This window comes from Abramis brama (assembly GCF_963993115.1).
Source record: "Abramis brama genome assembly, chromosome: 2".
Lineage (NCBI taxonomy): Eukaryota > Metazoa > Chordata > Actinopteri > Cypriniformes > Leuciscidae > Abramis > Abramis brama.
The window spans coordinates 39306636-39378724 of NC_139964.1; the positions used below are offsets into that span (position 1 = coordinate 39306636).

Below are 72089 nucleotides of genomic sequence, written 5' to 3' on the forward strand. Positions count from 1 at the left end.
CCTACACCAAAGAACTTTATATCATAATACTTGCTTGCTGGGCTGTTAATAAATGCATACTTGTTACGTTATTTTGCCTCCCGAGTCTTTCTGGTAGAACTATGTCTTTAAGTTAGTGTTGTGAATTCTCTCCCTTTAAGTATTAAAGGGGTGGTTGATTTTACTTTTCTAACTTTAGTTAGTGTGTAATGTTGCTATATATAGAGTATAAACAACATCTGCAAAGTTACAACGCTCAGAGTTCAAAGCAAAGGAAGATATTTACTTTTAAAGAAATAGTTTAAGGACTACAAACGGCTGGTAGGGACTACACGACATTCCTCCCGGGTTAGTGACATCACAATTTACATAAACCCCTCCCCCGGGAACGCGATTTATAGATTGTAACGCGGGTTACAGACATCCAAAATCATATGTGACTATGTTGAATTGAAAAAATAAAAAAATTAAAAAAATAAATTAAAAAGGGAGATAAGAAAAAACACATTGTTAAGACAATACATAAAGCGACAAAAATATGTTCGGCCGGTAGAGTTCACAACAATGATTGCCTAGCTGTTGTCCCTGGTCCAAGAGATTATCCTAGATGAGAAAGCGTTCCAAGCTTGTACAGTCTCTGATCGCGCCTTATTGAGTCGCGCAGTTGTATGTTCAAGACTGACAATGTTGACAAGGCTATGGATCCAGAATGATTTCATACACATATCCGAAATAAAACAGTTTTTCAAAATTGTTTTCTTTGCAGAGGTAAACCCTGCAAATACCATTTTGAACTGAATTTGCTTTAGATTTATATCAGAATTATCATTAAGGAGACAGAAACCAGGATTAGGAACATAAAAAATGTCAAGTATGTCCACTAAAACTGAGTTTACATGCAACCAGAACTTAGAGATAACTGGACAATCCCAAAACATGTGTAAAACGTTCCAGGTGAGGCAGTGTTACATATATGACAGTAGTTTAGTAGCTTGTAATTTTATCTGGAAAAAAAGTGACAATTTTAACATGCTATATAAAAATATCTGTGGGGTACTTTGAGCTACAACTTCACTTACACACTCTGGGGACATCAAAGACTTATTTTACATCTTGTGAAAAGGGCATTAAGTTTGCTACATGTGTGACGTTTTAAGTTGCGTTGTACGCAAATAACGTAGTGCAGCGTTCTCAGCGGTTCTCAGCACTTACGAACTCAGCGTAATTTCCCATTCACTAAGCTACTTCAGTTGAGTGATCATATTGTGTGCACACATTAATGTGCAGCGTTTATGTGCAAGAGAAAGTTTGTGACGAAGTAAGTTTACTTCTATGGCTATTGTTAATAACACAGATTGTCATACTGTATCCCAACTGCGCTAAGTTAGACAATGTTTGTGATGTAGTTGATGTTTAACCCGCTAGTATCGTGGCTCGTATTGTTCATGTTTACAAAGTTATTACCTTGAAGTGCATTTCTCCATGGGATAATATCCTTCACTGGCTGTCATTTATTACTATCTGTATAAAATGAGACAGTCCAATTTCTATATATAATCCACATTTTGTTGGTTTTGTCATTTTCATTGCACTATGCAGATTGTCATTGTAATATAACTTTTTCTTAATAGGCTGCTGCCACCACCTTTAATTATTTTGGCACCAGAAGACAACACACCACCACAACTTCAATCAAAATATGCAGTTTTATTAACAGAGGGGACTACAAGGACAGGCTAAACACAACCTGGAAAGCCGTTGAACTACACAGAGCATTACGTGAATTCACTCACTTCATTGGTGACAAACCCCAGAATCAATTACAGATAATGGCACTTCAAACTTATTTAAAACCTCAGCCTCATACATGTGCAAAATGGTACCCATGGCTGTTCCCTAAACCCTCCCGGTTTCAGTTCCACCCACCCATACTACCACCCTCTATTACAAAGCACAACTTTAATACATCAGTTTAAATTAAAAACAGAAACAATCTTTAAAAACCACTTAACTCGCCCATGGTGACGTTGTGGGGGAGATTCCACACCGTTCCTTGTGAGCGGTGTGTCATCGCGGTGTGTCATCACTTCAGCACTCACGTTGACATATGACAGTCTCAGTCACAAAAGGGGACTACAACTACTACTGCTGCTACTGCGGGGAGTGCCAAAGCGACATATCCACTACTCAACCAGGACACAAGCAACTGACTGTGCCTCCTGGTTGAGAAGGAGAAATGCCTCAGTCCATTTAGAAAAGTAATCACTCACGACAAGGATATACTTATGCTTTCTAGGTGTCTCAGGTAGAGGCCCCAACATATCTTGCAACCGCAATTGGCCCCAAACAGAACTATACTTCTTCAGGGCAGCATTCTGCTGTACTTCAGCAACATTCATCATCTGGGTCCTGCCTAAGATGAATTAGGAGGGCCAATTCTGGATCATCTCGCTGGGCCTGTCCCAAATCATCACCCACCCCAACATTCGCTTTCTTCTGCACCCCCTGGGGGCCCTACTTAACAGCACACACTAATATAGCTGGCCCCTGAATTGGGCTGATGGGGCCTTCTTGCTCCTTGGCTTTCACATAAGCCACGACAAGGCATCTACAGTACTTCGCCATGCTAAAAAAGTCTAAGCCCTGAAAGCAACCATCTCAATGAGTTATGGTCTGTGCGCAACACAAACTCTTTACCTAGCAAAAAATGCTTAAAGTACTTTGTGAAAGTCACCATCGCTAACTATTCTTTCTTTGTAGTTGCATACTTGCATTCCTCTTTGGTAAGGGCCCAACTGGCATAAGCTATTACTCTTTCCAACCCTCCCTCCTCTTGCAAAAGCACAGCTCCTACCCCCACATCACTAGCATCAGTGTCCAATAAAAAGGTTTTATTCGGGTCAGGATAAGCGAGCACAGGGGAAGTAATTAACCTAGCCTTCAACTGATTGAATGCTACCTGACACTCCTCACCTCACCTAAATCTCCTCCCCTTCTCAGTCAGCTGATGTAATGGACGTGCTATGCCTACAAACCATCTATAATAGGAGGCCAAACCTAAAAAGCTCCTCACTTCAGTCTGAGTCCTAGGGATGGGCCATTCCCTCACTGCTTCCACCTTTACAGGGTCGGCCATAATTCCTTCCGCAGAAATGATATGCCCTAAATACTTAACACAAGAGGAAAACAAATCACACTTAGAGGGTTTTACCTTCAGATTTGCAGCCTTCAACTTAGTCAATACTTCCCCTAATCTCGATAAATGCTCCTGAAATGAATGACCAAACACTATAATGCCGTCCAAATAAACTAAACACGTAGTCCATTGCAAGTCCGCTAAAATCAAATCCATTAAATGCTAAAATGTGCTAGGTGAGTTACAAAGGCCATAACTTAAGACGTTAAATTCAAATAACCCATGTCTTGTGGTAAAAGCGGTCTTGCACTTATCTTTAGAATCTACCTCAACCTACCAGTAAGGACTGCAAGATCCAGGGTGGAAAATAACTTTGCATTAGTCAAACTATCCAGGGTATCATCTATTCGGGGAAGGGGATTGGCATCTTTAGCTGTAACATCATTCAGCTTCCGGTAGTCTACGCAAAAGAGCAAACTACCATCCTTCTTTCTTACTGGGACAACCAGCAGCCCATGGACTACATGATGGCTGTATAATCCCATTTTCTTGCATTTGGTTAATGTGATCATGCACCTCTTGTTGCAAATGCAACGGAACCCGATGTGGGGTATCTTATTTGGCTTTGCATCCCCTGTATTAATCTGATGCAAAGTCAGGTGGGTTCGCCCTAGATCATGATCCCCAGTGCTAAACACTGAAGCATACTGCCCCAACAACTCACGGATGGCCTGCGTTTCAACCATAGACAGCCCCTTTTGATCTAGCTTCAGGACCAACTACCACGTCTGTAGACAAGGTCCTAATCTTCGTCCCCTGCCTAAGGGTGAGAGGATTATCAGTTATATTAATCACTCTAACAGGAATAACCCCTTGCCCCACATTACAAATGACTCGAGCCACTAAAAGGTCACAGTGTTTTGATAAAGAAGAGGAGGGTTCCACCATCCCAGCTGTCTGTCCTGCAAGGAGCCTTTCTACTACCCCAGAAATAATAGTTTCACTACGCGGCTGTACTATGGAGTCTATTTGAACAGTGACAGCCTTAGGCTGACAAGCATCCCCTGATGAAATTATGGCGAACTTCCCACGCATGACTGAACAGCACTTTTCCTCTCAAATAAATGATTGCTCCATACTTCAGCAGAAAATCCATCACCAATAAAATATCAGGGAAACTCATTTATTAACGCTAGGGAACCAAACTGACAAATAGTTTGCCAACGGCCTAGAATGTACATAGTACCCCCATTAGCTGCAGAAGCTTCCCCCACATAATCGAACAACTGTCCTATCCAATCTGACCAATCACGATTAGCTCCTGTAAAAGTTTCAGGCATAAAAACTGGTCGTGTTGTCGCCATCCTAGACACTGAACCTTGCCCTGTTAGCACCCTATCAAAAGAAGCTGATGGTGTGTTATCCCCCTCTGGGTCCAACATAATGGCCCCTAATTTCCCACCGCTGCCAACAGTGTAATATAACTTTCATAATAGGCTTCTGCCTCCACCTTTAATTATTTTGGCCAGTATGGTCTGGCACCAGAAGACAACACACCACCACAACTTCAGTCAAAATATGCAGTTTTATTAACAGAGGGGACTACAAGGACAGACTAAACACAACCTGGAAATCCGTAGCCGTATGGTTCTGTGAAGCCATAGAATTCACAGAACACTACGTGAATTCACTCATTTCATTGGTGACAAACCCCAGAATCAATTTCAGATAGTGGCACTTCAAACTCATTTAAAACCTCCACCCCGTTCCGTGAAGGGAAATCGCGGTGTGTCCTCACTTCAGCACTCACGTTGACTGACAGTCTCAGTCACAAAAGGGGAAATCCCAGCCGGCTCTTGCAATTCAGTAGCATCAGCATTCAGCACAGTAGCAACGGCACTCCTAACTTCCCATCCCTATATGTGATGTGATCTGGGAAGACCCATCACATGGTGAAATTTGACCTATTACAGGTTGATACCATATTAAAGCTGGTTTCAATCCATTTCCAAATCTGTTTTTATTTCTTTCATCGTTTGTCGGTAACAAAAGTTATCTGAATTCGGCTGATCGCTATGATTTTCAGCAATGGAATTTTGAGAAAAACAGGTTTAATTAACTGTCACGTCCTGCTAGCAGAATGATTGGCGCTCTTTTTATTTTTTTTCACATCACATATTTTAGAAATCATCAGATTAGGTATCATTCGAAAGCTTACAAACTCAAAATTCATCCTGTGAAAACCGTTTTGAAGTTGGACGATTGAGAGGCGAGCAAGATCTTTTAAAGGAACACTCCACTTTTTTTGGAAATAGGCTTTTCCAACTCCCCTGGAGTTAAACAGTTAAGTTTTACCGTTTTCGAATCCATTCAGCCGATCTCTGGGTCTGGCAGTAGCACTTTTAGCATAGCTTAGCATAGATCATTGAATCTGATTAGACCGTTAGCATCTCTCTCAAAAAAATGACCAAAGAGTTTCAATATTTTTCCTATTTAAAACTTGACTCTTCTGTAGTTACATTGTGTACTAAGATTGATGGAAAATGAAAAGTTGCGATTTTGTAGGCCGATATGGCTAGGAACTATACTCTCATTCCTGCGCAATAATCAAGGAACTTTGCTGCCATACCATGGGTGCAGCAGGCGCAATGATATTACGCAGCGCCTGAAAATAGGCTAACTTCCATCAACATAACCAACGTGACAACCTGCTTGCACAGCGAGCGTACCTTGTAACCATGGAGACATTTGTGAGAGACGATTCAGATGACATTTACTTTGTTGCAGATCCTGAACCGTATCTATTTGAACCGGAATACACTGAAGATGAGCTTTTGGAACGTGAAAGGCAAGAAAGTATGGACATGCACAGCTGAACTAGTCAGGCCAAGCGAGGCTTTGGACGTCATCAATGAGATAATTTTTCGACACATGCTCCGAAGCCTCGGCACAGAACGTAACATCACTAGTATTTTGTACCATACAAACTGTAGATAAACAATACCGACAATTCCACAAGTTTCTTTTAATCAAACTATACACTACCTCACCAGAACTCTACAACAAAACTACTAACGTTATACTGTATAAGCCAAATGGTCGTGCAAACCTAGCCCTCAGTGATTGCATTTCACAGGTAGTTAAAGACAACAGCTGTGCTTTTTGGTCATTCAAACTAACTAAAAATAATAATGTTATACTTACAACCATGGGTGATGATGATACACTTGGACCTGTCTGTAAGACCTCTGAAGATTGTTGGGATGGCCGTATCCTTTAGACACCGTACCGTACTGTCCATGTTTTCCAAATAGTCATCTGGTCCAAAATGCTTTGAGCAAACACACCATTTCTTGATTGATTCTACCGGTGTTTTGAGATCTATGTTCAAAGTAGCCAACCATTGATTGTTTCGTTCCTTGTTTTTCGTTGGTATTCTGTGAAACATGATGGTAGAGTACTCCTTCGACTTACTATCACAGCCCTTTACAACGCACAGAACCATGGCTAATCGCACAGGTAAATCCACAACCTAATTTTCTGGCTGCAACTACACAAACTTGGTGCCGGTCACGTTGGAAGTTACTTAGCTGGAGACTATTTTCAGGTGCTGCGTAATATCATTGCGCCTGCTGCACCCATGGTATGGCAGCAAAGTTCCTTGATTATTACACAGGAATGAGAGTATAGCCATATTGGCCTAGAAAATCGCAACTTTTCATTTTCTGTCGGTCTTAGTACACAATGTAACTACAGAAGAGTCAAGTTTTAAATAGGAAAAATATCGAAACTCTTTGGTCATTTTTTTTGAGAGAGATGCTAACGGTCTAATCAGATTCAATGATCTATGCTAAGCAATGCTAAAAGTGCTACCGCCAGACCTGGAGATCGGCTGAATGGATTTGAAAACGGTAAAACTCAACTGTTTAACTCTAGGGGAGTTGGAAAATGAGCCTATTTCCAAAAAAAGTGGAGTGTTCCTTTAAGCGAGCAGCTACTTCAGACTCCATTATTCTCTTGTGCTCCACTCCACATCTGACAATAACATTGGTTCTAAAAAAAACTTGCATGCAGTTGTAGTTTACACAGGACTGGCGGGAAATGCGCATTGGTATACCTTTATTCTAGATGTTATGTGGTTTATTTTGATAGGTGAACTGTCTTTGTAGTTTTAAGAGAAAGAGAGCTATGGGCGATTTTTTTTCTTTTTTTGCACCCCCGCCATGCGTGTTCTTATAGAGAAAGACACAGTATTTTCAGCCACTATAAATCGCTATTTTTCTGCACTAAAATAGTGAATTTTGCCCCAATATATTCAGAGATGATAGACAAGATGTTATAGGATAATAATTTAATGAAAACCCAATTTTGACAAATAAACTGACATTCTACCTATTTTTAGACCTTACTGAAAATGTACCAACTGGGAAATCTGACGGGTTTTCCCAGATCACATCACATATACTCTCTCCCCACACCTGCTATCTATCTATCTTCATTGCCGGTGGCCCTAACCGACCACGAACGACACCTCAAAAAAAAAATGGTGCATACCGCCATCTTGTTGCCCACAATGTAACCGGAACTGAGCCTCCGTCCATCGTCTTTTGCGCTCCATTACCTTTTTCTACCCCAGTCTCTCAATACACAGCTCCCGCCCCAGTGTTTCTCATTTCTCAATCAGTCAGTCTCATTAATTAGTTGCCCAGACAATATCCCAAAAGGCAAAACACCTATCAGTGAATTTTACAGAGATGTTATATTTGAATTTATAATCTGTTAAATTGTTGAATATATTTGGATTGAGTATTTATTTCTGTTAATTTATTTCAGAAACTACCTCAAGTAGGTCCTACACTATTATGTGTAAATGGTCACTCTTGTGCAATAAACGGCTAAACTCTATCTGATGACTCCGACTCCCCTACCAGAGTTCTGCAGCGGTCTATAATATAATTCACCAGCTTTCAGCGGGGCAAACACCAACAGTTAGTATATTGGACAGAAGTATTGGAAATATACCCAGTGCAATTCTTTGCTGGTCTTACATGAACTTTTTATCACTTCACTGATGCCAGAATATGTAAAGGTTAGGAGAATTTCCTTATCCACTTTTACAGATGACCTTGCAAGGTCTTTAGTGCACATCTTTAAGCTAAAGCCTATCTGTCTCCTTTGATCATACAGCAGAAGGCTGGACTGTGGCTTTTGATGTAGCCTGTTGACTTTTTAGTTAGGTAAGCTCAAGGAGCCTCAGATCTGAAGCACAGAAACAGCACGTTTGCCAAGATGAATGACCATTTGCACAGGTTAATATAACAATACGCTATGCAAGTACCATCATAAAACATTTGCCTAGCTTGTTTTAATGTGTTTGGGAAAATTTGCAGCCACAGTTTGAAAAAATGCCTTAACATGGAAACTTTTACCTGGGTGGTCCCATTCTGTTGATACCAATTGTTTACTAAGCCCCGCTAAGGATCGCGGTTCAGGAAGATGGACAAAAAAGACAAAGTGTCTCATTGCGTGAGTGTAGTGCCACACACACTCACCCATGTTTCTTTATCCTTGTATTTATTTTATCCTACGTCTAAAATACCCCACGCAAACACCAAATTGGAATGCAAACCGAAGTCTTTCTATCATTCTCTCATCCTGACATCTACCTGTCTCCTCCTGCCACTCTACAGTCCTTGTCCTTGGATGGGGCTGTGTGTGTGTGTTTACATGACAGATTGGGCCCCAGTAGGAACAATAATTGCATCATTTCATGGATGCGAGTCAGGAGTGGAGATCCAAGGCCTTGGAGAGAGTTTCTCTTTTAAGCTAATCTGCCATATGCAATGTGCTAGAGCGCTTGACAAAGAGAGGTTAGTTCTACTAGCAGAGGTAAAACCTGGAAGATAGCATGGACCTGTTGGCATGTAGGGTATATCACTACCTTGTGTGCTGATGTATTTTTGTGAAGTTTAATGGGAATCATCAAAAAAAATCTGTCATTATTTACGCAATGTCATGTTGTTCCCAACTCAAATGATTTTATTTCTTCTGCTGAACACAAAATAAATGATTTGGAGAATGTTTCAGCTGTTTTCTCCATACAATAAAAGTCATTGGGGTCCAAAAACTTCAAGATCCAAAAAGGACATAAAGGTTGCTTAAAAGTTATCCAAACAACACTAGTGATTTAAATTCCAAGTTTTCTGAAGCGATACGGTCACTTTATCATGTGATATAACATCATGAAGTCTTCCCTCAAGAACCAGAGAGGTCTGATTAGTATCTATGTTCGCCATATAGACCTTGGTCATGTTAGGTGCCATATTGAATTTATCATGGATGAAAACAAGGCTGTCAGTGATAGATCACATAATTTTCAAAAGTTTATGTCTCCTGAAAGTTTTTTTTCTTTCGGAAAGACATTTTGTCAGCTGAATAATCATTATGTTGTTAAACAACGGTACCCTCCATTGAACACACTGTACTTCTATCCCTCACAGCCTCATTTTCATTCCTGTCAAAAATTAAATATTACTTCCCTCACAAAGGTCTATTGCCATATTTAATTTGGGTTGTTTTGATTTGGCAGTAAACAACCACTTAAATTTCCCTCTGTTCATCATACAAAGTGATTGTATCATGTGAAAAACTTGGATTACACTACTGTAGTTGTATGGATTACTTTTACGCTAAATTGATGTGCTCTTTGGCGCTTGAAAGTTTTGGACCCCATTGACTTCCTCTGTACAGACAAAAACCGTTCTTCAAATATCTGCTTTTGTGTTCCACAGAAGAAAGCAATTCATTGCAAGTAATTGATGACAGCAGTTTCATTTTTGGGTGAACTATCCCTTTAAGGAGGTGGCTCAAGGGAGACCACGGATGCATGTTTGCTCTAAATTTGAGGGTGCGTTTTGATCCATAGCTTTATGAGTGAGGCTCTGAGGGACTCAGACTTCCTCAGTCATGACTCATGAACACACACACACTGCAGCAGTAGTCCTCACTGACTCAGTTACATAAATATAGGAGGTAATATAATACTCTGCTAAAACACTGGTGCGATAAAAGTAGATGTTGGTGTTTTGTTTAATAGATTAAGTATGGTGTTCCTGGAAGTTCATCAATATATATATCAACATATACAATATAGATAAAGTATTATGTCCCTATCTCTTGTCATTCTCTTATCTAAACCCATTATCTGCCCGATAAGTCTTTATTCTGTGTATATGATATTATAAGCGAGTTTTCCAACCATCAGAGTTTTGCAAATATTTAGTATACAGACTCGTCATGTTTATGCTGAGTGTCGGGTTACACTGTTTATGAAATATAGCCAGGCAAAGGCCCTTTGGGGAAGAGAAAGAAAACCATTCCAAATGAAAAGTAATGATTCATGCCACAGATAGTATATAAACTCAAATACACCCCTATCGGCCCTGCTCCCCCAACACAATTTTGATTGGCTCCGAACAAGGCACAGACAACTTAGTATTGCGTTACTCTAAATACATTGGGGGTGACTATGGTGACGTGGGTGGTCCTCATTCATTATTATAACGACCACTCAACCTGATTGATGTTTGGAGATGGAATTTAATAATGCTATCAACCTACACTCAACATGTACTGCTCTGTTTGTGAAGTTTCCCATAAAGCTTTGCAGAAGATAGCACTGAACAGGCATTTTTAAAGAAATTGTTTTGTTTTTGTGGGCATACCATATAACACCCTCATTTAAATAAGTTGCTTTCATCTGAGCATCATAAGTATTGAAGGAGACATTTAAGTTATTGACATTGTACACTGGGAAATGTTGACCTCTTTGGCAATCTCCCAGTGCACCTTTCTGTTCACTGTACCTTGATGACAGAAGAGAATAGAAATTTGGATAGTGACACAAGAAATGAGACACTTCCCAGCACTACAACTGATACCAGATGCACGTGTACACTCTGATAGCTTGTATTAAAGGAGAACTCCGGTCAATTTTAACATTGACATGTAAATTTGGAGTGCTGTCAATACGGAGAACAACGACAAAAATCGGTGTTGCCTACACCATGTTATCCTCTTTTTAAAATTTGCACCCTGTTGACTTCAATGGGGCAAGTTTTAAACCTGCTTTTAGCCTCTTAACATCCTTGATGTGTCATTACAAGTGCACTGCCAATGTGAGTGATTCCTTCGGAGTGAACACGAGTGAATCTGACTGCAGTAGATGTGAAAGATATGAATAAAAATGATGTTATTTCAGCCAGCGCACATACCTGTATTTACTTCCTGTTTTCGGTCGAAGTCCACAGTAATCAATTGTCGAGTTCACGAGCATAGGTTTAGTTACCTATGATCACGCACATGAACTCGACAATTTCTCTGAAGGAATGAACTCGACTCGAGTGATGAACTCGAACTCGAGTGAACTCGACTCTTCACTCTGAAGGAATCACTCACATTGGCTGTGCACTTGTAATGACACATCCAAATTTACAAAAAAACGGAGTTCTCCTTTAACTGGGAAATATTGTCTTTTTTATTTAGTTTAGCAGGAGAAAACAAAGAATATGCATGTGTGTAAAACTGCAGACACCCTACAGATACTATCAGCTGATATAATATAGATTCATGTAGTAAAATGTTTATGATAAACCACCCATATCAGATATTCAGATCAAATTTTAGAGAGACAAAAAGTAAAGGAGTCGTTCAGTAAGTTCTCAAACATGCTATACATTTTAATAAACATATTGATATTTCTGAGAAGAACCCAAGATAAACCTAGTTATTTACAATAAATGACCATATTTCTTCACATACAACAGTAAAAACATTGTAGACAACTTAAATAACTTTAAGGTGTAACTACTTAAATAATAAAAGAAACAGGGTTACTCTATTCACATGACACCTTCCCAGCAGCTCCAATGCAGGTTTCACATTAAGTGCTAAAATTATAGAGTAGATTTACAGCTTGGACTCCTTACAGATACTGCAACAAAGAATGCTAAAATGCACCGAATAGAAAGTAATAAACAGACGGGGATTGTTGTTAATTATACTTGTCTTTGGGAGAAATAAGTGATTATACTATAAACATTGAATACACCTGACTATTTTAGAGGGGGCTGCAAACCTTCAATGAGAAGAATCACATCAAAAAAGGGCTCAATGAAACATAGTTAATATTCATGACCTCACTGGTTACAAATGAGTATAAAACTGAACAGAACGTACTAGTGGTCTCATATTAGTCTAGAAGTTTTAGTCATATTAGTTTTTCGGTAAATAAAACAGCTGATCTGATGAGGAAATATGATGAAGTATAGGACAATTTCTACTTGAGTTGTAGTGGATTTGCTAGTTCATCTACTGGATAGAGCTCAACCAACAACTTCTACTACTTTCTAAATTAGAATCAGTTTTAGAGAGATACTATGGGGTCTTGATGACATATAGCATATTTAACATTCTCTTCTATTCAGTCATGAGCAGATTGACTAAAAAAATTGGCTCTAAAATTATAGCTTGAGCCTCGTTTTAGAGAAACATCACATAGTCAGAAGGAAAGATCTATCTTTATTTTTTATTTTTTGTCAAAGCACTCTTGATAGCAAGAGAACAATGTTATAGATTTATATTAGATTTTTATGGAAGTTGTATCTTCAACGGAACTGTGGAAGTATTTGTAAGTAAAATACGTAAAATGATTTTACAGGCTTAATGCAAAACTGCTCCTCTCCCATATATTATTCCTTAAAAAAATAAACCCTCCTTTATTAAAACAATGGCAAATCTAAAAAGTACTTATCTCAGTACAGTACTATATGAAATGTACACCAGTCACCACTCTTGTTCCCCTTATGACAAAACTGAATATGGTTTGGTGTTTCGAAAAAAAAAGGAGAACAATAAATGAAGATTCCTATTGTGACCGTCAAATAACTTGTGTTTTAAAGTGATACAAAAATTGTAGTATTTGCTAAAAACAGATTCTGTGCTTGATATCTCACAGAAACAAGATATATGAACATTTTAAAATATGATAAGATATACAATTTGCAATGAAAGCAGCGTGCATGGTCATGAACAACTATAGGAAAATAGTATAGCTGATACTGCACCTTTAACCAGAGCAGTTACCTCTTTAGGTTAGTTTCTCTGCAAACCAGTCATCTTAATTATTAAATTAATGTAATAAAAGTGACTGTCCGAACATTCTTAAAGATTTACATTTCACTTTAGTTTCCATCTAAATGAAACATCAATGAGATACAACCAATATTCAGTTTTGACTTTGCAGGATCTTCATTGATCATTTCAGCAATTATATCAAGAAGATGGATGACATTTTAGCAGATCCGTTTTCTAAACTGCATGTAAACTGGCATCAAGTCCCATAAAAATGATTCTCCAGTTATACACAGACCTGCTGGATAAGACTAAGTCTGTTGTATGGTTTTGTGGCTGTACTGACAGCTACTTCCCCTCCCTTCTTTAAACAACCTGTGAATCCATGGCAGTGATTTTCTTTATGGTACAGTTCAGTTTGCTAGACTGTCCATTTGACTTTCCTAAATGAGCGTTTTTGACTCCCTAAAATCCCAATTTGTCCTGTAGTACACAGACTTATTGGTGCCCATGTTGGGGTTGGACCGAACATCCGAGTCGGTCTCATGCGGGGCTTCCAGTGCTTTGTGAGTCCTCTTGCAGGGACACTTGACTTTAAAGTGGACCAGACTTTACACACCATACCAGCAGTAAAAACCGGAGAACCCTGCGTGGTACCTCCAACATGCGACCCCTTCAGCTATGCGCATTGAGGTTCCATTGGCCACCCTGTTATTGTTTTACCTGTGTATTTGTGCATATGGGTGAGAGTGCAGATGGTGTAGGGGAGCATGAAGATCAAAGGCTGTGGCTCATGAAAACGAACAGTGGTGGGAGAGGAGGATCAGGTGAGGGGCAGTTGGAGATTGGGGATGGTGTCCTGAAGGCAAACTCTGAAAGGCCTCCGTAACGTTCAGTCTGCCAACTGGTGAAGAGCGCATTATTATCCTGCCCTGCTTTTTATACAATATAACTGGTGAGGTCCAGCAGGTAAGACGTCATGTCAATGATGTGCTCCAGGATGCTGTCTTTCTCACCGTCCCCTCGTGTTCCTCGCTCTCCTTTCTCGCACTGACCGCCGGAGAATCCTTCCTTGCAGAGACACTTGTTGGGCTCCACGCAGACCCCACCGTTACGACAGGTGGGTTCGCATTTGGCTGCAAATGACAAGCAAAAGCAGAAATAAGTTGAAAAAATGTTGAAAGAGGTTGGAGGTTTATGCAACTTTGAAATCAAAGACAGAGGGAAAGTACTCTGATTGGCTCTGTACCTCGTAAGCAGAAGGGGCCCTCCCAGCCAGCACTGCAGCAGCATTTGCCAGTGGGTGTACAGTGGCCGTTCTTGCATTCGCGGGAGCAAGCGGTGCTTAGCATCTCTGGATCCTCCACTGGCCGTCTGCACTCCTTAGGGACCTGTGGCCTGCAGGAGTCACAGAGCATTGATGGTCAACTAGGGGTCTCACAAAGTCCAGCTCACAAATTAAAGGTCCCGTTCTTCGTGATCCCATGTTTCAAACTTTAGTTAGTGTGTAATGTTGTTGTTAGATTATAAATAATATCTGTACAATTATAAAGCTCAAAGTTCAATGCCAAGCGAGATATTTTATTTAACAGAAGTCGCCTACATCGAACGGCCCGTTTGGACTACATCCCTCTACTTCCTTCTTTAATGACGTCAGTAAAACAGTTTTTTGACTAACCTCCGCCTACAGGAATGCTCCCTCAACTCTACCGAAATTCGTTTATGTACTTGCCCACTTCTTATAACTTACTGTGTTTACTCAGCTCTTACGGTGATTTTCTGAAGTAAAACTGACGCTTCATCTTTTGTGTGATGTACAATAAACTTTATTAAACTCATCAGTATATGTTTGATCATCATTCGGACCTGGTCCGAAACAGCAGACTTGTAGGCTATTAATAAATACATACAAGCAGATGACAAATACGTTATAATAACCGTAATTAAACTACTAAACTATACCTGTTCCATCTCTATACAGCACTCTGACTCTGTAGGCGTTATTGTCCGACTCGAAATGAACACCGTTACTGAGAGTTTCTGATATTATCATCATTCCGTGAGATGAAATTGTCCTGAGAGACTGAGCGCGAGCTCGTGAGGCTCCGCCCCCTGGGTCGTCCAGCAGCAGCTTATTTGCATTTAAAGGGCACACACTAAAACAGCGCGTTTTTCTGAGCCCCAAAAAATGACAATTTAAACATGCTGTAAAAAATGATCTGTTGGGTATTTTGAGCTGAAACTTCACATACACACTCTGGGGACATCAGAGACTTATTTTACATCTTGTGAAAAGGGGCATAATACGGGACCTTTAAACACTTGCCAAACATGCAAACACATAGTATTTCATAATGCCTTCATAAAGCAGAGTATTCCGTAAATAAGCAAACATGTGGAAAACTTGTTTAAAGACAAATGAGCCATCCTATGATGGTGGGGCATCATGCCAACTTTTGATATATGGAGTGATTTTTTTTCTTTATCAAAAGTAAAAATGCTGCAAGTACATTAACCCCTTACCAGACAGCCCCCATTTTGGCATTTACATAATATGTGATGACTGATTTTAAATTTTTATTGTATTATTTAAATTTTTTGACAAACAGTACAGAATGTTAATATCAGCTATTTATCCAATATTGGCTATAAAATAAAAATTATTATTGGCTTATTGGTATTGTCCATAATTTTATTATTGGTGCATCCATATACAAAGACATCCATTCACTTGAATGTTTGTCTATCTCTCAATTGTTGCCTCTGATTTTTATCGCTGTGAAAAATAAATAAAATTTATTTACTGTCACTTGTGGGATGCAGTTGTATGCTGATCTTTTTATATGCTGTTGTTTCACAGAAACGTTCTACAAAATAAACCATTGACAATTACTAGAATACAAGTAAATATTCACCATAGGTATTTAAAAACGAGTAATTGAGAAAGTTAATTTAATGTTCACAAAATGTTCATTTAGGTTTCATCTTGCTGTCTGTTTATAACAGAAAATCTGTACAGTAACTGTGAGAAAATATGCTACTTCGGATGAACAGTCAGACAGAAAGACATAATTATTGATTTGATTAGTTTGATCTTTGCGGATTCATTATTCTCGAAAATGAAATGAATGTGTGTGGAAATTTAATGCACTTTGAACAATACCAACAATCCCACAACAAAATTAAGGCTCTGCATGGCAATGTCTGGAAACAATAATGCTTTTGTGTGTAATGAATTTCAAATGTAAAACCTCAGTGTCAAAGTAAGTGGCTTGTGATGAACCTGTCCGAAGTTCGGCTCTCCAGACATTCTAATGCATCACTCAGCTAAAAACACTGCTTAATGAGCCAGGCAAATCTCTTGAAGGCTGTCTATTAGTGAGCAGCAGGGCTGTTGACATACCCAACAGGCCAGCACACACACAAACACACTGTAATTGGACTCCAGTGAAGCAGTAACTCTATGGGAAACAGGCTGGAGAGCTCTTGGTGAGGTGGTGTATTGGAAAGTTAGGTGGCCAAAGATTCTGTGCTTAACACTGAGGGATGTGGAAAAAATGAAAGTAGAATCACAGTATTTAAAGGTGAAGTGTGTCATTTTATCAATGTAAAAATACCAAACGCAGTTTAATGTGCAAGAGACTCAAAATCTATTTTATCAGTTAGAGCCCACCCCTTTTACTTTGAGTTTTAGACCATACCCTCCGGCTCGCGGTTTAGATTTCCTTTAGTTAACAGTAAGACTAAGAGATATAGATACTCATTTATTCCCACAGCCATTTCTCTTCTAAATTTATGTAATGGAGGTGGTTATTCACGGTCAGTGTATTGTTTTTACATTTTATGTTTTTTATGCCACTAGTGGTACCTTCTCAGAAGGTACCTTTAATGGTTTGGACTGAGAGCCCAGGATTAAAAGTACTTCACTCCAGTTTGATACACATCTCATACCAAGCTACAGTACCAATGAAAGTACCAACAAACCTCATTGGTTCTTATACATTAAGCAAGTATGGTTCCATGTTTACTGTATTTGATGAGCTCTATGTATGTGCGTTGGTCAATTTTTATGTATGATTGAAGGCCAAAATCATATCTGTCATCATGTAAAGTGATTGTATCTATTCAGAAGGCTTGGAATAAACTGGTCAAGTCACATGGATTACTTTTACGGTGTCTTTTTGTATTTGATGCCTATTTTAACACAGTTCCATAGTCCAGCAATGACACAAATTGTTTTGTTTCCATTGTTTTAACACATTGACCTAAACCATTTTGATAAATTGTGATTGACAGTCCTATTTCTTCTGCTCCACCAAGGCAGTTGCCGCTCCTGTGCACATTTGTTTCTATGAAGCTGGCAGGGATGCTTACCTTGTCATGACAACAGTTCGCAATGAAGTGTGATATTCCAAACATTGACTGAACATGTTAATTCATTAACAACAAACGCCAACAGGTTTAACAAACTGAAACAGGTTTAACCAAACCCAACAACCGTTGGATGTTGGTGCTCGTCAGGACAGTGCGAAACAGCCTTATGAGTGTCTATGAGATAATGGGATGTTGGATCTCTGAGTTTCCCTGACAGCTTTAGTGACTGATGGCAGGAATTGGGTGGTAACAAGGGAATTCTGGCAGGATACACTGGGGGGTCTAGTGGGGGAGCAGTTCCCATGCTCCCCTCTAACGCTTTCCGCAACCAAATCAGGTCTCCCTTGTCTCTCATCAACACTTTGTTGTTGTTGTTTTTTGTGTGTGTTGTTGTGACAGGCTGTTACGTTGTTAAAAAAACAGGGAGACAGAAAAGATGAGGAAGAAAGAAATAGAAATGGATAGTGAAAAAGAAAGAGAGGGAGGGAAAGGAGAGAAAGAGGCGCTCCCTAGAGGATTGGGCTAACACTGTTAATGACGTTGGGGTCAGCGGCACTACTAAACAGTTTGTATTACTGGCAGGGTGGCCATGAAAACAACACCTGCTGCCGTGGCACTTGACAAAGACAGCTGGGTCAACAGGCACTGTGGGAATGTATCAACTCTGTGAGGCCACTTGCATAAAACACAGACTGATAAATTAAAAGAACGCCCCAGCTTATTAGTTTAAGACTGTCCTGTAACTTGAATGGGAGGTTGAACACATCAGCTGGCCAACCACTCTTTTTGTGAATCCAAGGATTGTCTGGCACAATATGCTATTCATAATACCAGTTTTCCTCCCTGTTCTGCATTTTCCACCTAGGCAGAAATCAACACCGAAGCTGAGGAAGTCAAAGTCGTGAAAGTTGTGGATTTTTTGGTTCCTCTTATGCTGATTTTAGAAGTAGTATTGTTGAATTATGTGGAATCGATTTAGATGTGTTGAACTTAAGAATACTAGACACTTATTGGTAACTAAAAGCATAAGTATTAAGCCACAATATTTCATAACTGAAAACGCAAGGGATGAGAGACATGTAGAACTTGGTGAATGAATACAATTCTGTGGACATCTGCAGAGCTTTCTGAGGAATTTGAATTCTGTGTGCGACCACTCATGGGTAATGAGTCCGGTATCTCTTGAGCTTTTCTCTGAGAAGACAGTTTAATATCTCTTGGCTTAACTTGTTGGCTGTGATAGTAAGAAACAGTTGAGTTATTTGATGAAAGCAAGTGCACGGGGTAGAGGGGTGAAGAGCTCAGGAGTGTTCGAGCATGAAAAAAAAAGGCTTCATCAAGGCACTCTGTGTGACTCCTCTGTCCTTTTTGTCATCTCTCTCTTTTGTTAGCACCTCTTTGTGGATACATTGTATCAAAAAATTTACTGTGTATTGTAGCTGTAGGCCATTCAGTACCACCCCTAAGGGTCTTTGTTAAGGGGAGGAACACGGTTGTGAGCGGGAGAGATTTAGGACGGACCATGAAATAAAGGAGACTTGTCAGAGATGGGGACCAGGAGAATGAGAGCACTATTTAAAGTGTTTGTATATCTTGACACACACTTAGGCCTAAATAAATGTTTTACCTCCATATCGCTACAGAAAAGCACTTCTACGGAACCTATTCAATACATTTAGCCAACAAAATCCAAAACTAAGGATTGTCATGGATTGTCATTGCCAAAAAAAAAGTCATGGAAGATACATTGTTATATTTGCTTTTTGACATAACTTCCATTCTGATGCTGAATGAATAAAAGTCACTTCAGAAGTCACTCAAGTAAACACTCAACCAAATCCCTGCAATGCTCACAACTATTCTAGTGAAGAAGCAATGAGAAATGTGTTCCTGAGATGCGTTCCTCAAACATTTCTTGTGGATGATCTTATTAGGGCTGAACGATATGGACAAAATTTCATATCTCGATTTTCATGCCAGATATCTCGATATCGATACAATACGATATATATATATATATATATAGTAGGAGCCGCTACTGATTTCAATAAGTAAAAGACTAAAAAAATGGAATAAGACTGAGGATGTGCGTCAGTTTATGTTTAATATTACCAAAACCAATTCATACATAGTTCAGTTACTGGCATCTTCTCAGTTATTGCCGCCAGCCAATAAACAATCTTACAGTCTCTCTCTTGTCCACATTTGACAGCGACATGCATACATTTCAATGTGCGGTGGCCTATTATTCTACATTATTATTCTATTATGGTGGCCTATTATTAGGCCACCATAATATTAGGCCTATTATTCTACATTAAAGGACTGCTAAACAAACTCGGATGCGTGCAGTCATCTCAAACACTAGACTTTCACATGATATGATATTTAACACTCTCTCTTCTACCACACAGTTGTACAACCCAAAAATGCAATGTAGCAGATCAAAATCAAAACAACGTGGCTATTTTGAAGCTCTCAACCCTAGCCAGAACGCAAAGGTTAAAGGGTACAGAAAAGATGTAAATGTAGATACATGAAATGTAAATGCTGGACCACCCCACTTGACAGTGCTAGTCCCTCAGAATTGTTGTATCACCTCTTTTATTTGGTAATTAGATCACAAAAAGTGACAAGATGTATAAAACAGTGAACCCAACACCACAGGTCTGACAGACTAAACAACTCCAATCAATGGTGGAAAGAATTGTTCTTTGGAAAAATGCAGCAATGCCAGAAAACATAAATAAAGTAAGTTTGAGGGGCCTTGTTTAGGAGACTCATGGAAACATCTGTGGTAATTAATAGCATTAGACTTGGGTGGCACTGTCGTCACCTGGGTATACAGTGCCTTGCAAAAATATTCAGACCTTCAAGCAATTTTCTCTCAATCCTTGCTGAATTCCTACAAGTAAATGTTCTCTACAATATTTGCATTTCATAGTTTGCATAATGATTCAATACACAAAATCTTTTATTTACTTTATACTTTATATCATTTTATTTATTTTATTTTATTTATAATATTTTCACTTTTTGCAGGAATGGCCATTTCTATTTATTTAAATGTGATACTGCCTCGTTCTTCCAGGCAGATTTGCTCCAGGTTTCAGTTGGGACTGTAAAAATATTTGGATTGAGAATGGACTTTGAGAGGGTAGGACACTGACATTTTTGTTACTGTAATTTGTAGCGTTTTTGCAGACTGATACATATTTCTCTTTATTTTTAACAAGATAACCACTTCCTGCTGATGAAACATAGCCACCCATGATGCGTTCGCCAGCATACTTCATTGCAGGTATAGTGTACACCAAGATGTGGCCAGTGTAAGATTTATGCCACACACATTGCTTTGAATTTAGGTCTTATCTGGACCAAAACTGCAACATGGCCACTACTAAGCAAAACTTCAGATGTGCAGTCTCATGGTCCCCTATACCTGTCAGTGTTACAAAGAACTCTTATCATATAATTGACTAGTGCACCTCTGCCTGGTTCTTAAAAAACTGAACTTTGTAGCTTTTTCCAAAGTGATCATTAGCCTTTCTGCTTCTTGTTTGTATGGTTTTGCGGTTTAGAGTTTAGAGGAACAACCTAGTCAGTGTCTGGGTTGCTTCCACTTCCAGATTATTGAACTGACAATCCACCTCTTAGATATTCATTTGGAAATTATTTTGTACTTTTCTCTGGAAGTTAGTTTTCTTTTCCACAGCCTTCAGTCCTCACTTAAATAAGGATGTCTATTATAAACAAGTTTTTATTCCGATTACGTTTTCTTTTAGGGTTTACATAAGACCAACTGTGATAGAACTGTGGCTTCATTAGAACCATACAACTGTGTAAATTAACAGAAGATATTATTGCAAGGTGGATCTGCAAATTATTAAAATTTGAGATTTTTCAGTTGTGAATTCCAATGCTTTGACATATGACAGACTAAATAAGCTAATTTTCCACAACAACAGAAAACAATTCAAGAATTCAAAAAAGAGATTCTGTTCAAGTTTTAAATTATTTCACCTGATAATTGTGAGCAATTTATATAGTTCTAATGGTGTAAAAATGTCCAGCAAAAGGATTTTGAATGGCGTAGAAAGCACAAAAACACGTTTCATGAGCGATTGGTTTGAATTAGAGACTCAACAGATCTGCCTGTGCCTATTGTAATGTCCCTTTTTTCTGGAAATGATATATCGGATCTATTAAACATGCAAACACTTTTGGCAGTTGTTATGTGGGAATTCATATGCTCATTTCTAATAGATGATATGCCTTTCATATGTACTTGGCGTGGTGAGAACATATTTTCAAGATCTATCATAAAAGTGGCTTTTAGTAGTGTATAACACACGGGGTAAATTACGGCATATTAAAAAAAGCCCATGAGCATACAGAAATGATTAAATCCTTTAACTGACTCCATTCACATGCGTTGAATCTCTTGCCGTGAACCCCTGCACATGTACGTAAATTGGGTACATTTTGCTCGTCTGCAGATTCGCCAAAATATGGACATACTTGTGTTCTCAAGGAAAACATTCCCTCTGTTGAAGACAGGTGTGTAAGTCCTGTCAAAGCAAGGAAAACACCCAACCGACCACACAGGCTCGCTAGTTAACCAGCGCTGTCCGAGCCAACTTGACTGTGTTGGTGTTAGAAACACGTTACACTAACATTTGGAAATGGTATGCTTACTCTCCAATTATGGCTGAGGTTTGTGTTGGCCAAGACTGGCAGTTGTGTGATGAAGCTAGACTCCTTGTGCGTGTGTGTGAGCGAAAACTAGTAATGCTTTAATGGGATAGTTCACCCAAAAATGAACATTCTGTCATTATTAACTCACCCTTATTTCGTTTCAAACCTGTATTTCTTTCTTCTGTGGAAGTCAAAAGAAAGCTATTTTGTAAAATGTCTTTTTCCACACAATGAAAGGAAATGCAGTTCAATGTTGTTTCGGACCCCACTGACTTTCATTGCATGAACAAAACCAGTTTTAACATTCTTTAAAATGACCTTCATTCTCTTGGTATGAACTAACTACGCAGATGTGCAAAGAATAGCATGTAAGAAGAATGCCAGGGGATGTTTTGTAAAGCGGAATAAAAATGGAATTAATTATGCGAGTTTCAATATTAGCATTGCTTAGCAGTAACATCACATATTTTTTACACGCGAGCAATGAAAACGGAAAAACAGAGAGGCTGATGCATAAACTCTATTGTATACAATATGTTGCTCTGTGTATTCAAAGCTCAACGCACCTTTTGGGGTCCACCAACTTGTAGAGTTTTCCACTGTGCGACTGTATCACCGTGCTTTTGCTGGAGGCAAGGATGTAGACCTCACCTACAGAGGAAAGAAAACATTTAGGTCTTTGAGGGATCGCATTTGTCTTCTCTCACCTTCCTTCCTTCCTACTCGGTGCACTTGACACTGGTGTATGAGAGGGTTTCGAGAGGGGCTCATTAAATCCTCATGCAAGTAATTTAATGAGGAGCAAGCTTGCAGCACTGTGCACAGATTGTAAACATGTGTCAGGAGACTGCCATGTGGGTCTCCAGTACAGCCTTCCACTGAATCCCTCTTACAAATCAGCAACAAATGCTATCTCTCCCTCACAGAGGCCCAGTCTTGGCAAAGCATGAGATTTATTCTCTGTCACACTTGACCTGGTGTTTGGATTCGAGAGTTTATGTTCCCTGTGATGCACTGAGCTGTGGGGATATTACATGGTGGCAGAGAGTACAGCCTAGCAGCAGCAGCGAGTGGGCATAACTTTGCTTTCGCAATGCACTGTCAGAGGGGCTGGCATCAAGTTTACATAAATGAACCCCTTTACCATTCTAGTGCCAAAAATCAGTTGTTACCAATGTTAAATGTGCACGTAAGGAAAGGCAGCAGATTGTGCATATAAACCCTATATGCTGACAGATTACGCTGCCCTTTGATTTCCAATCATACCGTCTGTCAGCAGCAAAAAAAGAGGAAGTAATCTGTCAGGAAACTAAAGGAGTACTGTGTCATACCAGAATGTTCCTTGGAGGAAAGATATTTGAAAGTGGGAGGTAGGACAAGGGATTGGTTTTCTTTCTGTTCTGTATCATTCAGATGATTCTTGGATTCCAGCAGCATTTTTTTTTCTCCTTCCTGTGACTACGGTATACACATTTTAATATAAAACGATCGCTTCATTTGACCTTGTCTAAACTAAACAAATCCTTTGTTAGCTTTTTTTTTTTTTTTTTGTGCATTAGTTCTTTTGAAAAATGTCTGTATTTACACTACTGTTCAAAAGTTTGGGGTCATTAAGATTTTTTAAAAATACAGTAAAAACTGATATTGTAGAATTTAATATAACTGGTGTCTATTTTAATGTTTTAAAATGTAATGTATTCCTGTCGTGGCAAAGCATCATTGTTAGCAGTCATTACTCCTTTTGTCTTATTATCATAGTAAAAAAACAGTTAATATTTAATATTTTTGTGGAAACCATTTTTTTTTTTTTTTTGGATGAATTCTTTGAAGAATAGAACGTTTAAAAGAAGAGCACTTATTTGAAATATATATTTTTTTGTAACTATGTAAAATACTTTACTGTTGTAAAAAAATTTATGTATCCTTGTTGAATAAGGAAAACAAAAATCTTAATAACTTTTGAAGTCCCCAAACTTTTGAACAGTAACATAGATGCTTTGTAGGGCTGGGTGATACATGATATATCGTTACAAATTTATGTCGATAATAATAATAAGCTCTGGACATTTTTACTCTATATGGATTAATCTAACAGCCAATCACACAACATAAATAAATTTGAAAACAACCAGTCAGTGCATGTTGTTTATAAGGGATTTCTTCGTGTCTCTGTGTGAATAAAAGGTGTGGTTTCGTCTGATACACAATCTCACACACGTGACGCTCACAGTGTTTTCAGCGTCTGCCGTCTCAATATATGAGGACATGAACACATGAGCTGCTTTGAGAGTCACTTCACAAGCTTTCCACCGTTCAAAAACTACCTTCAAATGCACTACAACTAAAATATCTTCATGACAAACCGAAAATAAACCCAAAATAAAGGTTTGAAATTATGCCTGAAATATATCACTACTCTATACTAAAATGTACTTCTCAAAGTAATACTAATAATATTATTTCTAAGGAATATCATACAACCAGGATATTTTTTCATCCATGTTTTAAATTTCTGTTCTGTTGCGTTGCATCTTATTTGACAAAAAATAAAAAATGTTATATTTTCGTTTGATTACATTTTAAAAGCTTGATTAAATTGTTTAAGTTTATATAAATTTGTATTAAATCATAAAGCACAGATTCCATAAAAATAAAATGGAAAACACAGAATTTTGGGAAAATTCAAATGGATTTCATGGGGCCCTCAATTAAAAGTTAAATACAGAAGTAAACATTTGAAGTGGATCAAAACCTTTCATCAAAGTTATACATGAATTTTGAACAATACCCGTTCTTGTCTTAGGACAACTTTGATGAACTTTTTTGATCCACTTCAAATGTTGACTACTGTATTATGTGGAGTTTAATTGTGAACAAACAAGTTTACATGTTTACATTCATTCTCAAGGTCTAACAAATATGTGGAAAGTATTTCCTTCCCCCTTTAATGATCGATAACGTATGATATGGTATCTTTGGCCATATCGCCCAGCCCTAATACTTTGCATAAAATAGTTTTTAAAGAAACCTTGACAGAACCATGAAAAAGGGTTACGACAGAAGCACACAAAATTTGCGGTGAAATGAACACACATAAAGCTTATTGAGAGCTCACTGACCTAATTCATCTTCGCCAAACCCCAGGATGTGGCCTACCAGCGAGGAACCACAGGAACTGCTAGTACCAAGACAAAGAGGCTTCTCTTGCCACGATCTGTCTTCTGAAGGCCTCTGGAGAATTCTGAAGTTCCTGAAACAATCATACAGTCAGGGGTTTAAATCATAAATACTCCAATACTCTTTGCTGTCTATCATTTATGATGCCCCAGACTTGAGTGAACATCTTGGTTGTTACAAAACATTAGGGATTATTTACTGCTTTGGATTTTCAAGGAACAATTTCTTTTCTACAGTTTATCTCTCACTGTTGACAAAAACGGAAGGCTGATAGTGAAGGAGGATGAATTACAAATCAGTGCAAAGTGTGAAAAACATATACCGGTGGCCAATTGACCTGGCAGGAAACCTACTCTCAATTTACCCTGAAAAAACTCTTTTTCCTCATTGGGGTATGTGGCAAGTCAGTGTGTGTGTTGGCACAGTCAAAAACACAGGAAAGATGGCAGTTTCCTTTTGCAGTTGAATGATTACCACAAAACCCTATCAATGAGCTCAATATGTTTTATTTCCTTTTTTTTTTAAACATAACCATTTTGTAGTCTCTGACTGTGTTTAAATAAATTAAAGATACATACCAAGTTGTACTAGGAGTGCACAGATAGAAAGTAGTTAAGCATAATTAATAATTATAATATCACATCCTATAATAATTGAACATACCCATTTTTGTCTCCAAATACATAACTTCCATAAAGTCTTCTTGACTGACATCCCCTGTAAATGAATCCACCAACTGGGGTGGCACCTCCGTTTGACCCCACGTCATATATAGATGGTTCATTTTCTGTGGGCAGACATACCAACAACTCACTATTAAGGAAAAAAAGCAAAACCAAGCAACAAGTCGACATGGGTTTTATGGGTTATTTGAGTTAAAAGAAATGAACCCTAATCATCTGTATTGTTTAGATAACTCAATTTTACACATTTAACAAACTAAATGTCTTCAATCACCACCCTACATATGTTGCAAAGTTGATTTATCACCATAATAACAGTTTCCTTTGTTTGTGTAAGGGATATCCATGTTTACCACAATCTGTCAAGAGACCATTAGCACTTCACACAGGGTGGTTTTAATTAGCTATTCCCCAGACGGTTATAAAAACACTATGTAAACTTGATATGGAGGGCTGTGTTCATTTCACTAAATGTCCTTATTAACATTTAGTTTGAGCACTGTTAAGTTCACATTATAGCTCAAATAGATTAGGGAATGGACGCGAGAGGAACGGAGAATGGGTGAGGTAATCCTACAATTACTATTGAGTGTTTGCGTATATTTGTGTAAATTTGTATGGCTACAAAGATTACAGCAGCTTAGGGAATGGCGAGTATTATAATGTTACAGTCAGAGCCCAGTAAAACAACAAAATGTGATTTAATGAAGTAAGTCATTCACCATGGTGATGGTTTAACATCGTAAAGGGCCTGGTGTTTGGGGTAATTTGGCACACTTGTGAGACAATCTTTTTGGGGTTTAAATGCATTGGTTGGGAGAGAGCCATATTTGTTTGCTGCCAATGTGTAAGGAGTACAAGAAAGCCAATCTTACACATTGGCAGCAAACAAATATGGCTCTCTCCCAACCAATGCATTTAAACCCCAAAAAGATACCAGAAGTGAATATATATATATATATATATATATATATATTCACTTCTGGTATTGATTTAAGGTCTTAGTCAGAACGACTGAGAGAAGAACTGCTATGTTGGTCATTCTATGTTACAACAATGCACTAAATGACCATATAAACACCTTTTGACAGCAATAAATTATATTGTATACATGTATAATTATATATAAAATATATGTGCTTGCATGCTCCCAGGAATGAAAATGATTTTTATATTTAACGTGTGGTCTCACGTTGTGAAACAATAGTATTGCAATGGTATTTTCGAATAAGACGTTGATCGGTTTCTACGGAAAGTCTTAAATCATTTTTTTGGAGTGTTCCCTCATTCCACTGAAGACACGCTGTTCTCAGCATAAAAACTTAACATAATTTTATAACCAGTACATGGACTGATAATTTAATGCTTTCTGAAACACAATACAGAAACTTCTTGAGTGGTTGCCTGGTTGCTTTGCTTGTTGAAAAGCCTTTCTGTCTGTACAGTAATTCATCATGTTTTCAGAAATCAGCCACTTCTAACAGGCATACCATAGTCTTTCCCTTTGATGACCTGTAGAATCCTGCCTGTTGTCGTATTTTTGCCAACAGTATCTGTGCACAGAATCAGCAGACTCCCATTGGTGTCCATGCGGAGCTTATCCACTGCACACCTAGAACACAAATTATTATTTGTAAATTAATTTTTCAAGACAGCGGCAATGTAAACAACACTGATATTTTTGTTTATATTACCATTCATTTAATTATAAAATATATAATTCTAATTCATAGGTTTGCCAAGGTCTCTTAATTCCAGAAAAAATCTTAAATCTATGGCACACAATTACATTCTAGAGAAACGTGTGCTTCCAACTTTGTGGTTACAGTTTGGGTGGGCCCTTTTCCAAAGCGAGGTCCATAAAGAAATCATTTACAGCGTCTGTTGTAGAGGACTAGCCAGTACAAAGCCCAGACCTGAACTCCAATGAACTGGAAGCCAGACCAGTTTCTGCGCTCACTGATGTTCAAGTCTGAATGGGTGCAAATTCTCACATCCATTTTACAACATATAATGGAAAGACTTCATAGAGCAGCTGTTAGGAAGGACAAACTCCCAAATTATCAGTGGTTTTTAAATTAAATGCCCGACAATTGTTTGAATGTCCCCTTACATTTGGCTATAAATTGTTTTGGGGGTTTTTTTAGAAAGGAAAGTCAGTGAAATATTTGACCTTACCTTCCTGGGTCATGCAGTCCATGGGAAAAGATTTCAGGGGGCTGATTTGTGCTGTTAAAATAAGGGTTGTTTCTGGGTATAGAGTAGGGTGGACTACAACTATCTGTGTCCACATCCACTCGAAGGACAGATCCTGTGAAATCACTATGGCAGAAAAACACTCCATTGAACATATTTAAAGAAATACTGCAATCACTATTTAGCCTCATAGCTTGACTCATTAATAGAGCCTGATTTATCACAGTTACTGCATTCAATACTGTACCTTAGACCATCCATCTCCTCCATATCGTCCAAAGTGATCATGCCATCACCTAAAAATATGTGCAGAAGCCCATCAGGCCCAAAGAGGAGCTGACCTCCCAGATGCTTTCGGTGGAGCTCAGCTACTTCCATTAACACTCGAGTAGTCCTCGTGTCCACCTGGTTTGGATTTTTCCTAAAACCAAATATTAAAATAAAACATTTAAACACAAAACTACATCCATCCAATATATGGAAAATACATTTTCCAAACCGCTTGTCCTATATAGGGTCGCAGGTATGCTGAAGCCTATCTAAGTGTCCCAGGCCATAGAAAACTAAATACATTTAAACACAAAAATAAATTAATATATACTTTTTTTTTTCATCTGTAAAATAAATTGTAAGATATACAAATATATTTTAATATACTTAATAGTTAAAAAAAATTGCACCTAAAAATTAGCACAGAAAAAGAAAAGTCAACAAACTTGCCTAAGCCTGATTATAACTCCCAACCAGATGACACTGGCAAGCTTGACATCTGAAAGGCTAATTTACAATGTGATTAAAACAAAATGTATACTTCAGCATGTTTTGTTAAGGCTGGGTGTTTTGCATTGCAGCTGGGGAGCTAAAAACAATCAGAATGGATGTCAGCTATCGTGATAATTATATGTTGTGATTACATTTCTCTATAAACCATTCATCACTGTCAGTGAAAGCATTTCATGAGGAGCTTGGCTTCTCAAGACGGATCCAAAACCAGATGGAAAACAAACACTACGCATGCACGTCCATGTGTAAAGTGTTTGATCCAAGGCCCTCACCACATAATGACATTGGAGGGACCAAATGTGTGGGTAAACCATGGTTTTGTCATCAACAGATTTTTTCCCTTTTTTAAGACAATAATATTATGTTGTTGTTGGTTTTGTAAATCAAGACAATATCTGAATATGAAGGAGGATACGTCCTATGATGGCTACGACTGGTTAGTTGCCCCTGTTCTTGGTCAAGCTGTGACTGGTTTCCCATTACCTGGACACCGTGTACTCGACTACACGAAGAATGTGGTCGTGTGGTCCGATAGCCCAACGCTCCTGGTTGGTCGTGTAGGAGACGTAGAACTTTCCATTTTTCTTATAATTGGGGTGGAATGCAAGGCTTAGCAAGCCTCTTTCATCTCCTCCCTGCAAGTCAGATGGGGTACACAAAGAATCCAGAAGTTAATTATGTCCCTTTTTTAGATTGGGCTGGGCTGCAAAATGCTTAAGCAGTGCATCCCCAAGTCCCCCTCTCTCTCTCTCCTTTTTCTCCGTCTTTCTCCATCTCAGTCTTTCTCCATATGTGGGCCAGTTACCCCATGCCCTCTTGCCCCCTTGCTTTTTTTACCTCCCCTCTCCTTGACTACTGCATTACAAATGATTATAAAACATTTGACTTCATGCAAACCCCCTCCACACCCACCTTTTCACCAACCCTGTCTTGGTTATAGACGCTTGTATTTGGGGCCAGGCTCCTCTGGGATGCCCAGGCCCTCCTTGCGGCCTCCATTGTGCAAGTGATTTGTGTGTGTAATCTTAGGGGGATATCCGTGAATGCAGTGCTGAGTGGCTGAAACAATTCATTAGCTCGCTCGCAGTTCATAGAGAGCACAAAAGTCCAGGATTCCTTTAGCCCCCCCCCCCCCCCCCCCCCTCCTCTTTTTTATTTTTAAACCCGTGCAACATTTGAGAGAGGCAAGAAAAAGAATGGACAGAAAAGAGAAAAAAAACTCCCACTGTCTTGGCAACAAGTTGGAAAACATTGAATTTGCTTGTGTAATAGGTAAAACCTCTCATCCCGCAGGCAACTACATGAGTTGTCACTACTCTGGTGGTCCACTCATCATAGCCTGTTGTAATAAGCAGCTATGTCACGTTAGTTCCTGGGGAAAGTAATAATGTTGGACTTTCCTCCCTTTCATCTTCCCAACTTTGTTTTCTTTCTGGTAACACAATTGAAATGAATGAACGGATTGCTAAGCGTATGCCTCATGAATGAATGAACCAAACAATGAATGAACAAACGGGTTTAAGGAGAATCCCTGAAAAAATGATTGTGATTTAATGCTTTGGGATAAGACGTAATTACAACACATACAATAACAATTCAGTGATATTGGCTGTCAAATAAGTAAACAAACAGAGTTTTCATGAAATTAGCTGTCTATGCCACCTCTGCGGCATTCCTTTCTCATTTCTCACAGGAATTTAGCAAAAAGAGGTCTTCTGTGGATTGCTGAAGTTAGCGGTGTGGTTCAGCACACGGTACACGCCAAAACATACAGATCATAAATTGGTCAGAGCAGCTCTGTTGGGCTGTGCTGAAGTAATCCAATTCGGATAGGCTTCAAGTGCTAGCGCTTCATCTCTGGAATGCTCCAGAGGAGTTCGAATTGGATCTGTAGGGACACGAATAATAACACTCAGGAGGCCTCTTTAGTTGACCACAAAGCGAAAACACGAGCAAAACTTTGTGGTGCCCATTAAATGTCTGTTCTACATTAGTCAAACACAAAATGAGGTTGGGTTGAGTTAACAGCAGGTTGATATCATTTATCCATTCTCTGCATTTTCAAATGAAACATTCTTCCTTTCCCCGAAACTCCCTCCCAACATGTTGGACTCCTGATGCACTGACCTGAATCCCAAAACAAACACAGAGGGAGCAGGTCAAGTTAAGAATTCCAGAGAGTCGTATGATCTCAGGCCAGGGACCACCAAAGAACAACTGTAAATTAGCTGAAATATTAGCTTTTTGCTAATGATCGTTCCTTCAACAAGTAGGCACAAAAAAATCTTTACTTTTCCAAGCCCATTCCTCTGGGTGCTACCAAAAACTTAATTAAGAGAAGACAAACTTCATGATAGCCTCCCTCCATCCATCATAGCAGATGTAGGGCTATGTGTACAAGCCTCAGCTTAGTTGCAAAGCTAGTACATATTGTTCCACTGTAGCAGCCACAAGAACGTTTGTTAGACACTTAATTAGGGTAACCTTGCAGCATGCTGATGTCGATAGGAACACTTCAGCTTTAAATTGTGGCTTCAAAAGAGGTCCTACGCTATGTTATTGTAAGCATTCTGTGCACTGCCTGTTGCTTTGACAGTCCGAAGATTAGGTTGTAACAGCTTCTCAGCAAGAATGCTAGTGAGGGGTCAGATGAATTTGCAGACAGGAACAGAGCGCTATCGCCTCCCTCCAAGCCCCCCACCCAACCCATCGGCAGCTGCTTGCCTTTCAGGACTTGATGCATGGCCTGGCTTGCACATTGTTTCTGAGCACCTTTTGATCCTTATTGGCTCAGGCAATCCTACATAAAGAGGCATTCCACCCGAGCTGATTGGAGAAAAACAATGTGTGCCTACCTCAAAGGCAATCTGAAATGCTCACACTAATTCAGAGCTCCATTTAGTTCAACACAATGAATCCCAAGACCCAAGTCAAATCCCCCTCCTCCACCTGTTAACACACATTAATCCTGTGGCAGCACTGGAGTTCTGGGTGAGGATCGCTCATTTTCAAGCAGTGAAAAGAGCAGATCGAATCGTAGGATAACATTCACTCAATACAGAGGCAGCTCTCTGGAGCAATCCACAAATCTTCTGAATGGCTCTATCACAGGTGCTCATCCTGTCTCGGGGGTCCTCGCAAAGTCTAAACCTCGGCCAGGAACTCAGAGGAAGCTATGCGAGATGACAGCAAAGCAGCGGCTGTTTCTCAAAGAGAACTGTTAAAAGAGTCAAAGGACGAGAGAGGAAAAGGTCCATTTGTCAAAGCTAGGATACTTATTTTTTGACAGAGTCAAGAGCCCTCCTGCTTGTCTAGCTGAAAGAGCTCAACAGCTGTGCGTGTCAAGTGACAGAGTGCACAACATGCTGTGATCTATTTGCTTCGGCAAGAAATATTTTTTTGCAGCTGGACCCCTTGAGTTAGTTGATACACCACAATGGAACTGCGCTCACATTGCGTGCAGATGTCTTATTCACTACATCTAGCAAGGACAACAACAAAGCAGTACCATACTTGTGTACCTATCACATCAACATGGACTGAATCAGGGCTCTTTCACACAAATAGTTTAGAAGATAAACACTTTAGGGCGCTGAAATCTTACACTTCAGGATTTTGCTTGTCACTGTATGACTATTTTTCAGCATCTGGAACCCCGTAACGTGTTCGCAAGACATCTCAAATGAGTTAACTGGTAGTTAACTATTTAAGAGCCCAATAATAGCACTCTTACTTTGCTTAAACCAGTACATGGTAGTCAGGCTGGTGCGGGATTGCACTTTAAAGACTAGCCCCAGATGTGAGAGTGTAATAAAGTAGTTTGAAATAAATCAAACTGGACCATAATCCTATGGCATGCTTCCACAGCAGCCAGTGCAATCCACCTTGCGATATCTATGCAGCAGAAGCAAAATGGCAAAGATGTCTCCGCCTGGCCAAAACCAATAAGGCATGTAATCTTTGACTCTTCTATTGGAAGAACAGAATTTGGGTCAGTGACAGATAAGAGTGTGTATGATAAAGAACTATATAACAATAAAACATAATGCCAAACTAAAAGGCTTTTAACAACCTTGTTTTCTATATCACGACAGTTGTATCACCCTGACATTTTTTTTTATTTATTTTTCCTTTATGCTCCCAAAATATATTAACAATACATTTTAATCCAGAAATGAAAATCATGTCAGTACATGGAGGAGAGGGTGCCTTTGCTTTTCAGTACAAAACTTCTAGCTGTAATCCGAGAAGCGCAAATCGCACAGAATATTTGATAATGTCACACAGTGTGTGTGCGTGTGTGAGTGAGTGAGTGAAGATATATGGTTTCATCAGAGAACACCCACAGTGCTCTGGGAGACTCCCTCAAGTAGACAGAGCATTGTTTTCAAGCAGTTTGGCTTAATTGGCAGTGAGGGGATTGGGCTTGAAGGAAATACAGAACATTAGAATCAAAGTCATGATAAAACACTATCATTCCCCTTCATGCCCAAGTTGGGTCCCAGCGGGTCTCGAGGCCTTCCACGGGCACAAAGGGCACATGTCCTGTTGATGCTCCAAGTAAACATGGCTTACTCAGAATGACTTGGACAAACTTGACAGAATAGCACTCTTGGGGAACGCTGGGGCTTGAGCTTACTCTAATTGTCATAATGATTGCTTTATCCACAGCCAATTATGTTTAATGATGACAAGGCACATTTGGGGTCTTTCCTGTGGGGCTGTTGCATGTTGACTCCATAATTGCTCCTTCTCCCTTTATACAGTAAGTGAAGCAACAGGAGGTATGCAATATACATAAACTTCCTGTCAAAAAGCAGTCATCTTCCTACATCTCTGGACACTTCCTAAATGAAATGTTCTCGAATTACAGAATGCCTCAGTTCTTGTGGGGGCAGATAAACATCTGTTGTGACACACGCCATAACTACTGCTGACAGACATGCATGTAAGCGAATGCTACAGCTGGCAACATTTCAGCCTTTCTCACTGATCCTCAACAACAAAACACAAGGTTTCCTCTGCTGGCAGTCAAGTTGACAGCAAGCAAACCACACACATAGAAGCCCACATACAGAATGCATTTGTATAATAATATAATTGTTGTGCCAACACTATTTTTGGCTTCAATATAACCCTCTATTCAGGTTTTGATTTGTGGTGGGAGGAGAGGAAAAATGGAAATAAATCCATAGAAGTTGTTATTGTGCTCCTTTAAGATTGTATTCTGTTAGGGGGCTTCATTTCTCCCACCTCGGCTTTGTCTGAAAAGGTGCCAAGCCAAAATGATGAACAACAGATCTTTCAGGTTTCAGCAAAGCTTACTGATTTATGGAAGACAGACTTTTCTGATGGTGGGAGGTCAGGCTGCATGAATTTCAAATAGCAGCTAGTTCCTCATCAGAGGCAGATATTTCAGTAATTTTGGGAGAGAAAACCTAAGTTTAGCTAAAACTCACCATTATTAGCATGCTTAAAAATACTTGTATCAACTAGGATACGATTCTGAATAAACAATCCTGATTAATGTTTAGCACTGTATAATATGTTATAGGTGCACTCTGTCATTTTAGTACATGTTGTGTTAGCCGACATGGCATTTGTCTTGGGCTTGGATGCAACATCATGCTAAATAAATAGTTTATAATTAAAGTCACAATCAAACGGAAGTAACATCTTTTCTTCCATACTGTGACATACATCAGAGTGGAATAGATTATTGTAGAAGAAAATATATGTAGGGTGAGGACTTGGTTCTATCCATCAGTTGTTAATTGGATTTTGAGATATAGTCATTGCACTCAAAATTTAATGTGAGATTGCAGTCGCTTTTGAAGGGGCGGGATTTAAGCAGACTAAATGACTGGAGAAGTTCGGCATACGACACCGCATAGAAGTCATTTTCACCAGAAGATCAAGTTATGTTATTTCGATTAAACATTACGAGGCCCAAAAAAATTGTACATACATGGATTATTGTTCACAATATGATCTATAATATGCATTTACACAATAGAGATGGAGAATAGATTTTATAGAGATACATTATAGCTGTATAATTTCCAACTTCTTTCCAATTAGAATTTCAAGCTCCGAAATAATTTTTTTTCAGGCCACTGATGAGACTGGAATCTTACTCTGACATAAGTGACCATGACTGTAAACATACATCTCATTTTTATGTCTTTATGTATAACACCTTTTAATGAAGAAAAAGAGCTAAGTGCCACTTACCTTCATACCGCTTTGGACCAGCTTATGAATGTCCAGAAAAGGCTCTTTTAGGAGCTCCATGTTGTATGTTAGGATTCGTACAAAGCCTTCCTTCTCCAAAATAAAAAGCCGCTGTGATCCATCCCCACAATGCACCACGCCAACAGGCTGTCGAAGACCACTAAGGATCTCCTGAGCGCAGTAGCAGTTGTGTTTATGTTTTCTGTATGAAGGGAATGGCAAGATTATACATTTTGTTAGATTAGTTTATGCATCAGGCTTTAGAACTGTTGTAATTTTTCAATAAAAACAAATAAAAGTCTATTTTTTGTTGTTAACAGTATAACTGTGTAAGTGGAATTGTTATAAACAAATTTTCTGCTTGACAGACTGATTTGGGAGTAGACTGAATAAAACTCCACAGTGGAAGTTCATTTAACACAGTCAGACTTTGGGGGCTCTCAAGCTGTGAAACAAGTGTTCCATTAACCACAAGTCACATTTGATGTGGGGACACGCCAACTCACATTATGCCTTAAATAAAACAAGGGCATCAGCGGTGTGGGTGCTCCAGTTAACAAGCAGTCTTCGAGGGATTTTCCATAGATGTAATAGGGGGTGGACTGGCAGTGAACGTATGTCTGACATCTCGTGCCTGAGCTGTAACGTCAGTCTGACGCTCTAGCAGTCACTTTGCCTGATCAGATATGCTGCTTTACTGGCCATTCACACTGGGAGATCCGATGAAGAAATATGACGTTCGTTTACAATGACTGTGGGCTCAAGGCCTTCTCAAAACACACAGTGGATTCACAGCTTGTGATTATTTGTCTAAGAAGGTCACACGAAAGTGAGGCATTTATCACGGTTAACACTAAACTGAGGTCAGCAAGAAGATGAAGGTCACACTTCACTGAAAGGTGTCATTAAATCAGATCGCTTGAATAACTGAAGTGAAGTAAAGGTATGCCGAGGGTGACATTGACACACGTGTCATTATGAGATCAGGGATGTGATTTTCTCATAACGAAGTAACTCACTGCATAACTACCATAGTATGATGCATAGTTGTAGGAAATAACTAGCTAGTGACCATTAGTAACATTAGAAACCATAGTAACATGGTCGCACCTCCGTTGTTTGAACCACGTTGGTTCAACGAATTCAGACTGTTGTAAATGACATCATGCAGATGGAGTGATAACTTCTGCTAATTAATTTATCAAGATCGCAATTGTAACATTGTAGTCAATTTACACAAAACAACAGAAAGCAGTTCATTTTTTAATTACGTTTACATGCAGTACGTAAATGGCATACTCTCATAATAGGGGCGTTTCCTCCGAGGAGTCAAGGGAGGCAGTGCCTCCTCAAAAAAAATAGGATGAGAAAATAATCTATATTATAAAAATAAAACACAATGTTAAATATTACACATTAAAAAGTGTATAAATCACTTGTTTTTTAAAAGTAACACTGTCTAAAAGCGACACCAGCAGGTAACGTTACAGCGGGAGGCCTTGTCTCTCTTGCCTCCTCTTGAGCCCATTGAGTTTTAACAGACCCCCTAAAGCATGCTGTGGGTAATTAAGAATGAATGGGGGAAAGTCACGTGAGAGGGGCAATGCCTCCATCGTGCTATGACTGGCTATGATTGGTTTGTACGATAAATCCCACCACTTGTTTTCGTGAGTGTTCCGCATACGCGAATCAGTCTGAATGAACAAAATGACTGCATTAATGGGAAGACTATTTACAAAGTAAGTAAAAAGCTAAGCCACAAAATCAAACTTGAAATTAGTGGTCGAGCGATATTGTTTTTTTGATGCCCGATGCTGATGCCGATATCTTAGAGAGGCAACTTCTTGTATCAGCAATCCTATTAGTTTTTTTTTCACAAATAAAGTAATTGTTTAAAAAATGAATATGTGAATAAAAAGGAAGTAAACACTGTAACAGGGCACTCAGTAATCTGGTAGTCAGTAATCTGGTAGTTGCCATCAGCAATGGCAATCATATTTTTTCAAATAAAGACAAGGTAACGCTAATTTTACATAAAACACACAGTGAAAACTATATGAATATGACGGTTGGCAACTGGATATAGCACGGCATATTTTAAAATGAAGGATTTAAAGTTTTTCGACCGCGTCTCCTGTGAAGCTGATCTTCTGTTCGCATTCACTCACTTTGCACGGACCGACCATCACTCGCAGTAACACGTTTATGCGCAGGCTACAAATGCACACTTCACAACAGATCACAGATGGATTCGGTTAATTCTGCAAGGTTTGTGAAATTAAATGTTCATTAGATATTCAGAGATTTGTTTAAATGATGTAGATGCGCATTTGCTGAAAGTTGACGGTAAATGAGAAAGTATTTTAGCCTGATTGTTTGCCTTTTCTGTAACAAATAATATAATATATATTATATTATATATCGCATACCATTTACTTTCTTTGTTTACCAGTTCTGTCTAACAAAGTATTAGATATGACTGACAGAGATCGTAAACTAACAAAGTCGTAGAATGTGAGTGAGCTCTGTGTGATCAGGCTCTCTACTCAGACGCTGGTGTTCTCAGCGCCGCCCGTCAAAATAAAAGTCCGGAGCGCAGTCAAAATAAAAGTCCCGCTTCCAACACATCGGCCAATCAGAAAAACTTATCGGCCAATGCCGATATTTAAAAAGTGCCAAACATCGGCAGATATATTGGTCTTGGCGATATATCGGTCGACCACTACTTGAAATGGCCTGAAAACATGACGACTGTGGGAGTTTTTTAATGAGCAATCAGCTTGGTGAAATTAAAGGTACATCTTCGTGTTTGTGAGGAGGGGTGGTTCTCAATATCCCTCCTCGTCTCCTCGCTCCTCTGTCCTCCATCCTATGACCCGGAAACCGATCGAGCTCAGCCATCTTGAAGGACATCTCAATTCTCTAATTGCACCGCAAGGAGTCGAGGAGTGAGAAGGCTTCCTGAGGAGTCATGAGCAAGGATACACAGGTGTATCCTATGCGGAAGAGTTTTATCGACTAAAACGTGACGCACATATAAATTCTCCTCCCCCTTCACATCGGTCACAATCATTTTAATTTATACTTTACCTTTGCAGTTTATATAAACCACACATCTCACGTATTTCAACAGGGTATCTTGCTTTATTATTATTTATTATGAATTTCTTAAATAAACAAACTTCAACAACATAAGGGCAGATCCTTTGAGCGCTGCTGATGACGCAGTGAAGTGACGCTTGAGTGATCAAGTATTCCAATGTATAAAAAAAGCTTTCATTCGATTCCTCTGTCCTCATTATCTTTCCTTGCAGCCTTCCCTCGCATCCTACAGGGGGTGGAGCTGAGACACGAGGAAAGGAGGCAAGAAAAGGAAACGAGGATGCACAAATAAGAAATGAGAATCACCCGAGTGTTTACCGAGCATAATGACTAATGATCCCACTATAAGTTGACTATTCAAAGAACAGCTGAACATCAGTTCACAAATAAAATATATTGTTTAAATTGTTACTGTCTTTAATTATTGAATGCATGTAAAAATGCTTAAAACACTAACTTGATGAGATTTATATTTGTTTTTAATAAATAGAACATTGATTACATTGTTAATGTAAAAATACAAAATTGAATTGAATTTGGTTTATTTTTTTCTTTGTTTCTCTTTTTAAAGTAGTGTTTATTTAACCAGGAAAATGTGACAACATTAAGTGTAACTGGAACATGAATTTAAGTTTGATTTATTTAAAAAAACATACAAAAAATCTATGAGGACTTAGCCCCCTCATTTCAGAACACCACTGCACGCTACTGTCTCGTAGGCAGTTTTTCACTCACCGGCCACTTTGGCTACTAAATTTTTACGTTACCGGTCATTCAGAACTTCTACTAGCGAAAAAAAAAAGAAAGAAGAACCAGATTAACTACAACAGCTTATACTGTATATGTATTATAAAATATATATACAGTATATAAAATTTGGATTTCATACATTTATTTCTTATTCAAACAAAATCCTGTTATACAGCCATCTCCTCCCTTCTTTCATCCAGATCCTTTTCACCAAAAATGACAGATCAATACAGTACAAAGAACATCAAAAAATGTAGGATGCTGGAAAATAACAATGTCTTTTTGTTAACCAAATGCTTTTTTTCAAGCGCGCCGTTATTTGTTGCATAGTGATGGTCATGTTCCAGTAAGCAATGAGCTTCAATGAGCAGATTCTGCACAATTAGCTGTATTTAATATATCATGATGACTCACGAGTTGAGTATTTGCATTAAATCAGTGCAGATTTGTTTTACACTCACTTCCACGAAGTGAGTAAACATAACAAGTAACCTGCCAAATTGGCTAGTGATTTGACCCGCCCCAACTGACTTTTACCCACATTTGGCGAGTTGGTGGGTGTTAATTTCAAACCCTGCTCGTAGGCTATATGCGGTTCATTTACCGAATGTACAGTGTATGCCAATTCTTACGCATTTACACTCATTAGCACTCTTCAAGAACAGTGCTAATTGTTGAAGAACAGTGCTAATATATATATATATATATATATATATATATATATATATATATATATATATATATATATATGGAATGAAAGATACACAGTTGTAATCGGAATTATTTAACCCCCCATTGCAAATCAGGTTTATTGGCAACATTTTCAGACTTTCAACTGTTTGCAATGAACAAATCAAACAAAAGTAATTGAAATAACACAACAAATGTGTCAAGTGTTTACCCCAAATTCAACTGAAAATGCAACTTTTAATGACTTCTGCAGTCTCAAAATTATTCAACCCCTTCATGGCAAGCATCTTTAGTACTAGAACACCCTTTTGCTGTTATGACCTGCAAACGAGATGTATAACCAGACACCAGCTTCTGGCAGCATTGCTGAGGAATCTTAGCCCATTCCTCATGAGCAATGGCCTCCGGTTCAGTAATATTCTGGGGTTTGAGTACTGCAACCGCCTTCTTCAAATACCACCAGAGATTTTCTATGGAGTTCAAGTCAGGTGACTGTGATGGCCACTGTAGAATATTCCAGGATAATATTCTTCTGCAACCAAGCCTTGGTGGATTTTGAGGTATGATTGGGATCATTGTCCTGTTGGAGGGTCAAATGACACCCAAGCTTCAGCTTCCTCACTGACGGCATGATGTTTCTCCTAGGATTTCCTGATACTTCAATGAATCCATCTTGCCTTCCACAGGCACCATGTTTCCAATGACAGAGGATGAAAAGCAGCCCCAGAGCATCAACGAGCACCACCATGCTGAACTGTAGACAGTGTTCTTTTCAGCATATGCTTCATTCTTCTTCCTCCAGACATACCGCTGATCCATAGGGGCGAAAAGTCCCAGAATCCTAAAACTTCTGTCATTTTGAGCAAACTGGAGCTCATTTTGAGCAAATTGGAGCTGCCTTTTTAGTCCTTTTGGGTCAGTAGTGGTGTACATCTTGGAGTTCTGGCATGGAAACCGCATGCGTTTAGTACGCGACTTACTGTTCAAGCTGAAACCTCAGTGCCTGTTGTCACCAAGTCTTACTGCAGGTCTTTTGACTCAAAGGTTTTTCTGAATCTGCCTTCTAAGAAATCTGGTTGCAGCCATTGAGAGCTTCCTTTTTCTGCCCCGTCCAGGTAATGTACCTGGTAACCACTGTTACTTTACATTTGAACTTGCGAACTATGCTTCCAATGGTGTCTTTAGGAACAGTTAGTTTTGCAGATTTGTGCTGTTATGAGGGATTCTATTCAGGGGGGTGAATAATTTTGAGACTGCAGAAGTCATTAAAAGTTGCATTTTCAGTTGAATTTTGTAGAAATCACTTGAAACATTTGTTGTGTTGAGCAATTTCAATTACTTTAGTTTGATTTGTTCACTGCAAACAGCTGAAAGTCTGTAAATTGGGCCAATAAATCTGATTTGCAATGGGGGTTGAATAATTTTGATTACAACTGTAGAATGTACTACGTTAGATTGCTTATTTTCCACAAGAGCATGATCTATTTAAGTCCACATGTCATTCTAATAAGAAACTATGCTTCTAAACACAGATCGAGAGCTTTAGTTCCAACCACACAAATTTGCGATGCTGTTTGAGAATGTATGTTGGAACTATGGTGTCGGGAAATGCCAAATCGTTGAACTATGTTAGTAACAACGGAACTTGTGACCTACAGGTGGTATTGTTGACTGCACATATATATATCCATTATTATAAGTTGTGCAAAGTGAATAACACTATTCTGACTGAGGTTACAATCAGCAGGATAATCAGCTATGAGCTAATTTTTTCTCAGAGCCGGTCTCAGTTGACATCCGTCACCATCTTTTGTCACAAATGGTCAAAGCCTTCTGACTGTCACTAGTGGATCAGAGCTCCTGCAGTATAAGCACTTTCTTTGTGTTCTTAAAGCTGGCTAAACTCAGTCTGGACACAAAGCTCTGGCTTGGAAAGGGGGACAGTGGACCAGTCAATGAGTACATGCAGGAATGTTGTGACATGGAAATTTAGTCAGGCGTGTCTTGTCTCTGGTGACCTTGTTCAGGCTACCCTTATGATCAAGTAGTCAAAGCAGGTCAGTCATACTGGGCCATGGGACATGGGATGACGGTAAGAAAGTTTCTCTCATGCCTGATGATGAATGTTGTTACAGGCAGATGTCATTACACATAATAATTCACCCAAAACATGGTCATTTTGTCATTATTTAAGCACCCTCATGTCAATTTTGAATAATGTACTGGACCCTCTTTTCTATTCAGACGCTTTCAAGTGTCAAAAAGGATGCAAAATTACTGTAAAAGTACCCCATACAACTTCACTAGATTCATTAGATTCCAAGTTTTCTGAAGCCATACAGTACCATTTGTGACTAAATCAAAGTGGTTATTCATTAATAATCTTCCTCGTCATTGGCTGTTGCAACAAGATTGAGTCTGAGCTGATCTTCAGAACCAGTTAGTCCAAATAATTTGTGAATCATTCAAACTGGTTTTGTGAACTTGATCATCCGATTCATCAAAAAGAACGATTAGTTCTCATATCAGACATTGTTACTTCTCTTCTATACTCTCATCGACGTGCCAATGAGCACTAGGGCAGGTGTCAAGAGTTTTGTGAATATTTTTATCGTTTGTTAAAAATTTTATTGTATGACTTTAGAAGACAAGGTACTATATATTTCCTACAAGTCATGTGGACCATTAGCATTTTAAAGCTTGATAGCCCCATTTCACTTTCATTGTAGTGCAAAGATTGGCCAAGATATTCTTCATAAATTAACTCTTAATTTTCTCAGAATTTTGGGTGTACTATTCTTGTATGATTTAAAAACTCTATTGAATATACCATATAAAACAAATTAAGCTTAAATCAGAATTGTGTTTTCAACAGTAATAAAAAAAAAATGTGTGTAAAACTTAAATATACCTGTTAATCCCTTCTATTTTTTCATCTAACAGGTAGTTGGAATCTCGGCGCAACTGCTTTCGGTGAAAATCTGGAAAGCACAGCCCACCGTCCTTCCTTCCATAGTACTGGCAGAACTCATCCACGTCGGCTTGGAACAGTTCTAAAAAACACAGACAGATAGACAACTGGTCTCAGCCTGAGATAGACACCACACAGGGTCCATTGATGATGTAATAACCTCCAAAACCAACTGAATCCCCTACAGTCAAAGCTGTACTCGAGTCAAGTATGTCCTCAGCCATCAGACTGCTTATTGTGTGGGCGTTTTGGTGGTGATTCCGGTGCCAAGCTTAATTCCAATCTTGTCTATGGTGCATTTATAAAGTACTGAGTCTCAAATCAAGACATTTGTTTTTGCCTCTCATATCTGACAAGTGCAAGCCATGGTCATTCATACCAGTCCAGATCTTTAACCATTTGTTATAAACGGTCATATTTGACAGAGCCACATTGATACACACTTCTGAGTGCTACAATTATGTGATGGTTGAACCCCAGTGAGGTATTATAAACCATTACAGACATGTGTGGTCCGTATGTTGAGTTTAATTAAACCCAAAAATGGTTTTTAAACCCAAAAACGGTCAATGCTCAATCTGTATCTACTTCACTGTTATATTTTTCAGTAGAAACATGCAGGTCAAGTCCAAATAAATGATAAGTGCACACCCAAACTGATTGATTATATTTCAGAGATTAGGTCTGCTTGCTTACTTTCAGGGAAAACACCCTTATTTATTTCTCCAATAGTAGCCAAGATAATTCCACCATCTAGAGTTTGAGGAATGTGCAATGAAAAACCTGAAAAATTAAGCATGTGGCAAAAATAAATCGTGGTCAGTTTCTAGGAACTGTCTTCCTTTTGGCTGAATGAGTAGTAGGACGACGAGGGGAGAGAACAGGACTCGGTTTGGTAGCCGAGACCAGCGTGACCTAAAAACCACACTGATATGGTTACCACCTTAGCTAAACCCTCTCATGGGGAGGAGTAGAGCAAATACAGCAGTGATAGAAACACAAACACACTCCTCTCCCTCCTTTCATCTCCAACAAGTCCCCCATGCTGTCTGAGGAAGGGGGCTACGGGTGGGAGTGAGGCAGCAGCACCAACAACAGAGGTGATAGGATATCCCTAAACATCTAAACACAACAGTGAGATCAAACACACAAGCACACCCACCACTACCTACACTCACACTGCCATGCCACCCACACACAAACCACAGTGGTTATCTTGGGCCTGATGTTGTGAGAAGTAAGGGTCTGGGAGTTATTGTCAATAACTGTGAGATCAGAACTTTTATGCAGTTCCCACACTTTCAATTTCCATAATTTTTCCATGTCCTTTCAATGTCAATGTTATTTCGGATTGCTGGAAAAGTATTTTTAGAAATAATTTTGATTGATTGGGTCTGTGCTGATGAGGGGTGTGGATATATCCTCTCAAAACATTTTGGAGCGACAGGCCAAGTCTTAAACTTTTATTTGATTAGATTTTTCATCCAGTTCTGCAATAGCATTGCTGAATACTTTAAATGTGTTTAAAGATACAAATCATATAATTAATTGTAGTTTAAATCGGTTAGCTAAAATGATTTTATTTAATCAACCCAATTCATAACTTAATCTTTACTAAATCAAATAAAATCAATACATTGAAAAGACGACGGCTATAAAATGTATATTCTGGAACTGAAACACTTTTCCTTAACCTAAGGGGACTGAAAGTAAACAGCATGAAAATATGAAGGCATATTTTACTCTTGAAAACCAATCTGCAATCATGGTCTAAAAACATGCTTAAAAAATATGTACATGAATGAATCACATGAACTGTCTAATTTGAACAAACATGTAACTTCCCCAAACATGGCAAAAACACTGTGTGGCCTTAACTATGGTCTCAGCCCCTCCACAATACTTTAGAGTTTTATTGTACTGGCCTCCAAAAACAGGACAGAGAGAAAAAGTCTCCACATCCTTAGCGCTATAGTTATACTTCCATCTGGTTATCTTCCGAAGCAACCTGGGTGGCCACCCAAAGTACTTGACATCTTGATGCACTTCAGCAGTTTTACATATACACAACCTTTATAGAAAAATAAATGTGTCATTCGTCACCACATATGCTGATTTGGGAGGCGGAGAGGGGAGGGGGTAAGTCTTTTGGCCCCGGCTCCTGTTCTCAGAGACTTTACCACTATTTTTCTCTCTCTCTCTCCTTCCCATAGGCTTCCTCCTTGTGCAAAAAGTCGAAACGGACTGCACACCCTTATTTATCTGTTTTATGGAGGAAGACCAAGAGGTAAACTGTATGTATACAGTGTCTGATTTGTTGGTCTATCCGTATTTCCGTGGGTGCATATGTGCGTGTTGCTCTCTGTTTGCATATCGGCCCCCATCTAATCTGTTATGGCTGCACTGATAGGAAGAAGGTTTGGTCTGGCGGCCAGCTTTCTGCATACCATTCCATCTGATGGAATGCATCATGCAGCGAATGTTGCAACACTATAGAGCAGCTATGGGATGTTTGCTCCTGATGTCATTCATGTTTGGGAGAAAATACAAACCTCATGATGGCTTAGAGCTTTTCAGGTCTTCGGACTCCTCCCCTCTGCCATCTGTCCCCCCCCCCCCCCCCATTTCAGAGGCCTTAATGTTTGTCTTTTCATTGAACGTAGGCTGCCACCAAGAAAAACAAACTGATTATATGTGAGCATTGCCTTGAACAGCCCTCGTTTTCCACTGCATCCTGTAAAGTGTGTGTGTTCTGCTGGTGAGCTGAGGTGTGAGTGTCAGTCATGTCTAGACCGTAGTCAGACCGCGCACACACACATACCCAGAGACAGATGCACATAAACACCAAACACATCTTGGCAGGCTGTGCTGACGTAAAATAAGATGCTTGCCAAAGGACCAAGGGGAAGAAACAGGTCATAAAATCATTCATTTACAGCTACAGATTTTCAAGCTTTGTTTGGGGCATGTGTCCGCCAATGTGTGTTTACATGTAAGCTTAACAAATATGATAAAGTTTGAAAAGCTATTACAGGATTTTTGAGAGATCAAAATAGGGAACACTGAATGGACCTCAATGGTCAATGCCAACGTAGCAACATAAAGAAGGATTAAAGATATTCATTAACATTATTTTCATGTGATTTAATAAAGATTGTCTTATGAGACTGCTTCAAGGTGGGATCTGAGCTATGGTATGTTCTTGAGTTCTTCATTCTGTTTTTGAATTCTCCATTCCGTTGCCATTGGATTCATTAATATTCAGCAATAAAATATTACATATTTCATTTTAAATATAAAATATTTAACTAGTTTAATTATTATCATTTATATATTATATTTTAAATGCTTATATAATACTATTAATTTTAAGCTTTTTTGTGATACCTGAAAGAAAGAACCTGCAACAAGTGGTTCCTGAATGGCATCTGCCGAACATCAGATTAAACAACCTCTCTGTTTCAAAGTTTGACATGCATATCTGCCACATATATTTGTTTTCTCCCAGAATAGGGGGGTTATGCGGAACAAACTTCCATATTCTGTAAAACAGGTTGCATCTCTTCCGGTTCAGGTCTTTTGTAAGTACTTCATCAAATATAGAGCTGTTTCACACAAGCAAGCAAAGATGAGCATAACCAATGCCCATCGCATATATGCAGATTGATATGTAAAAGTTTTTATTTTATTTTTCTGCTTCTCACTAACATTTAGATATGTTAGTGAGAAGAATAGTGGCAACAATAAAAATAACTAGCAAGGTTGGCTGATTACCTTAAAATCCATAGATATCGCCATAATTTCGTACTGCCGTTAACACTTTCTCCGACAAGTGGATGCAATGAGACCTGTTTCCCTGTTTGTTCATGTGACGTTTGGCATAAAGCCTATAAAATTTTCCAGTCTGATACATTAATCAATCTGAGGTCATTGGTTCAGAATTATTGTAATACATGTGTCTGAAGAGTTACTGATGATCTTTATGCAGAACTCTAGTATGTATTTAGTTTGTTACCTGGTACGTGTCCCCGGCAGGTGTAGTAGAACTCTTGGCAGTAGTCGTGGCATAAGCGGGGTAGATCTTGTTCTCTGTGTGGTGATTTTTCAAGTTTGGGAGAGTGGAAGAGCATCTGGGCATGTGGTGAGCAATGGGCACACTTAATCTCCTCCAGAAGTCTAGAACACTCTGTGTTATTGGTTGAGAAGATCTGAGGAGAAAAAAGGGTAGAACTGTGGTTCTAATTGAATGGTTAATTCATATTTTACTTATGCTACAAAGTTCTTCCTATATAATGACTGTATATCATAGGGGAAAAAAACTATGCGGTTTGACACACATTTTTTGGAATGTTTTCTAGTTAATTGGACGCAATTCACATTCTAAACATCTTTCTTAACAAACACCACACATCCATGTGGACTTGATTTCTCCTGATTTGTTTATTTGAGCTCACAAACAGCTAAGCCAAAATTGCACCTCGCATGGCAGCTGAGAGCTGAACCCATGCTGGAGCGAACGGATCGAAATGAGGATACTCAAAATGTTTCTTAAGACACCAAGCAAAAGTAAACAGTAGATTAGGGCAGTGAAAATGAGCAGGCTTATTTATGTAACAAATTAGCTGTAATAAAACAACAATGTAATCTGCTCCCTTCCTCAGACATGTGCCTGGGCCACAGCAGTCTGGTAAACCTCCCTCTCTCTCTGTGTGAGGTCCATGTGTAAACACCAATTTACAGATAGACGGGCACATCATTCCTGTGCTGGTATCAACAAATTAGCAGTCTGTCCAAGTCAATTAGACCAACACACCCAGCAGACAGCGTATAGACAGCCCAGCTCCTTCCCGGCCCACTGCTCTGCATAGTAAACCATTTGGACAGATTTCTTTGATTTTGATTCTCCAGATTCTTTCAAGTGAATCAAAACCATCTTTGTGGCTGGAAGATAAAACAGTGTCCAAAAATGTATTGACACCTCCATATGAACCTGATAGTCTAAAATTTTGTCAATTTTCAAGCTATGGTCTGTCTTGCAGTGGTTGGTGTGCTACCCTGGTTTGTGAGTGGCAACTCTCCTGCTTTAAATTGCCCATTGATTTAGTGAGCCATGGACTGGCACATGGTCCATGGAGAGAAGCATTTGTGTGCTCTCAACCATGCACTCTTCCCATATGTTGCTGGGATGGGCTCCAATGTTGCCATCAGCCTCACCAGCAACAAGAGGACCTTTGTTTTTTTGTGTGTTTTCCAAAAAATGCCAAAAAGTTGTTCAAAGCTGCTTCAAATCACACCACGGTCTACATCACAGCCTTTTAATGCCATATGTAACTACCGTTGAAACATGCCAGTTCAAATAAGAGGCATATACGAGTTTAGGTCCAACTGTCCATTACTCAACGGAGATTTTGGGAGGCTTGTTAATAGCAGATCCTTAGAAATGGTGTTGCTCGGCATCAAAATGGTAATATGTCTACATTTAGATGACTAATCTATTGATAGTCATGTTTATATAGTGAAATCTGAGCAGATGTTGGGATCATCCATCACAGCACACAATATCCTTTGTCACTGAAACTGACAGAACAAGCGTATAAACACACAAAGACTCATTTGAAAACAATCGCTTGTCATTAAGCGACAAACAATAAGGGCAGCTACACCCTCACAAGTTCTTAGTGAGGTGCAGGAAAGGTGATCAATGATCGAAGTTACCGCAACTATAACAGTCAACAAATAGATTATTTAAAGAATGAATCACCTGACATGATTCACACAATTCGCAGTTCTTCAACCCCCCCAAATGAAACCACAACTGAGCTAACTTCCCCACAAAACCTGTAAGCTTAGTATTGAACCGCTTAAGTGAAACCATTTTGGCCCTCTGGGAATTGATGTAAGTAAGTTTGTGGTGGGGAGCAGGACAAATGCTCCCTCTCAAAGGCATTAACCAACACTTGGACAGAGCCAAGGACTGGGGGAGAATGATGTTCTCCAGCTTCACCCATTAGTGAAACTAACAAACACAATGGTGTTGTTGTTATTCTTTTGCCATAAGCAAAAAGACTCCGTGTGTGGGCAGTGTAGTGGGGAGGAGGAGATGTCGACTCTTTTTTGTTCCATTCAGCCTCGCTCTTATTTGCATGACTTGAGCAAATTAAATGATGCAATATGGCTTTTTGTCACAAACCGACGTGCGATGCCACCCAGCCGCGTATGTCGATTTGCGGAGGTTGTTTACATGAGAAAAGAGAGATTTCTCGGCATAGAATGTGTTCATTGATAAAACTATTGAGATGAATCTTCTCACGTCTATAGAAAGCCTCAGAAAGGTGCGATTCATTACCGATCAAGAGACATTTGTGTCCCATCTGTTTTATGTAAATCGTATCCATTACTAAAGAGAAGCATATGCTGTCAATGAAACATCAGCGTGAAAGTTGCGCAAAATAGGTAGTGTATACATACAAACATTTAACTGCAAAAACACAGATTTTGAGAGCCATACAGATTAAGGAAATAATATTTTTGCAGCAGTGAAGCGATTTCATTCATACGCGTGCCTCGTGTTCGCGAGTGAATGATCAGAATGGAAACACTGCACGCGTTCTTACCTCCGTCCGAGCTGTTTTTAATTGTTTTTTCAATGTAAACACTCGCGCGACGTACGTGTTTGGCAATTGCGAAAGGTCCCACTATGTTTATAAGTGTCTCGTTCCATGTTTTAAGACGCCGTGTCATGGTAAAACAAGTTAAACTTTTAAAAACGCGTCTCGAGACTTGTGCGTTCTATTTTCGCTGCACTCACTGTTCAATAAACGCGTTAAATGCATGCTGCTGTATGCATACTGCTCACATGTAGGCTATCCATATGTTCATTACACGAATTCCCATTCTTCTTCTGCATACTGCTGTTACAAACATCTCATAATCAATTTATGAACCAGTTGCCATAACAAAACACGCATGATAATTTGAGGTTGCAAGAAGCCTGAACATACCCGAGCATCTCTCCGATGGAGTATTTGATATGGAGCCCTCCTGGACGGACAGCAGGACACGCGAGGATAGAGCCTGTGACAAACCTCCCCTCCACCGCTTCCCTCCAGTGACAGTTTTCTCTCCTTCTTCTTCAGGCGTTTCGGCAGACTTCCATCGTAACATCTCCTCCTCCTTGGACTTAATTCTCCTTTCTCGCCGAATTTCGCATCACCACATTCCCAAAAATTGGCCGCGACGGCCAACAAGAGCACAAATTGCAAATGCTTCATTTTACAGGGATTAAACCAAGCGAAACACGCGACTGCTCAGAAATAAATAGGACTGCTGTATGACAGTCCCCACGCGTCCAGAAAGTTGTTATAAAATAACTAGACTAAGAAACTATTCATTAACAAAGTAGTCTGAATCAAATTATAGTTAAGATATATATATATATATATATATATAAAAAAAAACGATAATAAATTAAGACAAGTGCTGGTTATGATGTTGTTAAAGTGAAAAAAAAAAAAAATGATATTGTATATTAATTCGAAATTAAATATATATATAAGAAAATAAATAAGAAAATAAGAATAAGAAATAAGAAAAGTGATCAGGTTATAGGCCTATACAGAAATCGTAGTAGTACGTCTCCTTGCCAAAAAGTTAAATCCCGTTGGTGCACAAAGGTTGATGCGTGTGATCAAAAGTTGCACTAAGTTGTCTGATGCATGCTCTTCAGTGCACTCACATGTTTCTCTTTGCTCTTTCCACCTTCTTTTTAACCAGCGCGCGAGAAGGGGAACGCGCACGATGACGTCTATGCAGTCCGGGAACGCGCATCATGGTGTAGTCTACGTAAAGAAAAGGTATTATACACTATAAAAGTGTTAGTAATTTTAACGGGGATTTTTTTTAAAAATTGCAGCAGTACAAACCAATAATCTTTATACTATAAAATATAGATTTTTTTTTAGCTATAAGTAAGAATTTATAACATATGGCAGATGAACATTCCCAGATCATCACATTTGTTTAGATTGTTTTTAGTTTGTTTTTATTTTTGTTATCAGCTACAATGGAGTGTTTTATGTTCCATTTTATATTATTTATTTCATATTTATTGCATTATTTCACAGTCATGTGTCACCCTGATATTGTCTTTGTGTGTGGCACCGTGCTCTGCGTTCATGTAATATCAAACACCACAAAAACCTTTAAGTCTATAAAAAATGTTACATTTAGCTTCAGATGTTGGGCGTTTTCTCTGTCTACCTTTGGCTCGCACTGCTCTCTTTGCATGTAAATGGCTGCTTGCACTTTTCAAAAGAAAATCATACACATTCTAGTATCCTACAAGTTTTTTTTTACACATTGAAGCTTGTGGTATACAATTGAATGTTATTAGATATTATTAATAATAATATTACTAAAATCACTTACATTAATATTGTTAAGTGAGGATCAATCGATTCCCCTCGATAAAACAAAGCTACAATTAAATAGTGTAAAATATACAGTCACCAACAGTACGGTATAGTTGTATATACTTGTTTTTACCATAATATGCCCAAAAATGAAAATGCTATCATCATTCCCTCACCCTCATGTCGTTCCAAACCTGTATGACTTCTTTCTTTTGAGGGTGAGACAACATGAGGGTAAAGGATGGATTCCACTCCATTTTATTATTATTATTATTATTACACACACACACAAAAAAGTCTCACGGGTTACACTTTATTTTAAGGTGTCGTTGTTACAGTGTAATTAGACATTTAAGTACTGATAATATTAAGTAATGTACTTACTATAGGGATAAGGTAGGATTAGGTTTTGGTTGAGGGTTAGTTGCATGTAATTATGCATAATTTATAGTTATTACTATATAAACTACATGTAACATATGTAACAATGACACTGTAAAATAAAGTGTTACCGTCTTAAGAAAATAATTTATACCCTTTGCATTTGCTCTTTTGTTCAAAGTCATAGACTTTGCGGATTTAGATGAGGAAAAGGTTACTGAATAACCTAAATGCAACACATGAGATAATGTAAATCTGTATCTCTCTAATACATTATCTCTCCTGTATTGTATATTTATTTATGCACTTGCTCAGTTAATTATTTCTATTAGATGCTAACTTCCAACGGCTCTGTAGGAGATCAGGGGCTACAGCAGGACAGTTTGTTGATCTGAGTGTCTGACACTCTTACGTTAACAGAGTTGTGAGAATGTCTGGCATTCTTGCTCTTCAGAGGGTTTCTGATAAGACTGAGCCAAACGCAGGACAAGTCTTCTTTTCTTCTCATCTATAGAGAGATCTTTAGATTGCAGGTCCAGAGGGGAATATCCTCTCAGAACAGACCTCAGTTGCATTAGTTGCAATCAGTCGCATTACCGCACCTGTTCATCCTTGGGGGTCCAGCACTGACCAGAACACTGGCTGATTATCAGCAGAGATCAGGAGTTGCAGGAATCCACAGTGATTGGACTGTTGGGTAATTATGGAAATAGCCCTGAGCGTTGAACAGCCTGCCACCATATCCAGCCAGGCCTGCTCTGTGTTCAGAAGCGGGCCAGCCTACTTGATCTGTCTCGTTGCATGGTAAATATGACATGATTCACATAGGGTGCAGAGGCAAAGCTAAGGTCCTTGAGAGATGGCTTAGACTGGTTTGTGATCAGTCTAGAGTGACATGAAAACATGTGCGATACAGCTGTGGTTTGGGAATACATCTGCTCAGAGAGATAGAACCCTTTCCATTGTGCAGAAGCTCCAATATTCTTCAGGATATTCTCGCCTTTTTAAAGCACTGATATTATGGCTACTTACCAATTCCCTGTAAGAAGGCAACATATATTCACACACATCTGAGAATAACAAACTGTTCCATATTTTGGTGACTTTATTTGAGTTATTATGAGTTCTAAAATGACGTATTTAGCAATTTTTTAATCATTGCTGTTGAAACACCATCAATAATATTTAAGCTTTCTATTAGACATTATGAGTAATTTGTAACCCTTTCCAGGTCCCCGTTTCAACAAACAACAGATGGCAAAATTAGTTTTTGTTATGAGAAAACTCTTAAAGTTCCAATTTCAAGCAAAACCGCAATTTCACATATGCTCTGATTTAGTACAGAGGACATTAACAACAATATGCACTATCCTTTTGGTTTTTATACGAGAAGTTATGCCATAACCAGAACCTAATATATAGTCATCAATTGAGGTTGGAGATGGCAGGATATTTCTTGCTTTGTCATTTGGGAAAGTCCCTGGGTTAGATCTGTTGTCTCATTCAGCAATAACAAGGCTTAGCTTTGGTCCAATAGCCCTCGAAGAAAAATACTCCCCTCCAAGGGGTGGATAGTCCCTGACCACACAGAATCCAGTAACACCCTTGAACTCACAGATCAGAGGTGGCAAACCACACTCAAGAAAATATCTTAAGAGGCATGAGAAAAGGTGACAATGTCCTGTTGACACCCATTTGTGACCCTGGACCACAAAACCAGTCACATGGGTCAATTTTTTGAAATACGTAATATGAAAGCTGAACGAATAAGCTTTCCAGTGATGTATTGTTTGTTAGGATATGGCAATATTTGGCCGAAAATCTGGAATCTGAGGGTGCAAAAATCAAAACATTGAGAAAATCGCCTTTAAAGTTGTCCATTTGTGTTCGCGATTGTGCTGCATTCACTCACAAAAATAAATGTTTTATATATTTACGGTAGGAAATTTACAAAATATCTTCATGGAACATGATCTTTACTTAATATCCTAATGATTTTTGGCATAAAAGAAAAGTCGATAATTTTGACCCATGCAATGTATTGTTGGCTATTGCCACAAATATACCCGTGCAACATGTGACTGGTTTTGTGATCCAGGGTCACATTTGTCAATGTTCTTCTTAAGTCGTGCCTATCTGTGCATTACACCATCAAATGTCTTTTTGCACACACCACAGTTTAATAGCAGGAGAACTGCAAACCATTTGCCTCCATCAATGAAAATTTTTCAAGAAAAAAGTTTCTCATGTACAATGAAAAACGCAGGCTGATTTACTTGATTAGAAATACAGTCAAACAGTAATATTGTGAAATATTATTTCAATTTAAAAGAACGGTTTTCTATTTTTATATAATTTAATTTGTAATGTAATTTATCCCTGCTGGCAAAGCTGATTTTTTTAGCTGTCTTCAGTGTCACATCCTTCAAAATCATTATTTAATGCTGATTTGGTGCTAACATTTCTTATTATTAGCAATGTTGAAAACAGTTTTTGCTGCTTAATGGTCTGGAATTATATTTCTTGTGATAGCATACATTTTGATCGATTTGAAAATGTTTCTTTTCAGGTTTATACATTTAATGTCAATCGACATTTAAAGGAATAGATCAACCAAAATGAATCGTAATATTGTTCCAAACCTGTATGACTTTCTTTCTTTCTTTCTTTAATTTTTCAGAATATCTTCTTTTGTATTCCACAGAAAAAGTGCACAGTTTTGGAACAACAAGAGGAAAATGAGTAAAGGTGACAGAATTCTCATTTTTGGGTTGACTATCACTTAAATTCAAAGTATTATTCAGATTCCAGGCTTCAGTACAATAATAATATAAAATCCTTTTATAATTATGCAAACCAAATGTTGTATTTATAACAGTGTATAATACTGTACATTTTCCTCATACATAAATGGGTCTTTACATGAAACTATATAGTTGTCTTTCTGTTTTAGGGTCCCTCGCAAAGGGATCATCATATTTGGGTGTATGTAACATAAAATAATAATAAAAAAACATCCTTTAACCTACTCTCCCTTTTTCTTATTTCAGCAATAACAGTAATTGTCTATGGTTTCATGTACAGGCTTTTATATTCAGAGAGAATGGAATGTGTTCATAATGTTCTCAGTAGTTGTGACATGGCTAATGAGGTCCCGCCATCTGTTTATGAACGTTGTGGAGAGAGAGAGAGAGAGAGAGAGAGAGAGAGAGAGAGAGAGAGAGAGAGAGAGAGAGAGAGAGAGAGAGAGAGAGAGAGAGATTCAGTAGCTCTTTCCAGCAATGGGTGCAGGCCCTGGTTTCCACTTCAATGACTCTAAACACATAAGGATGTTTTAAGTGCGGTGACTTAGACAGAGAGCCAGCTCCCAGCGAGTGTGTGAGAGAGTGAGTGAGTCATTGGTTGCACTGGGCCGCTTGCCCGGGATCAACAACCTCTAAATCATTGGCCTTTGCCATTGGACCACACGAAGTTTCCTTCATTCCCATCTTTTACTCCGCTTCAGTTTGACTACCTGCCTCTGTTCGTATCGCTCTGTTTTTTCCAGACGTAGTCACATCCTCCTTCTCTCCCATTTCATCTTTCACCTTGGCATCTGTGTATCTCCTCTTCCCTAATTTCCTTTTTTAATCCTTTAGATAATCTTTTCGTCTTTCTTTTCGTTTTTCTTTTCGTTTGAAGAAATTCAAACAGGTTTGTAAGAACATATTTAGGGAAGGAAAACATCTAGGGAATGTCACCATGACAACTTAATGTAAATTTCAAAATGACTGTAAAAAATGTAAACAGCTTTATAGCTCAAATAATACACAGGTTTTAACAGAAGAAATACTAAGTATTTAAAAAAATATATATATATATAAGCTTCACATTTCTGCTTTTAAGTCCACAAAAAGAACCTGTAACTTTAACCATAAACTTTTGAAAGCAGAAAGTCAAGACGCTGGATTAGTTCAATAACTGTTAACACGACACTTGATTTTTCAATGTTCCCCCTCTTTCATGTTAAAGCCAAAGAGTGATACTTCTTTTTGGGAGCAAGAGTGTAGACTTTGCTCTAGGGAAGGAAATGGATCAGTGTGGTGTTGGATTCGGTTCTTTACAGGAAGCGCAGTCCTATCAAGAGCACAGATTAGTGATCGGTATGGCAAAACCAGGCCTCTCAAGAGACTCCACCAAAGCGTGACCCAAAGCTGTTCCCTGACCTGTGCGTAATGCTGTTTTTTCATCATAGAGGCATTCATTTACCACACACACACTCCCGACACCACTACCACCCCATCACACGCACACTCACACATGCCTTTCATCATCCATGACCATCTCTTTCTGATTCCTCCGCAGAACAGAGGGAACCTGCGCTGCTTACTATGAGGTCTAGCGGATTGGATAATGTCAAATAAACCACATCATTTATGTCCATTTTATGCTTGGCCTCCCAAATTTCATTCTGATCACACAAAGCTTCCCATCCTGAAAGGTTAGCATAGGGTTAGCACACAGATGGATTTTCTTTTTCTCATTCTTTTTTTCCTGTCCCTAGGCTAATTATTTGTAAACGGTTCCAGTAGGGGCCAACGGCACTACCCAAAGTAGACCCATAGATTTGCCTCCCATATGTCAGTGCAAATTGCAGCAGGGGCTTCGTTCTGATTTTGCATCTCTGGCTTTACTGCAAATGAGTTGAAAGGGAGGAATGGGCCACGAGCATGTTGTGTTGTGCGTAGCAGCATTGATGGTGGTCCTTCAACATGATCCCACCAGTGCCCCACGCTTGGCCCATCTGTTCCGACTCGGCCTACTCAAATCTCTATCAGACTTCTACTGTTTTATGAAACCCAGACTGGCAGGACACTCCACCAGTGTTGACCAAATCTACCGCCAATGTGCTTGTGACAAACGATGTGGGAGTCCACTGCTCCTCAGATCTGAGAAATATAAAAGATGTACAAATTAGCACCGCAACTTATTTTAAAGCACACAACAACAACAAATTACCTCATTTTTTTTCTTTTGTGGAACAAGATATTCTGAAATATTTTATTTTTGTCCATACAGTACAATTAAAGTTAATAGGGCCCCATGCAAAACTGACCCCGTTGACTCCATTTGGACCCCAGCACATGGACAAATACAGTTGAAACATTCTTCATAATATCTTCTTTTGTGTTCTGCAGATGAAAGAAAATTGATCAGTGTGGTATTGAATTCAGTTCCTTATAGGAAGTGCAGTTCTGTACAGTCAATAAAGAACTGTTTATATACAACCTGCAGTGTTTCTGTGACTGCCCAAAGCACGAGAATATAAGGCACGCGATTGGCTGTCTGTTGCTTAGCATCTAGCAGTAACATTCTAACATCACATCATTTCACACTGTATGTTTGGCACCGCAATGCAGAGTTGATATCGCAGATCAAGAGCAGGGTTTCATAACCCTGGGTAAAAACAGTGCAAACCCTGATTCTAAATTACAAGTGTAAAACGTTCCTCTACCTGGGGTTAAAAAAGGGGGGTTAGTATAATAATAACCTGGGGTTAAATGAAGTGTGAAAACCCATGTCATGTACTTTGTTAATATGTGAGTCATGTACTTTGTTAATATGTGAATAAAAGCCTAAATGAAATCTGCTCATAATAAAAAGTATTTTTAGAAGACTTAGTTTAAACAGCTCAATTCATATGGATTACTTTTCCAATGTCTTTTGTTTTTAAGCTTAAAAATTTAGCTAGACTTCCTATTGACTAAAATATTGAGAGAATATTACAAATATCTTTATTTGTGTTCCGAAGATGAATGAATGTCTTAAGGGTTTGGAACAACACGAGGATGAGTAAATAACAGAATTAAAATTTTGGGGTGAACTAACACTTTAAACACTGTAAGGTTCTGATCTACAATGTGTGTGGGAATCTGAAATGTGACATGGAAACAATGTTGACTCAGTCTGCCTTTTTTTCCAGTAAGAGCGGGTGCCCAGATCAGATAGTGCCGAGAGGCTCAGATACACAGTGGGCAGGCGGTAGATTGGTCCAGTGTGCTCCGTGCTGAGCTCTCACTTTCATCTCAGTTCAAAAGGTCATAGGTTTGTAACTGCACCATGTTGTATTGTCCCAGGGAAGGGTCTGAGGTCTCATTCGCAGAATAATATTTCCCAGCTTAGCCCTCCGGCTATTCTTTTATATCAAAAACCAAAGTGAAAACTTCCCTTTGACGTGCATCTTATTACCAGGAATGACTCATTCCACTAGTAAGCTCAGCTTTCTACATCCATATGTTTTTGTTACATCTTTTTTCTCCTTAAAGCAGAAGGTAAGTCCAGCAGAAACCATAGAACAACAGCTTCAGAGTATTTTTTCCATCCTGCCACCCTGAATGGAACACAAACTGCGGCTGGTGTTGTATTTGCTGATACAGTTCATGGTGGGTATTTGGTTGTACAGACAGTGCAGGTCAAGCATTCACATTGAATTTCTTTTGTGCCCTCCCATGTTGCTTCACTCCATTTGGTCTGAAGTGTTTTCCTGAGTATTTCAAAAAATTGCTGACAGTCAAAGCGTTTGCTATTTATGCGTCTGTTATTTCTATTATACATATGGGTGTTAGTGAGGTCTGCCTGAAGGTTCTCATTAGCTAGCTCCCGGGTGACGCGGGTGTCAGGGTGTTCCTCCAGGTCCACCCAGCAAGCGGTGGCTTGAGCCAATGTGATTGCGCTAGTGGGACCGGGGCCTCAGACTTTTCCCAGCAGGGCCTTCACCCTCATGAGCAGTGGGGTCATCACCCTGTCTAACAACCACATGTCTTCTGTCATTCCTTAGCTTTGTCATGGAGCCAGAAAGAGCCATGGGACAGTCTGTTCTGCTGAACCTCAGTAGGAATACGATCACTTCATGTCCTTTAACTTACTATAGTTTATTTACATGTACAACCTCATTTCCAGAAAATTTGGGACATTTTGTAAAATGCAATAAAATCATGAATCTGTGATTTGTTATTTCTCTTTAACCTTTATTTAACTGACAAAAATATAAATAAAATATTTCAAATTTTTTCACTGGCCAACTTAATTGTATTTTGGAAATATAAACAAATTTAGATTTTGATTGCTCACTTCAAAAAAGTTGGGAAAGAGGCAAAATAAAAGTGAAAAGATGATCGAATATCCAAGTTAAACAGTGTTAAACAGTCCAAAATAAGCAGATGTACTGGTAATACAGTAGGTGAGGGTATCGTATTTGGGTATAAAAGGAGCATCCAGCAAAGGCTCAGATGGGTCATGGCTCACCACCTCCCATTTCCCAATGCAAGACTGCAAAGAATTTAGGTCTTTCTCCATCTACCATACATAATATTATGAAAAGATTCAGGGAATCCAGAGAAATCTCAGTCTGTGTATAGGGCAAGGCAGGAAAACCTGTGATGTTATTTCCATCAAGAGGTGCATTCATTTTTGGTCAAGATCTTGTATTGACAATGCAAGAGTAGAACACTCCGTAAAGTCTATTCCAGCACATCCCAAAGACTTTCAATGAATTTAATTGAAACTCAGGACTCTGGACTCAGAGGTGCCAATTCATGTAACCAAGGTTACGATAGTAACCGAGAACATTCCCTTTTGAGAACGGTCTCTCGTATTACGTAGCATGGCGTATTACGAAAGGCCATGCTATTAACTTAACAACTTCGCTCTGAGCTCTGAACAGAGTCAAGACCTGAGCTCTGAACAGAGTCAAGAGCACTTTGTGAACATAACCATGCCTTGGCCTGAGGACGACTTTAGAGTCGTTAGGCCCGAACTCAAGGCAGGAAGCACTCATAGAGAGTGCTTGCAAATCACCCACTCGCTTGACCGATGCTAGGGCTAGCAGGAGTGCGGTCTTAAGTGAAAGAGGTTTCAGGTCAGCTGACTGAAGCGGCTCGAAAGGGGGTCCCTTCAGGGCCCTGAGGACCGTGGAAAGGTCCCAGGCAGGTATAGAAGGGGGCTGAAACGGGTTCAGCCTCCTGGCCCCTTTGAGGAAGTGCACGACGAGGTTGTTCTTCCCCAGTGATTGGCTGGTCACAGGGGCATGGAAGGCTGCTATGGCCGCCACATATACTCTGAGCGTGGAGGGGATGCGACCCGCATCCAATAGCTCTTGGAGAAAGGAAAGTACCAGTGGCACTTCGCTTGAATAGGGGTCAAGGTCCTGGGCTGCACACCAGCCGGTGAACACTGACCATTTCAGAGCATAGAGGCGCCTAGTTGACGGTGCTCTAGCCTCAGTGATGGTGCTTAAGACTTTTTCTGGGAGGCTCCCGGATACCCGTTTAGGGGCCAAACATGGAGGGCCCACAAGTTGGGACGGGAATGCCAGATCGTCCCGTTCGCCTCCGTGAGGAGGTCCCTTTTCAGCGGAATAGGCCAAGGAGCTGTTTCTAGCAGCTGTGCCAACTCAGGGAACCAGACCTGGGTCTTACAGAGAGGGGCTATTAGGAGGACTGATCCGCTCCATGACCTGAGGGAGCATCGAGACCAGAGGGAATGCGTAAATAGGGCGGCTGGGCCAATCGTGGGCCAGCGCATCCCTGCTCTTGGAAAAGAAGATTGGCCAGTGAGAGTTGTCTTCTGCGAAGAGGTCGACCTCTGCCCTGCCAAAGACAGTGTACAGGTTGCCCGACCTGAGATCGCTGTGGCGATTTATATAGGATACCACTGACATGGTGTCCTGCCAGGTTTGGGAGGAAGGCTTTTAGGGCCAGAAAAAATGCTCTCATTTTGAGGCAGTTGATATGTAGGCTTTTCTCCGGGCTTGAGCAGAGGGGCGTGTAAGAGCCCGCCCTGAACGAAGCCACTAGCTTTTGAATGGAAAGAGCACGGTCTGGCGTGAGCCATGCTTTCATCCGACTCGAGTCGATAACTGTATCCAGGAAGGTTATACTTTGGCTGGGGGACAGTACACTCTTGAAAAAAATTATCCTGAGCCCAAGGCATTCCAAATGACTGAGGAGCCAGGATCTGTGGGTCAGTAATTCGGCCTCCGATTGGGCCAGAATAAGCCAATCGTCGAGGTAGTTCAGAATGTGCATTCCCCGCTGTCTCGGGGGGAAAGAGCCGCGTTCATGCATTTTGTAAATGAACGAGGTGCCATGGACAGGCCGAATGGCAGGACTTTGTATTGATAAGCCTGCACCTCGAAGGCGAATCTCAAGAATGGCCTGTGATGGGGGGCTATCTGGATATGAAAGTAAGCGTTTTTCAGATCAACCGACAAAAAACAATCCTCTGGGCGAATTTGCGCAAGGATTTGTTTGGTTGTCAGCATCCTGAATGGCCGTCTCATGAGGGCCTTGTTCAGGTGTCTGAGGTCTAGGTTGGGCCTGAGGCCGCCGTCCTTTTTCGGGACGAGGAAGTAACGGCTATAAAAGCCTGACTGGCTTAATGACAGGGGAACTGTCTCGACAGTTCCTTTCGCTAATAGATTCAACACTTCAGTGCGAAGGACGTGAGCCACATCGCTTCTCACCGCTGTCTCGACCACGGCATGAAAGCGTGGAGGCCTGCGAGCGAATTGGAGAAAGTAACCTTGTTTTATTATATTCATTACCCATTCCGACACATCGGAGATGGCTGCTCAGGCCTCGGCCCGATTGGCTAGGGGTTGAATGAAGTCTGGGGAGGGGCCGCCATGCAATGGGGACCCGGCCACCCAGGTGTTGTGAGTTAGAAAAGTGCTCTTTTTGTGCTCTACCATGGTCGCTGTTAAAACAGCGTTTGTTTGCAGGAGTACATGTATTGTGACGGGCCCATTGACTGCAGAATGAACATCTCCAGCCGCCTGAGCTAAAGAGGGGGCTGGGAGAAGTGTGTGAGCTCTTTTTGAGGGTGGTCCGGCCGCAGTGAGACTTAACCCCTCCCTTTTCCTTCCTGTTGTGCGACTAGGAAGACTTCCGAGGCTTAGGGTCCAACACAATCTTGGGTCGGGGCCCCTGATGCTCCGGGCACTTTGTTGGCTGTGGGCGCCGATGGGTTTCAGCCGCTGGGCGGGGCTGAGAAACCGGTGGCGCTGGCTTTGCTGGCTGAGGGGGTGGCGCTTTCTTGGGGTAGCCTGAAGCCGAACTGGAGCGTTTCGGCAAGAAGTGACGCATGGCCTGCGACACCTTCTGTGCTTCGGTGAAGCGCTCTGAGAAGCCTTTCACTGCAGGACCGAAGAGGCCCATGTTGGAGATTGGAGAGTCCAGAAAGGCAGTCCTGTCTGCATCTTTAATCTCCGTCAAGTTTAGCAAGAGGTGGCACTCTATCACAACTAAACTGGCCATACTCCTTCCAATTGCCTGGGCGGTGGTCTTAGTAGCACGCAGGGCTAAGTCAGTAGTGCTGTGCAGGTCCCTAAAAGCCTCGGTGTCCGGTCCAGGTTCAGCCATGGGGTGGAGGAGTTTGGCCTGGAACACCTGGAGGACCGCCATGGTGTGCAGGGCCGATGCAGCCTGGCCAGCGGAGGTGCAGGCTCGGCCAGCGAGAGCTGAGGTGGTTCTGCAGGGTTTAGATGGATGAGCCGCCTTGGCTTCCAATAGCAGTGGGCGGGCAGAGGTGGACGGCCACCGCTTCCTCTAGGGCGGGCAGCTTCTCATATCCCTTTTCCTCAGCGCCGTCAATGGTAGAGAGCGTTGCGGAGGTGGATATTTTCAGGTGGGCCGAGTAGTGGGCACGCGATGACTTAGTGAGTTCATCGTGAACCTCAGGAAAGAACGGTGCTGGTCTTTGACGAGGGGCCTGGTGGCGCCCCGGCAGGAACCACTCGTCGAGCCAGCTCTTGGCGGGCTCCTAAGGCGAAGACCAATCGATCCCGAGGTCTTCAACAGCTCTAGTGAGGATGCGAAGAAGCTCTGAGTCCAAACTCGCCCTCGCACCAACTTCACTGGACTGAGAAGGGGGGGCGGGGTCAACCGAGCCCGCCCACTCCTCGCACTCGGATGCAGCCAAAGATAGACTGTCATCTTCCTCCTCTTCTGATCCCCTGAAAGAGACGAGGCCGGTCGCTTGCAGGGAGGGGCACTGGTCCGTCTGGGTAAACAGAACCGGTGAAGGATTCTCCACTGGAGAGAGCGAGGCATGCGGGGACGTGGCCAGAGTGGGCTCGCTCATTTACGTTTGCTCAGGCATCCTCTGGCCCTGCTGTTTCTTCCTCCACGGTTCGAGGTGGGAAGGAAACGGGAGAGCACGAGGGGCGGGGTCGGCCTCTGAGAAGAGGGCTAGCCGCGAGCGCAGCGTGGAGATCGGCATACTCTCACAGAGAGAGCAGCTACCTTTGCCGAGTGCAGCTTCCGCGTGGTGAAGTCCCAGGCACGAAGCACACTCTCTGTGTCCATCCGCGTCATGCAGAGGGGCTCTGCATTAAGGGCAGTCCGGACGCGGCATTTGAAACAACGCCGGTGAAATTTGCTCTTTTAAACAGAGTGTCGTGGCAGCGAACACACTGTGCGCTCAGAAAGGATATGTGGCTTTTCTCGCCAGATGGCCGTAGGTGAACGGCAAATCAGGAGAGGTGCCATCAAGTCTAGTGCGTAGAACAGGAGGCCGCCATCCGCTGCACTGCTTAGTCGCTGCTAGGGCTCGTCGACGGCGAAGGCTTTAGCAGGAGAATCAGCAGAGTGGAGAGTTCGCTGAAGGAGATTAAATCTGATTCCTATGGTGAAATGGTCTGCTTATATAGCCAGAAGCCACGCCCATTCTGGCGGGCTTCGGCGCATGCGAGGCGCTGGATTGGTTTGCACGCATCAGCCACTTCGCCACAGGTTCGTGCAGTTCCCGCAGCACAGCCAATGAGCGCACTAGTCAGCTCTGCTCTGTGCTCGCTGTGCAGCTGCACTGTGTTTTAAAATAAAGGTTTCAATATTCTCGAGAAAAGGAGTTTTCCCATAAGCATATAGTTACGCAATAAGAGAGACCATTCTCGAAAGGGAAAATTATTAACACACAAATACACTCAGTTTCTGAACAAACATCATCCCCTTCTGTCGTCCTCGGACCACTTCAGCCTGGCAATAAATTAAGCAGTGCCAATAACTATAAACAGACACTAGGTCCTGCTGCTTTTGTGCTGGAAAGCCCATTCTGTAAATATCAAAGAAAACAAAGTATAAATCTGGACAAAAACCCCAGGTTTATCTTAAGCTAATTGCAAAGACACGGGGCTGTGGCTTAAGCTAGCTGTGGTCTGCGCCACAATTGCTGCATTCCAGATGCTGATAGCACCAGCGGACCACCAAAGACACAAAGTACCCCTTATTGACATAAGATGTATATAGACTCAGATAAAGGGCTTTGCTATACATTGGCTGCCCATTTTGTGGCTTGCCAGTAGGGGTGGGTGATATGACCAAAATTTTATATCACGATATGAGTAATTTTATTTCACTATAATGATATATATCACAATATATCTAATTATGCTTTAAATAAGGTTTTTATGATTTCACAATTTTTTGATACCATTGAAATTTCGCAATATTTGTCAATTTCAATATCACAAAAAAATACTAGGCTAAAGCCTAAGTAAAAAAAAAGTTGTTAATAATAACAAACTAATTATAAGCAATAGGACAACAAACTACAATAGAACAAACATAAATAAATTGTATAAAGTAAACAAATGTATAAAAAACTGCATCTTCACTGTGTAAATTAAATATACATATTCTTATTAAAGTTACAAAAGGGATTCAAGAGCAGTGAGAGATTTTCTCTTTTTTGTTGTTTAACATTAATTACACAGATGACAGCAGGTATATTTGAAAACTGACACTTTAAGACCGACTGCACGGATCAAGTATACTTTTGTGTTTTCTTTCTCAATTTTTTACATTCACGTAAGACATAAATGACAGTTTACTTGCAAAGATGGGCATTGTGACACATAAGTATGTGTATTTAACCGTTCAAGCCCAATTAGGCAGCAAAAAGAACTCAGTTCAGTTCTACCAGAAAGACTCGGGAGGCAAAATGACGTAACAAAGCATTAATTTATTAACAGCCCAGCAAGTAAGTATTGTGTTTTGAAGTTCTTTGGTGTAGGCCCCGTCCGTAGGTCATGATCAGAGGGTAAAGGAATCTGCTTTTCCTGCCTGAAGATGAAGGCAGGGGTGCAGCCGACCCCCCTGTGAGGTATGGGCAGGGACCATCCTGGTGGTGGTGGGGAGGATGGAGGTAAATGTTGGCGTCAGCATCTGCAAACTCAGACATGTGTAAGTAACAATCTTTTGTACTACCAGTAATAGAACACGACTGATTATATGTGAAGGTAATAAGTGACGTAACAATTGAGTTGGCTTCATGTGTACATGAAACAGTGTGCGCATACATGCTTCAACGGTTTAAAATCACTTGTTTTTAAACCGCAATGCTTAAAAACACATGCAAGCGATAAGCTTTCATGAAGATGCAGGTCAGCAATGTCATGTGAGCGTAAACGCAATAGAAAAAATTGTCCAAAATCTCTACCAGTTGATATTGCCCACCCCTACTTGACAGTGAGGTCTGTGCTTCCAGAGCAGAGCAGTGTTCTGTTGCTGCCTCTGGTTCTTTTCTGTCTCTTGAAGCAGAAACCTAATGTGAAAAGGAAACCTGTATACCCTGTTAAACCGCAGCTGTAATTTATGTGCATATTATATATTTTGGCATACAGTATCACATGTCATAAGCACCTGAGTAAATCTCAGCATAACAATGTTGTTCAGAAATGCTCCTGGAAGTTCCCAAAGACAAGATGTGCTATATTCTATCAGAAGATTCCGGCACAAACACATCGGGAGAACAGTATGTGAAAAGGGATCAAGAAAAGAAACATACTGTATTATTCAGAGCTGTCATCACTTTTTGAATGTTGTGTGCCACAGATGGGAATTTTCCATTGTAATGCATGGCCTGAATACAAAATATTAAGAATCAGCTAATGAAGCATAAATATCTAATCCAGAAGGTATTAATCTTAGGATCTTGGTGTGTGTGTGTGTGCATCATATCACACATCCTTCCAGTGTTTCTAATCAAGTAGCATTTGCATGCGCCCCTTTGATTCTCACAAACCGAGGCTGTCTCCGCCGTTCTGTGTGCCAAGCAACAAGGCCACAAGGTGTGTTTTTTATTAAACATTTAATGAGCTGAGACATTACAATCGGATGCATTTGGCCCACCAAGTTTGTGAAGTTCTCTCAACGAATCTGCTTCGCTGAGTTCACGCGGTCTGTTTTGATGAAGCAACAAAGAGGTTAATCAATCATCAATCACTGCTGTGCGCAGAGGAACTCTCAAAGACCTTTCAACACTTGTCTTTCCTTTAGGAGGGCCCTTTTTCTATCGCTCTCAACCTGCGGTTTCCAAGCCGCTTTGAGGAAGAGTCGCCTGCCAAATATGAGCACTTTGCAGACTCCAAATATTTGTATGGTCAATTGGACAGTGTACTGTTGCGGTTGCAGCCCACGAGTCATGTCCAAACACTCTTGAGCTTTCCGAGAATTAACTCTTTAAAATACACGCCATAGTGCTCCGATGAAGGATATAGGTGTAGATAAGATGTAGATATAGATCATTTGACTCCAATTTCATGGCGGAAAATAGTTTAACATGCCGACTTTCAATGTTTAGGAACAGTCAGCAAGGACTATTTGTTGCAGTATAGTTTGTAATCTCTGCTAACATGAGATTGTGGGATTGTCGCTGCGAAATGATGGCTTTCTCCTTTGATGTTAGGTTGCAGACAGAACGGTCGAACTCTGAGTGAACTGTTTTGTGAGCTCATAAGCAGTTACCTCACACCTAAATGCTTTTGCCTCTTTTCATCTTCCCAAGCTTCCTTTTCCCCTTTTTATGAATGGAATGCACTGAAAGGTCTGCGCAGACAATTATTGTCGCAATGCAGCTTCAAGTAAGACATGATGTTAATTGCAGTGGACTTCAAAGTCACACCCTGCGCTGAACGGCAGGTGAGGCCTTTCCCGCACATTCCATATAAGGATTTCTGCTCAAAGACCTCACATTGCACTGGAATGTCCTGGCCGCATAGGTTGCATGTTCGACCTGGAGCAGTGTTATAATTTAGATTGCATTTGTATGACTTTATATGTATAATTTCAAGTAAATCAGGTGGTCCTTTAGCGATAAGAGAATACAAATGCCCCTCTGTTTAGGAATATTATTTTCAACACTCACCACAAAGAAGCTGAACAGTATACAGATCGTGTCTCGACAATTGTTTAGCGAATTGTTTGGACTACCAGTCTGTCACATCATCTTAGGGCTGACTAAATATTTATCAGTTCAGTGAAAAGAGAGGGGGGAAAAGCGTCATTTGTTCCATCGGCTCTGTATGTTTGGTCCTGGAGGACTGGAGTCGTGGAGCGGACCTCTGTTGGAGTTGAAGTTGACCCTGTTTATCATTTAGAGGCCCCTAGACTGATAGAAGTGTTATTGACCCAGGGGCCATGCGTGGCATGTTTGGGATCTGCTGAGTATATCTCAAGCGTTAATCTATACAACACAGCCAATTATAGTCAAGGAAGGCCAAACAATACAATCCATCAGTCAAGGGAAAGATTGGGGCGTGACCGGTGGCCTGAGTGTAAACCAACCAACCTGGGCACGCCAAGGGTCAGTAGCAGTGTTTGATTGTGTTATTTAGTCGGGGTTCATTTTGCTGTATTGCTGGTGAATGTGCGTTTTGTTCCTCTCTGCCCCATGTTTCCACACAAGTACACTCATGTTTATTTGAACATGAAAAGTATGCTTGAATTAGTTTTATCTTCCAATCCATGTTTGTGCCACAACAAAAGATGTACTGTATATCGGTTTCTTGCATGGACTGCAGGAAACACTACTGCATCTTTTGCAAGGTAAGAAAGTAGGATAGATCAATACAGTTCATACAGGAATGAAAAATATATTATTATTCACACACCCATATAAGGCATAAAGCTTTCTTCCGTGGAAAACTTTTTACATGAATACTTAAGATTTTCACTGGGGCTGTTGTATAGAAGTGTTATAAAAGTACAGTATATACACTAACGTTCAATAGTTTGTGGTCAGAAATGTTTTTAGAGAAATTAATACTTTATTCAGCAAAGTGAGCAAACATGCATTAAATTGATTAAAAGTGACAGTGAAGACATAGGTTGTTACAAATTATTTCCATTCATAAAAGAATTCTGAAAAAAAGTAACATGGTGTCTACAAAAATACTAAGCAGCACAACTGTTTTCAACATTCAAAATATTAAGAAATATTTCTTGAGCACCAAATCAGCATATTAATTTTCATTCATTAATTTTCAGTGTCATGTGACACTGAAAACTGGAGAAATTATGCTGAAAATTCAGCTTTGCCATCACATGAATAAATTACATTCTTAATATATTAAAATAGAATAGTATTATTTTAAATTGAAATAATATTTTACAATTCTACTGTTTTTTCTGTATTTTTGATAAAAAAACAAAACAAAAACATTTTTTACCATGGATTTTTACCATAATAATAATAATAATTCCAAAAAAAAAAAAGGTTTGGAACAACACATGGGTAAGTAAATAATGACATAATTTGTATTTTTGGGTGAACTGTTCCTCTATGGTTTAATATACAATCTAAAACAATCTAAGTTAAAATCAGATTTGTATTTTTAACAGAACCAATTGTGTAAAAATGTGTGTGCAAAACTGAACAAAGTATACCTGTTTATTTTTTCTATTTTTCATTTTTGGGTGAATTATCCCTATGAAACCACAGCCATGTAACGGCAAGGAGAAATTATTATTATAAGGATGGATGGATGGCATAGAAATAGAGAAAGTTAAGAGGCACGAGTGCAAGAGCATTGGTTCCATGTCAGTGCTGGAGTGATCAGGGTCACTAGCAGTCAGTGCACTGTGGCTGTGGGAGTTCAGCATGTCTTCAGACCACCGTGGAGGGGTTCTTCCCCTCAGCCATCCTGCTCATCATCCTGCCTGTTCTCCTCTTCCTCAAGTATACAGCAAGCCTTATCACTCCAATTACAGCCAACAAAATCAGAAGGAAGCTGATCTAGGACCAATGTTTCCACTGCATGACCTCTTAAAATCCAGAAACAAACAGCCCTCTAATCACCATTGACCAGCAGATTAACCCTCCCATTTAAAGAGCCTGTCCTTCTTACAATAATTAATCCCCTCTCTGCCCTTTTGTGTGCTATAGCGAAAGTCCAGGAGGTACAATTTTAGCCGGGTTGTTTGGAGATCCACAAGCAGGTGACATTTTACCCTTGAAAACCAGGTTATTTCAATGTAACATTTGTTTACACCCAGTAGAAACACAATTAGATTTTAACACACTCTTCAGACCAGCTACATTATCAATATTCACATGTACAACACGTCCCATCCGTGCAATCAAAACTTCAATTATCTCACAGACACGTACAGATTCTTGATGACAGCTCTGCGATCACAACTCTTAGTTGTCTGAAATATTCTACTTGAGTTCAAGGTCTTATTGCCCACCCAGTGAGGTTATAGGCCTTCCCCACTGCCCTGTCTCTCCCCTAAGTGGGTGGTCCAAGGGGGTACGGCTGAGGCACAGGTGGGGCATTGTAGGAGTGCTCACAAATATCCCCCCACTAACAACCTCTCACGAACAAACACGCACACATACACAGACCCCATGCCAAACACTTCCTATGGAAAGATTAATCACATTTTGTAAGAACTCTTCATCAAGCTGTTAAAGCACTGAATGTGCAAAGTAGAATTAGATGAACCAATTTAATTAGTTTTATACCCTCAGCAACCAAGAAAAAAAAAAGGGTAAAAATCCCATGCACTGGCCTTTATAAATAATTACAGTTCTGCTAAATGTGTTGTCCAAAGTTTACATGGCAGGTTCATTGCACCCTATCTGTTGTTTGGAAGTCCAAGAACCACCAGCAAGATGTTGACATATGGCATGACTTCGTCCTGACCATAATAAACAGTAGCATAAAGAGCTATCTGTGCAATATAAACCCCTTACTACACACACACACACACACGCACCAAACCCCACCCATTATTCCCACCAACAGCCATCTGCAGATAGCAGACCACAACGATTCACCAAGTCTCTACACTGTGCCAGTACAAGACATCAGGATGACAGAGGCAGTACCTTCTTTGGTGGGTTGGTCCCTTTGATTGAGGGTGCAGGTCACCTGTTGAGTCTTGAATCTGGAAAGTTGTATTGAGGCAAGGATGGACACTTCAGGATAAATCTATCTTGCTAGATTTCCTAAAGTTGCTAACCTCAAATTATGTTGAAATAGGATACAGCTAACATTTATAAAACATAACCATTTTAACAATAACATTTTATTATTATTCAACATAATCAATTAAATTAATTATATTATTATTAAAAGTACAATGCATAACTTTGCACTCTCTATCGCGGTCACATCAGTTGAACTTCGGCACTCTTTCTGCATGGATATATCTGATAGTTTGAGGTATAGGGTACAACAGAGCTAAACAGTGCAACAGGGTAAAATGCACATTTGATTTGATTTTCCTTTGAATCACTTGACCGCACAAAAACTCACTGCAGAACTTTTCTAAACATCCCGTTTCAGTATGCACATGTCAGGCACATTTGGCTCTTGCACACTGACAATAAGGCAAAATCGATTCTGTGGTAAGTTGATGTAATATTTAATGTTGTTTTTTTAAATGTTATAGATTTTTGTAGCAAATGAGAATTATTAAAATTACAAAATGCATTTCGAGACAAAGGTCTTGTTAATGATTTTCAGTTTTGTTGGTAATTAAATCAAATGAAGACTATGGTATTTGGGGTAAAAAGCACAACTACTTGTCCATTTGTTGACATGACATGATTAGATTCGAATGGTCATTATGATTGATTAAATTGGGTGATCAATATCAATATACCAGTTTTATCATATTGAAGGACACAAAAGTCTTAAATATCTAAAATGGTATAACACAAGTTTTTATCATTTTATATTTGTGGATGGAAAAGCAGTAATTGTGATACATCCTCATGTGATTATTAAACTTTAAAAGGTTTATTTAATTAAATTTGAGAGTTGCACGTTCAAAGACAAAACATGCCATTGTTGCACGTTCTACTGGCTAATTTTTGTTTGTTTGTTTGTTTCTTTCTTTCTTTCTTTCTTTCTTTTATCAACAAAATAAACTGGTCATTGCAAATCTGGTTATCAACTAAATTTAATAGTGGTCAACTTAAAAATGTATATATTAATATATTAGTACACAAACCGATTCCAATACATATGTCTATAAAGAATAAAACAAGCCTTGAGTATTTTAAACTTGCTATTACCTTATTTTTAGGCGGTATTAATTGGCATCTTATGCACAGAATCCATCATCACATGCTGATATGTGTAGAGGCACATTGGTTTTTTTAGCGGCATTTGAAAATTGCGAAACATGACACAGTATGTTGTGGCACCTCCCGTATAACTGACACATGAGTTGAGGACTTGGCAGCTATACTGATGTAATTGACACAAAATGAAAGGGTCTGAAGTACGTGTGCAACTATTCCAATCCTGATTGGTGCTACGTTACCTTGTGAACTGTGCCAGCATAGGCGGAAGCTATAAAGGGAAGCCAGAATCACAACAGCATCATCTTTCTGTCTTCAGCAAGCGCTCTGTGTGACTGTCAGTCTTATTTGGTGTTTCCTGTCCCTTGTTATCTTATATATATATATATATATATATATATATATATATATATATATATATATATATATATATATATATGTGCATATACACCTGCTGCATATTTCTACCCTGACGCTGTGTCAACCCTCAAAGCATTCAAATGTGCATGCCTATAGACTAAACACGTAATACGCATGTGCATGCTGTCACTGTTTTCACAGATTCACGTTTTTGAAGTTTACACGGAGATGAGATGATAACGGTATCACTTTCAAAACTCATTTTCAAAAACGAGCACTTTGAAACCTACTTTAAAGTTTGCGTTCTCAGGCCACCAAAACGCCGTTGTTGTGTAACAGCCAGAACGCATTAAAAAAATTCCGTTTTCAAATGAAAACAGCGTTAAGCGCCCTTTAAGTTAATAACAAATGATTTTTACACCGGAAATGAATCAATTAACCTGTTAACCTTCACGAGGACGCCAACGCACTGAAGCGTTCTTTGTTTAAATTAGCTCAAATTTACAGTTAGATGTAATGTAATTACCTTGACAAACTATACATCATTAAAAAGATCTAAGATTCAAGCTTCAAATTTTGACACCTGTCTTACTCTCAAAATCACCGTAATTTGTTAATGTGTCAGGAGTTATGAAAATAAAAAAAGGAATCGATACCTTTTGTTTGAAATATGAGTCTAT

At 39.7% G+C, this 72089-nt stretch overlaps 1 protein-coding gene across 1 annotated transcript; it reads right to left on the reverse strand.

Annotated features, from left to right (window-relative positions):
- Positions 1 to 11828: 11828 nt before the first annotated feature.
- On the reverse strand, positions 11829 to 50296 carry hhip (hedgehog interacting protein). Its single transcript, XM_084092288.1, has 13 exons — positions 49906 to 50296; positions 46920 to 47112; positions 42845 to 42986; positions 35392 to 35593; positions 29641 to 29792; positions 28622 to 28795; positions 28357 to 28500; positions 27669 to 27790; positions 26159 to 26282; positions 25438 to 25568; positions 22885 to 22969; positions 14496 to 14644; positions 11829 to 14382 (listed from the first exon to the last, which is right to left on the reverse strand). Exons 1-13 carry the CDS (start codon positions 50173 to 50175, stop codon positions 14186 to 14188), a joined length of 2085 nt encoding a protein of 694 aa, XP_083948414.1. The 5' UTR covers positions 50176 to 50296; the 3' UTR covers positions 11829 to 14185.
- Positions 50297 to 72089: the final 21793 nt, after the last annotated feature.

Bases quoted from the DNA above. Each gene is read 5' to 3' on its own strand.
- hhip (XM_084092288.1), bottom strand. From the start codon at position 50,175: ATGAAGCATTTGCAATTTGTGCTCTTGTTGGCCGTCGCGGCCAATTTT. The intron at 28,501-28,621 runs GTACAGTATTGA...TTTCTGCCATAG, and splicing joins GAGGAGATGGATGGTCTAAG to TGATTTCACAGGATCTGTCC. The intron at 22,970-25,437 runs GTCAGTGAGCTC...TTTCCTCTGTAG, and splicing joins GTTTGGCGAAGATGAATTAG to GTGAGGTCTACATCCTTGCC.